This window comes from Sciurus carolinensis, chromosome 18 (genome assembly GCF_902686445.1).
Source record: "Sciurus carolinensis chromosome 18, mSciCar1.2, whole genome shotgun sequence".
NCBI classification, from domain to species: Eukaryota; Metazoa; Chordata; class Mammalia; order Rodentia; family Sciuridae; genus Sciurus; species Sciurus carolinensis.
Window position 1 is genome coordinate 25,634,935 of NC_062230.1, and position 53,550 is coordinate 25,688,484.

Below are 53,550 nucleotides of genomic sequence, written 5' to 3' on the forward strand. Positions count from 1 at the left end.
AGCAGAATTACTGGGTCATAGAGTACACATGTGTTTTCCTTGAGTAGAAATTGCCAAATGGTTTTCCAAAGTGGTTGAACCAATTTACACCCCCTCACCCGCAGTCAGGTAATGTGTGAGCATTCCACTCACTTGCTCCAAACCTCGATATTGTCCTTTTTGGTTTTAGCCATTCTAGTGGGTGTGTAATGGATCTCACTGTGGTTTTAATTTGCTTTTCCATGGCAGGTAAGATTGACCAGCCCCTTTACATACACCTGTTGTCCATCTGTGCTTGCTTGAGTCTTTTGTCCATTTTTAAATATTAAGACATCTATCTTTTTTTTATTGATTTGAAATTCTTTATATGTTCTGGATAGGAATCTTTTAATAAAGGTTTTTTTTTTGGTAACAGGAATCGAACTCAGGGGCACTTAACCACGGAGCCACATCCCCAGCCCTTTTTTATATTTGATTTTGAGACAGGGTCTTGTGAAGTTGCTTAGGACCTCACTAAGTTGCTGAGGCTGGCTAAAGTCCGACTGGGGGTGTAACTCAGTGGTAGAGCACTTGCCTAGCATGTGTGAGGCTCTGGGTGAGATCCCTAGCAACTGCCAACAAACAAACAACAATAAAAAGAAAAAAAGTTAGTTGTTTTGGCCCTACTCATGAAATTAAAGCAATTTTTTAATTTTAGAAAATGACCTCAGTCAGATGACATTAGCACATGACACATCGTTTCACATATATACAGGGGGGATGGGCTCGGAAGACACAGCCTGATTCTCTCAAGCTCGAGCAGAGCATTCCACCTGGCCAGGGTTCCACAGCAGCCTCAGGTCAGTTTGCTTGAGCAGGATAGGCTCCCTGAGGCTCACTGCTTCTTCTTCCCCCCGAGGGGACGAGAGTGAGTCTGCATCGGCCTGTGGACCAGAGTGTTGGGAAGCACAAGAGAGATGCTGGGAAAAGCGGGCTCGTCGGGCTGGTTTCCAGAACTGGGCTCCCACGCTCGGCCGCATACTCACTGTTCACCATGTAAATGCCACGGAGCAGGCTTGGGGACCCACAGATGGCCAGGACGCCAGCCTCATCCTGAGGGAGCCTCAGTCAAGGAGAAGAGTTAGATAAAGGAGCAAAGAACCTCAACCCGAAGGCCGAGTGCCGCAAGAGGCAGGGTTGTCCAGGAGGCCTAGAAGCTTCCAACTCTGCCTGGAGCTTCCCGGCTCTAGGTGGGTCCCGGGGCCATCTCCACAGTCCACTGTCATCCGAAGTGTGATGACATCTGATGTCATCTGAACTGTGCCTTGATGAATGAGCAGGCAGAGCGTGACAAGAAGGACATCCAGGCAGGGGGCTGGATGCAGGGGCTTCCCAGTGAGCGACAGCCTTAAAACTGGAGTGTAGGGTGTGTTAGGGGACAGGGCGGGTGAGTGAGGGTAGGCCCGGGGTGGCCCTGCACACGAAGAACACAGCCTCCCCCTCCTCAGCTCCAGGGAGCCCTGATGCCTGGAATGGTGGGTCCAGGCCTTTCCATGCTCAGGATCGGGGTTTCCGCTCCTCCCCCACAGTCCCAGTCATCTACAGAGGGTGCCGTCGGGCCTCTAGTGGGGCGGTCACTGGTGGGGAGTCTGCCCCCTCCCCTTACCTGAGAATACTTCTCTAACAAAGAGCGACCTTCTGTTCCACGCTGTTTTTCTTCTGGAATTGGGATCTGCATAGGCAGAAGATGAAGGAAAACGGTTCCCCTCGTGCCCAGATTTCCGGGCCTGGTGGGGAAAAGCCAGGCGCGAGGTCTTGCAGTCGGGGTGCCATGACCGGGGTTGGGCCGTATCTTATTGGGGTCCAGCCCACCCAGGGCCTGGGGCTGCTTGAAGGACATACCTGAAGGCCTGGGCTTGCTTGAGAAAACCTCTGGCCTTGGTGACCTCCTGGGCCAATCTCCTTAAGTCATCTCCTTCAAACAGCGGCAATGTTGGATCCTGGGAAAGGAGAAATGAGCGTGAAGTCAAACCGTGGAAATGATGAGATGGGACCTGAAAATTCAAGATCTCAGATGTTTAGAGCAAATTAAATGCACCACCCAGGGCAGGAAATCCTGGGGACCTCAGCTTGTACCTCTCCTGGGACAGGAAGCTCACCATCGACCAGGTCAATTACTCTGCACACAGGACACTTTGCAATAAGAGGACTGAGAGGCAGTGGGTGGTGGCAAACCAAGATAGGCTCTGAACCTCAGTGAAGTTGGTGCTCCTCTGGACCCAGGGGCAGAACGGGTACACAGTGCTTGTCTCACTGCTAGTCACTCGGTAAACTTTCTTCAGCCTGCTCCCCATTCCTCTGAGTAAAACAGAGCTTCACAGGCAAGCTTTAAAAAATGTTCATTACCGAAATTCCAGAGCCTAGCCTTAAAAACACACATTCTCACAATTAACAAGGTCTAAGGAAGAGATGAAGCTGTCCCCTCTGCCTGGCACTAGTAGCAGAGGACTCCCACACTGTGAGTAGAAGCTGTTCACTGAGAATCTGCCTGATCCTGTCAATCATCTTCTCCTAAGTGACATGGACCCCCCGGGTGAATAAATATTCATTACTTTTACCAACTTGTTCTGTCCTGTGTATTATTTGTCTGATCTGTCCCTAGAAGTCACCTGGATGAAGGACTCATGAGAGGCCATCCAAACTTCAGGAATTATGTTGTGTCCTGGGAAAGTAACCTTTAACCTCCGAAAAGAGATTTTAATTTCTGATTGGTGGTTTTACTTGATGATTCTGCCCGCTGGAAATGTTATCGGCAACACCACCACGTTTCTTAAAAGGTTTAGATAAGTTCGCCACTTTTCTATCAAATCAGAAGAGGACCACTAGAACCCCACTCACTAATTTGTCACTTAGTAGATAACCTATGACTTCACTAGATCTGTTGTTAACAGCTGTCCAGGTTTCAGTGAACTGATTACCAGGTGACAGATCCATAGGAATTAAACATGGCGACTGAGAGCAAGGTGTTTTGGGTCCAGCTTCACCCCTTCTGGGGTATTCCTCAAGCTGGCTGAGCCTGTTGGTTCATTTAAGTGGGCATAATAGTGGTTGGAAGTTCATCTAAGTGGGTATTAAGTAATATTAATATAATTCATAGAGGTCAGATGCAGAAAGCAATATACTTGCACATAGTAAGTGCTCAGCAAACACAAACCGATCTGTACTAATAATGCCCCGACACCCTGCTTCTCTCCTCTTGCGAGGAGTCTGCTTAAAAGGTGAACTGCAGGAAAACAACCCCTCCAAGTCAACGTTTGCTCACGAGGGAAGCAGAGGTCTGAGGAGGAAACGTGGGGCTGTGGACGTCTCACCGGTCTGTTCCAACAGACCCCGCACTCGCCACCCCTGCACCTACCTTTTCATGGACGAAGCCTCTGGTGAGCAGGTCACGAATCCCACAGAGTGCGTCCTCACCAACCGGGCAGTGATAGCGTCCCCCGGTGAGGGCAGCCAGCTTCCTCAGGAACTCCACTGCTGCTCTGGGGAAGGAACAGAGGCCTGAGGGTGGCAGGGCTTGGGGAGGCCTGAGGCCCACGGAGAACACAAGACTGTGGGGCTTAAGGGCAAGCGACCTGGCACCGGGCCTAGATTGTGCCTCGGGGACCGTGGTCAGCCGCACCAAATACAGGTTCCCAACCAGGTTACGAGCGGCTGCTTGTCGCCATTGAGCCAGGACCTCCTCAAAGCACACGGCCAGCACACTCTGGCCCTGTTTATTTCTCCAGTGCCCACTGTGTGGTAGGCCTGTCAGGAGCACAGTATGACCTCATGGATCCCATGGTTTAGACACAGAGAGAAAATCCAAGGGAGGACCCAGAGGAGGCGAGGCGATCAGACCTCCTGCCTCAGAGCCGGGGCCCTGGGAAGAGCAGCAAGATCAGCCCTGAGCCTGGAGGCTCACCTGTCTGTGCAGTTCAGGGAGATGGTGTGCACCTTCACGTCTCTCTCCTCCTGGAGTCTGTGGACAGCGCTTAGAACAAAATCGCAGCTGGTATCTGGCTTCCCATCAGTGAGGAGGTACAATCCTTGCACATCTTGAAAACTGAATGCTTTCTGAGGGATCACAGAAAGGTTTTCACCAGAAAGGCAAAACCCACTTGCCTGACCGTGGCCTCTGCTGTTCCCAAGGAAAATGTGTCTGAAGGATGCCACTGACTTGTCCATTAAGACTGAGACCCCCCTTTCAGCCTCAGACAGACCCAGGAAGCTGCTGAGGTTCAGGAGGAAGGGCATAGCTCACTTCCTAGCTGGTTAACCTCAAGCAAGTCACTTAACCTCTCTGAACCTCTGTGTCTTCACCTCAAAGCAAGAATAAGAATTCCCTTCTCACTGAGTTGTTGGGAAGATGAAATAGAGTACCTTCTTTGTAGAGCCCAAAGCAAAACACAATATCAGCATAGAGGGTGTTGGTGTTTCTGTTGTGCTACAGGGTCAGGGTCCATGGTGGCACTTGCCATCAATGCTTGCGAGACTGAGGTGCTCCCATGAGCTTGCAGGTGGGTCACCCACTGCATAGCCTCATGACACGCTGCATCTGTGGTCTCCACCAGAGTGCCCTGCCATGGCTGTAGACCCTCTGCAAAACTGAGCAGGTTAAAACTGGGGAGGAGAAAAGAAGAAATGGAGAACAGAGAGAGGAGAGAGAGATGGGTCAGCACAGGCCAGCCCCGGCTGGTTCCAGGGAAGTCACCCCTAATGAGGGGTGTTCACTGAAGACCCCTACAAATCAACTGTGGGCCCCCTGAGAGTGAGAGGGCACAGACCGAAGAGTCTCGATGAAGATAGAGACTGATTTAAATCCCAGCTCGGGCCCTGACTGGGGATGTGATCGTGGGTAAATTACTTAACCTCTCTGAGTCCTTGTTTCAGTTTCCTTTTCCGAAAAATGGCCACACTTCCTAAGGTCTTTGTGAGGACTGACAAAGCCAGGCACTTAAAGCCCCTGGCACACAGAAAGTGGTTGATGAATGTCGACTCTTGCTCACAGTAAGGTAGGAATGCGTTCCAGCCTAGGACCAGAGTCTCCTGTCCCTCCAAGGTCAACTCTTCTGGGTAGAGTAAAAAAACAACTCCTCACACTTAGAAAGAAAGTTCAAGATCTGGGGGTGTAGCTCAGTGGCAGAGGGCTTCCTGGCATGCGCGAGGCCCTGGGTTCTGTCCCCAGTAATAGGTATGGAAAATGAAAAAATCCCCAAGATAATGAGGCTGGGGAAAAGGGAGTGAAAAGAAGGCCACGCACTGATGGACTTCCCCTCCCAAGACAAAGGTTTTCCAGGTGCCCACTGCAGACAGGGAGGAGGGGTTTTACCACCCCTAAAGCAACAGTCTCTAGGAGGCATCAATCTCCTTCAGAGTAAATCCTCTCCAGACACTGCCCACGGACCCCGATCCGAAAAGCTCAAATCCCTTTGTGCCCAAGAAAACCGACATGCTCACTAGACCAGCCCTCAAATAGCTTGTATAAGCCTAGTCCCTTTCTTTCTTCAGTGGCTCAGGTTCCACCAGGAAACTGGGGTCCACCAGCACCATTTTTATCCCTGCATCCCCTGCTCTGGTGTGAAACTTGGCTCCTGAATAAACAGCTGAGATGGTTCGTGAGGTTTGCACCTGTCTCCGTCTTCTTGTGCTAACACCCAGAACCACAAAGAAAAATAAAAAATAAAAAAAATAAAACTGGAATTCAGCTGAAAACCTTAATTCAAGGCCACATCATGGGGCTGAGGATATAGCTCAGTTGGTAGAGTGCTTGCCTCGCAAACACAAGGGCCTGGGTTCAATCCCCAGCACCGCCCAAAAAAAAAAAAAAAAAAAAGGCCACATCACAGTGATTTTACTATGCTTGCCACTGTCCCTATTCTAAAAACTGCTTTCTTTCTGCAGCAGAGCAGCACAGTATTCTTTCCTGTGTGGTAAGGTACTCAGAAGAGACCTTCCAAAGGCTCCAGGCCTGATGGACTGTGGGAGGGCCCCTGGGTGGCCAGGGGAGCCCTAGGAACCGCCTCTTCCATCTTCCAGAGCCCTCGCCACTCACCATCCTGCTTCTCACCTGTCGCAGTGCTTCCGGAGCTGCTCCCAAATCAGCAGAACCAGCTCTGTCTTCACCTGCTGCAGGTAGGGGCCCATGGAGCCCGACGTGTCCAGCAGGATGCACACTTTGCTCTCCAAGATGACGCCAAACAGCCGGCGGCTCCCTGCTCCGAGATGGGTGGGGCAGAGGCAGGGAAGGATTGAGGGGGTCTCCCTCCTGGGTCTTCCTCACTCTATCTATCAAGGGTAAAAAGTCTTGCAAAACCATTGCCTGGCTGATGAGCGATCTGAGTTCCCCCGGGGAGATGACCTGGTGGTGTCATTGGATGGGCCAGAGCCATCTGTTCAAATGCAGAGGCAGCCAGTGCCCTGGGCTTTGGAAGATCAAGATTTCAGCTCTGGCTTTGCCTGTGATAATTTGTCAAAATGACTATAATGTCCCAGAGCTGGAGATTTCACATCCCTAAAATTTTGAGATTGGATGAAAGAGTGTCGCAGTATTATTTGGGGCTGGAAAAGATGCTAGCGACCACGTGGCTAGTCAGCTGGTCAACAGAAAACAACTGAGTACAGTGCAAAGTACCAGGGACGAGAGACGAGGGTCCCTGCCCTCACGGGGCTTACAGTCAGGGAAGGAAGACAGACTGGAACCATGACAACTCTGCTGAGGCTGTGACGGAGGAGAGTCGTGGGAGCATGTAATGGGAAGAATTGAAATCAGGTGGAGTAAGGTGGGGAGCAGAGAAGCCAAGGACATGAAGCAGCTGGACTGGAGGGCTGGGGACCCTGCAGGTAGAGAGAGCAGCCTGTGGAAGGCCCCAGGGACGGAGAGACAGGCAGGGCATGCCTGAGCATCCGAGGAGCAGAAAGCCAACGCCAGGAGCAAGGCAAGGTGGGACAGAGACACCTCTGGGGAGAAAGCAGAGAGTTTGTTCAGGGGCTTGGGTTCAGACCAGGGGGAACCGAGGCCCAGGATCACCCAACCTGGTGCGTCCGAGCCAGGTCCATCTCCCCTGTCTGCACTTCAGTCAGACAACCTCTAACCCTGATCGTGGGTCACGAGGAGACCCAGGAGGGAACCCAGGGGGAACCAACAAGCAGACGAGGTGTCCAGCATTCTCAAACACACCTCCGGGACCTCCCTGGGGCAGTCGGAAAAACCGAAAAACTGCTACAAAGCGGCCAGTCACTCTCCAGGAATGGGAGGCTGGGCTGGCTGGACCTGCTGCCCTGGAACCTCCAGGACTCCTCTGGGTCTTCTCTGGCAATGCTCATGTCAGAGGAAGAAGCGGGTGCCATGAGGACATCGAGTCAGCTGGTCAGCCCTTGACAGACCTCCACCCACAAATGGCCGGCTGATCCCCTTGGGAACCAGTGGAAACAGCGCAAGCTACCAAGCCTGCCGCTCTTACCCCGCAGACCTCGCTAACCCTGCCTCCTTCATCCATCTCCACGATGACTACCCCTTGCCAGCTACCTTGATCTTCCACCTGGGCTACAACCAGGTCGACCTCATTCCACTCTAGCCCTCAAGAATTTGTTTTGTAAGCTGAGCGCAGTGGCGCACGCCTGTAATCCCAGAGGCTTGGGAGGCTGAGGCAGGAGGATCATGAGTTCAAAACCAGCCTCAGTAACTTAGCGAGACCCTGTCTCAAAATAAAAAATAAAAAGCGCTGGGATGTGGCTCAGCAGTTGAGGGCTCCCTGGGTTCAATCCTTGGAACAACAACAAAAAAATTTCTTTTTATAGAATGAAAGGGAATACTGCAAAGGTCGATCACTTTGCTCTCATTTAAAATCTTTGAATGGAGACTGGGGAGATAGCTCAGCTGGTAGAGTGCCTGCCTCGCAAGCACAAGGCCCTGGGTTCAATCCCCAGCACTGAAAAAAAAAAAAAAAGAAAAAAAAAAAAAGCTTCCCATTGCTCTTGATAAATAACAGACTCGACGGCGTCTTCCGGGGCCTCACTCAGGCAGACTCTCCTCCCCTTCAGTCCTGTTCTCAGCATCCTCTCTCCCCCTAAGCACCTCAGTGGTTTCTGTTCTTGCCCATTTAACCTCGGTGGGATCTCAGCTCATACACCCCCTCCTTGGGGAAGCCTCTTTGACCTTCCTACCTACCCAGGCCAAATGCCCCTCTAAGCACCATGTCCCTTCTCTCCCTACACCTGCCACAGTGTGACATTAGACTCGTTTGTGACTCTTTGATTAATGTCTGCCTTCTCCTACGGTTTCCATCAGTTCAGGAATCCCAGTGGGATTTGCTTTCCACCCACTCCCCAGCACCTAGCAGGAGAGAACCACTTACTTGTTGAAGGGAGGAAGGAAGAGAGGGAGGAAGAGAGGAAGGAAGGAAGGAAGAGAAGAAGGAAGGAAGGAAGGAAGAGAGGGAGGAAGGAAGGAAGGAAGAAGGAAGGACCGACCCCGGGAGGTACTGAAGAGCGAGCGTTCGGGTGTGCACCTGAGGTGAGGGGTCCGTACTACAGAAGTCGCTGACCCTGCTCTGCACACGCACCCCACAGGTCAGTGAGGTGGGAATGGGAGAGCCCACCCCCTCTGTGCCTGCCCCCGGCCGTTTCCTCACGCCCTCATCACCCTCTAAAATGTGTCTTCCGCTGTGATCAACAGTTCCCAAACATCTATCAAGCGTACAGTTTTGTTTCAAATCTCGTTTCCTTCGGTTAAACTGCTAGGATTGTGATTCTGTGGAGGAGTCGGGGGACCAGGAGGAGGGTGTCCTGGCAAATGCAGTAACTGGAAAGTCACTGCCACGCTGCTGTCCGGGGACTGCCTGCAGGAGGTTCTGCTGCAGAGGATTGGACCTAATGAATTTCCATGGGGTCCTGCGTGGCCCACACAAGGCTGTCTGTAGGATTTCTACGTGAGTCTCAGTCCTTCCTTCTACTGTCCCTCCAGGCCCCAAAGCCTAAATCCCCTCCCGTCTGGTTCTAGCCATCCTCCCAGCCTACTTGGGGTGGTTTCTGTCTTCCCAGCTGATCCTGTGCTGTGACGTGAGCTTGACTCTCTGGTGTCAATGCTCTGGGGCTCTGTGGCCTGCACGCTACCCTGCTGCCTGACCTCTGAGCCCAGAACTCATGTACCTGAGTGACCCTCCTGGCTTAGTCCCCTGACCTGACAGCTTGTGAGGGCCAGGGCCTCGGAAGGACGGACCCTGGGGTCCCTGGAGTGCACCTTCCGCCTCCCCTCCTGCCCCTCCACCCTCCAGGACAGGGGCCAAGCTCACCGGACAGCAGCCACTGCAGCCTCTGGACGTAGCACCTCATCAGCTTCTCCAAGCACGCGATGTACACCTCCGTCTCCCTGCGTGTCCACTGAATGTGCTTCACCACTCCCTGGGTGGAGGTAAGCGGAGCGAATACCCACCCTGCCAGCTACCCTCGTACCCTAAAACAGGGTCTTCCACCGTGATTAACAATTCCCAAAACATCTGTCCAGCACACACTTTGGTTTCTTGAAAAGCTCTTGTTTCCTTCTATGTAACTACTGGATTTATGGTTCTACAGAGGCGGCAGGGGTTAGGATAACGGTTTCATGCAGTGATTGTAATAATAAAAAGAATGACCCTCAGTGGTGGGGTGAGAAGACCACCAACTTTGAACTGAAGGATGAGCTTGGAGAGAGAGGGAGCAGTACTCTGAGGAAACCCTGAGCTTTTCCAATGGATAATTTCGAATTTTGAGTTATTTTTAGTTCCCTCTTAATGTTGAAAACGTGCTTTAAAAGGACAAGGGGGAAAATGATTAGATTTTCATTTTGTACTAAATTTACTTGTTCCACTGTCAAAGCAAGGGGAAAACTCTTCCCCCAAAGAGAAAACAGAACCAGGAACCCCTGGCCTCTTGTCGTAGGCCCCATGTGCTGCCTCCTAGCAGAACCAGCAACAGCACTGCGGGTACCGAGTTGGTTTGGTGAGTCCCCCGCCACTGCCTTCTGCTCGTTTTTAATCCTCTCTCCAATGAGGCCCTTTGTCCTAGAGGGTGATGGGCTTGACTTTTCTCCCAACAGGACCCGTATCTCCTATCGGCTGAAGATAATCCACTTTGGGGGGTTGGGCCCTTAGAAACCAGGTGCGCTGATCTACCCTTTGCACCCGAGGAGAGTCAAGGAGCTATAGGAGGAAAAATCCAACAACCAAAACGAGGCCTTACATCAATCTCTATGCTGGGCAGGACACTGCAGTGCTTGGCCGAGGTTGATTTCTGCTTGGACTTTTGATGGGTACAGTGGGGACCCATGTATCTGGAGAGCTGCATCTTCAGGTTTTTCAGTCCGTAATTTGCTATCCACTTTAGAATAAAGGAAAGAAGTATTGTCTAGGAATTCAGGATGATTGAGTGATTGTCCAACTCCCCTGTTAAAACCTCATGTTTGAAAGCTGTTTCATGTTTGAAATGTGGGGTTCCCAGGTCCTCACTGAGTATCCATCATATGTAAACTCTTTCCCACAGAACAAGAAATGGGGAACAGGAACAAAATTTATTCATCTTTTCTCTAGCGGGATGTGGTGGCTTCCCCAACATCCATAGTCAACACTCCATCACGAAATTGGAATGGAAAGCTCTGATTGGTCTAAAGTTCAGACTCTAAACCAATCAGGATAATCTCTGTCTCCTTGTCATGAGAGGTGCCAGGATGGGTAGGCTCAAAGCAATCAGAGCATGGCATCCAGGATCAGCCCAATCAGAACCAAGTTCAGACTTTTATTGAATGGTTGTGGGAAGAAAGCGGTTTGATCTCCTGGATATGAACAGGAAGGGGGATTTCTGTTGCTTGCCACCAAAAGGATCCTACTCTAATAAGTACTTTAATTCACATAAAATACACTTTAATTAATCCTAACATCAATCTGATTAGACAGGTGCGATTGTCTTCCTTTTGCAAACACAGACATTGAATGCAGCTGTGTGACTTCCCAAGGTCACCCAGCTAGGAAGCAGCAGACCCAGATTTTTAAATTGAGCTATGTTTAGCCACTATCCCATTTACCACAGGGAGGAATCAGTCTTAGTTTGCCACCTTTTTGAAGTTCGCCCACCCTCCTAGAAGTAATGGTTGCTGGAAGAAAGGATCCAGAGGGCACATCCTTCATACCTCTTGGCTTGAGCAAACTGTATCCTTTCTGGGCAACTTCATAGATGAGTTGATGGTTCTTATAGCCCTTCTTTGGGGGTACTTCTTGAACACCAAGCCTAGGAGGAACAGAGCCAGGTCACCCTGTGCATCTCTTCTCCCCCCCCCCCTCTCCTGTCAGTGTCTCTGCCTGTCAGGTTGGTTGTCAGTTCCCTGAGCTGCAATCTGCTGGAGAGGTCGGAGGGGGCTGCTCGGTGGCCTGCAGGAATGCTGCCCAGGACCGCCCTTCTCCAGGGAGCAGGGGACCACTGCTCAGATGGGTACCATTTCACGGAAGTCCATCAGGCTGGCCTAGGGGAATCTTCTCCACCCCTTTTCCCAGTTAGCTTCAGAGCTAAGACAGTTGCCCGCTCAAACCCACGAATCCCGGGAGAGCTCATCTTTGGTACTGAATTTTCTCATTCTCTGGGCAGTGCCAGGACTTTGCATGTCCATTTCCTTGGGCTGGGAGAACTCAGTTGTTTGAAGACAGACCTGCTCCAGAGGCACTGCAGAGCTGGCAGGTCCTGGGTAGCTGGAGGGGTGTCCTTCCCATGGGGCCTCTTGCTGCCCTTACAGTTCCTATGGGGCCGGGGTCGGCCAGACACTTGTGGGGCCTCCGACTTACCCGTGTGGTTCCCTGTCTCCGTGTAGAAGAGTGAGAAGGTGGGCCCTGCTGTCCTGGAGTTGGGCTTCCTCCTCCTTTCTGTCACCCCTTTTCGCATGGACTGGGCTACAGGAGAGGACATTGGCCTGTTGACGGGGGCAGCCTGGGAGGTTCCGGTGATAAAGCTGAACAGTGTGCTTTAGAGACATCTCACCTTCATCTACACACTGCACCTGGAAATGGGGCTCTGGGACAGCTCTGAGGTACCTCTTGTCCCCCAGCTAGGTCTCCTGGCTTCCCCTGGGTTGGCAATAGCTAGAGCTGGGGTCACTGAGTCCTGGGGTTTCCCAGGCATGGTGCTAAGTGCTTTGTGGACTTGGGTCATTTCACCCGCACAGCATCCCGGGTACAGATGAGCTGGACAGGACACAGAGCTAGTAAGAAGCAGAGGAAAGATTCCAGCCTGCTCTGACTGGCTCCAGAACTCTGCCCTGGGCTGCTCTGCTATATTTTTGACCTTGAAATTAAAATACGGTTTTAGGTTAATGAGCTGAGTACTTTCATCAAAAAGTGATTCGCTGGCACAGTGTGAGCCCTCTGTCAGTAAAACGAGTCGATAGGGAACCTGCAGCCTAGGACCGACTCAAGGCTTCGCGGGACCCTCTTGGCAGAGGGTGGGCGCGTGCTCACGATTCACTAATCCCTTCGTTACTCTCCATCCCTCGCCTGCCCACGCCATGCCTCACCTGGGGACATGCCCACTCTGCCAGGGAGTGGGTGCCGGTTCAGATCTTTCAAGGGGGGCATCTTCTCTCTGTCCGGGTTCTCTTTCATGTTCTAGAAAACAGGCCGTCTTCCCCATCACAGGCCTGTTCTCTGTGGCGGGCCGTGTCCCAGTCTCCCCAACCTCAATCTGTCAATCGGGAACTTTTGTAGGGAGGGATATAGGGAGTAGCATGCTCAGACGTTTGGCCTATCTTCTGCAGCAGATTCAGAGGGGACTCTGGGTTTTGGGGTGAAAGGGCATGTGAATGTGTGCGGCATGAGAGGACCAGAGAGCAGGCTAGGCAGGACAGCTGCGGGGCTTTGCCAGAACTTTCTTCACCAGTTCCCTGACCTTCTTTCTGCTAGACTGGGATTTTGGGACTTCAAGTATGACAAATAACCATCTAGGTCCCTTCTTGCCCTCTTGGACGCGTGGGTTTTAAGAAGGGGTTTCTTCCTTAGTGGACACAACTGTAATGTGGCAAAAGCTCAACAAGTCACCCAGGGCCCTGAGCCAGTTAGGACCCCGGGCTGAGCTGCTAGGCACTGAGATGCTGGCACTCTGGGCAGCCCCTAGCCAGGCGTCTGGAGGGCCCACTAAAGACCCTGCCATAGCCTAAGCCTCGTCGCACTGAACCACTGAAGGTCCCAGAGGAAGACCCTGAGATTCCAGGGTCACCTCCAGATTTGGGAAGTCAGGAGAGAGAGGGTGATGTGTCTGGGCTGTCTCCCCAAACCTGGTGGAGTCCTTTGAGCGAGGCAGCACCTGGGCGCCCAGAACCCCCTGAGGCGCAGCCGCCTGGCTGGGCGTGAACTCTACACTGTCCAGGATGGATTTCCTCATGCTCCCAAGTCTGTCAGAGAGCAGCTGACGAGCCCCGGGGGTCACTGCCCCCTCTGCTCATGGCACTGTCACCGGGGCAGGGGTGGGGCCTTCCTGCTAGAGGCCCTGTGACTGCGGGAGAGGGGTGGGCATTTCATGCAAGGCACGGGTTAAGGCCCTGGTGGACACAGGCCCACCCTCCGGCTCCTGTCAGTTGAAGCCGTGGGCTGCGGCAGGAAGATCCCCTAACTCCCTTGCCCTGAGAGACCCTTGCAGGGTAAGCCCTCAGATGCAAGGGTGGGCGCTGGTCCCACGGCTAGGAAGCAGAGCCACGCAGAGCCAAGGTGGCCCCAGAGCCGAGAAAGCAGGACCCGGTGGGAGGCACCTGCGGAACACCCAGCCCTGAAGCCCCTGCCCGGACCCGTGCTGGCCCTGGGCCTGCGGCCTGGCCTCAGACGTTTTCAGATCTAGGAAAGACCAGGAGACAAACTGGAAACAAAATCCTTTGCGTGTTATGAGGGAGGGGAGTCAAACCATTCTGGCCACCGAGGGGGCTGCGGGCTCGGGAAGGCTGAACGGCTTGGACTGGCTTCTCTGCTTGCGCGCCTTCGGCTTTTCTGTGGGGAGGGCTGCGCTCTCCGGTTCTTTGCCAGAATGGCTCTTCAGAGAGGCCACGAGTAAGGCGCACTGCAAAGGGAATCAGGAGGGTTAGCAGCACCCTGGACGGACAGAGGCACAAACACACCCAGCAGGAGAGCCCCTGGAACCCCAGCCCATGCCTCTTTCTTGCAATTCAGTGCAATGCTGTCTGGGGCTGAGGATGCTGCGGTCAGCCTATTGACAATAATTAGTAGCCCCTTATGGAAGGACTGGGATGCAAGGGACCCTGGGCTAGTTAATGCCTGGGGAAGTGTCCATCCGTCATGCCAACTAATTAGGTGCTAACTTGTCCCCATTTTATAGACAAGAAAAACAAAGTTCCATGAGCTTAAGGTTCCTATTTTTGGTACCAGGGACTGAACCCAGGAGGGCTTAATCGCTGAGTCACATCCCCAGCCCTTCCTAAATTTTTTTTTTTTTTTTAAATTTGAGACAGGCTCTCACTAAATTGCGTAGGGCCTCCCTAAGTTGCTGTTGCTGGCTTGGAATTCATGATCCTCCTGCCTCAGCCTCCCGAGCGGCTGGGATTACAGGCATGTGCTATTGCACCTGGTGAGCTTAAGGTTCTTGTCTAAGGCCACACCACTAGTAAGTGGAGGAGCTTCAACCCAAACCCAGGTGGGTCTGGGTCCTAAGCCAGTGCTGCTTCCATTGTAAGACTCTTGGGCATCCACAAGTGCTGGTGGGCGCACCCTGTGCCCAGGACGGACTCCAGGTGCTGCAGAGCTGCTGGGTAATGCTTATTCCTTTTGTCTAAAATTCCTCAACTGTCAGAAAGCTTCTCCAGTAGTGATCCACAATCAAAGCAGGAAGGACACTATTCAGATATTCAGATGTAAATAAGCACGCCCAAGAAGGGTGGATTAAACCTCACTGTCCATTAATGCCTGTGGAGGAGTTCGTTAGGTGTGCGAATGGGACGGATATGCACCCTGGGACAAAGGATTTACAGAGTGCTGGAGGGGACCCTTCAGGGAGGATGACCAAAGCACATCCGGGAGCCATAGCTCCAGGGCTGTAGAGGAAAAGAACATGGAGACGTGGCCCTGCCCTCCAGGAGTTAGTCTGTAAGGAAGAAGAGTCTGCAAGAGCAGTAATTAAAAAGCGATCAGGATGAGTGTCCTTCCTCGGCCCCTCCCCTGCCTTGACCATGACCTACTGTAAGCTCTCTGTCCATCCCCATGGCTGGAACCACCCCAGATCTCTATCTTCAGCCCATATGACTTGCTACCTTCCTGTAGGATACCTCCACTAGTTAGTTCACCGGCCCCACAAACTTGTCTTTGTCTTAAGCCACTTTCCCTGCACCCACCCTGGGCTCCCCCCGTTTTCTCTCTCAGTCACGTGACGAACTCGGGAGTTACTCTGGATTTCTTCTCCCTCACCCTGCACAAGCCATCAGTTGCAAGTGTGGTGATCAGTCCTTCAATGTTCTCCTGTCTGTTTCCTTATTCCCATTCTCGTCGCTCCTGACATGAGCTGGCCCCTTGAATCTCACTCTACGCTGCTCAGCTCCCTCCGTGAGGAGGAAACATGATGCAGTATGAATGCTGAGTAGTAGGGAATAAGCTACGGAAGATCTGGGAGGCGGATGAGGGGCAGAGAAGACAAAGTATAAAGGCCCTGAGCTTAGGAATGGCTTGATGTGTTCAAGAAACTCAAAGGAAGCCAGAATGTACAGTTTACAGTCCAAAAACCAATCAATTACAGGACAGCCCCACAGTCCATCTGAAACTTTTGGTGTTGATGGACCAGGACACAAAGAGGGAACCTGAGAGTTGTATCCCCTAAAAAGATATGTTGAAGTCCCAACCCCCTACCTGTGAAAGCGAACTTACTCAGAAATACAGTGATTAAGATGTAAATTAAGATGCGGTCATGTTGGAATAGGGTGGGCCCTTAATCTGACTCGTGTCCTCATGAGAGGAGAGGAGTTACAGACACACAGAGGGAAGACAGTCATGTGAAGATGGCAGCAGATTGGAGTTGTGCTTTCACAAGCCCAGAGAAGCCAGGGTGGCCAGGGACGAGAACACCCTCCTTGGCCAAACTTCAGCCAAGCTCCTCTGAGTCATCGTCCACCGTGAAGAATTCTGCTGAGTTGGTTCCGCATGAACCGCTCCACCCTTGATGTCCAGTCTAGTCCTTGACGTCTGAGTCCATGGCCTGCCTATAGCAAGAATCCCCTGCCCTGACGTCTAATTTACCGTACTTTTCCAACCCTCGACTCTGCTCATTGGTTATACACTCCCAGTCGACTTTGCTGTGGTCTGGAGTTGACCTCCTTCTCTCTCCATTATCGCAAAATAGTCTTATGTAAAGTCTTCTTGCCACTTAAAACAAGCATTCACCAAAGCTTGGAAGAAGCTTGGAAGGATTCCACCCAGAGCCTTCGGAGGGAGACTTGCCCTCGGAAGACCTCAGTTTCTGGAGGATGGGATGTCCCAAATGGGGCAGGACGGCTCTCTGCTTTCAGCTGCCCTGTTTGTGATATTTTGCTTTGGCAGCCCTGGGGGAAGCAGGCACAGAGGCCAGTGCGGGCATTTGACCCCAGGCCCCGGCTTACCTTTTGGGAGTAGTTGAAGGCCTTTTGTATCTCGGCTGTGATGGCCTTGATGTCGTCACTCTCGTAGACGCCTGGAAGCAAGCACGTCGTGAGCGCACGCACACACACACACACACACACACGCACACACATACACACACTCCGGGTTCCATCTGCACCTGTCCCATGGGTCACCTTTTGGAAACCTGCCACGCTTTGAAAAACATCAATATGAGGGAACCTTAGGGTGCCTTCTAGAGCTGAGATTTTAAAATACTGTCAAGGATTCAAAAAACTTTTAAGGGCTGGGATTGTGGCCTCCTGGTGAAGCACTGCCTAGCGTGGGTGAGGCACTGGCTTCGATTCTCAGCACTGTGCGAAAATGAAAAAATAAAGGTCCATTGACAACTAAAAAAAATGTTTAAAAACTTCTAAAAATCTTGTAGTAAAATATATGTAACATACAATTTGACATTTGAACATTTAAAGTGTGTGTGAGAGTGTGTGTGTGTGTGTGTGTGTGTGTGTGTTTAAGATGCTGGATTGAACAAAGGGCCTTGTGCATACAAGTCGCTCATTCCACCTGGAACCACACTCCAGGCCTGAATCACTGTTAAGTGTGCCGTTCAGCAGCATGAAGCACACCCACAGTGCTGTGCTACTTTTCATTTCCAGAACAGTGGTTTTGTATTAGTTTTGACTTTTTTTCATGCTGGGGGTTGAACCCAGGGCCTCATGCATGCTCAGCATGTGCTCTACCACTGAGCTACTCACGGCCCCGAGGTTTTATATTTTTAACTATGGTTTTTATATGCCACTTTTCTGGAACATATCTATGGTGTAAGGTAGATGCTAAGTGCTAAGACAGCATCCGCAAGACCAGGCAGCCCTCACACACCTGTGTCTCCAAACCAGTGGAAGCGACCACCAGCAGCCCGGGTGACTTCCCTGTAGGCTGCAGCTGTGTCCGTGCGGCTGGCGTAGCAGGCAGGGGGTGTGGTGTCCATCCGGGGCTCACCCACGTAGAAGAGACACACGTTCAGCTGGAGGTCGCAGCCTCCGCAGGCCTCGGCCACATAGGCGCTGAGCGTGGACTGTGGGAAGAAGAGAAGGTAGGTGGGGCCCACAGCTGAGGACCTGGAAGCTCCTGGTCCACCCTCTGTCCAGCCCAGTGGCCTTTCTCAAGGAGCTCACTGCCTGCCTGGTCTAGGGTTCAGCACTGAGGACAGAAAGAAAGGAGCCTGGGTCACAACTTCCCCCGACATCTTAATAGCGTGGAGCCAGGGAGCTGGACCTGGGATCCTGGTTCTACCAAGTGTGGTCTGTGACCTACAGCATGGACGTCCTCGGGGTGGGGTGGGGAACTCGTCAGAAATGCAGATTCTCGGGGACCTGCTGAGTTAGGAGCTGCATTTGAACATCATCCCCAGGTGCTTTTTTGTGCCCTAAAAGAACTAAGAAGACTAAGTTTAGAAAATCATGCTGGGTCTGGGGAAGTAGCTTGGTTGGTAGAGCGTTTGCCTCGCAAGCACAAGGCCCTGGGTTCAGTCTGAGAGCTTGCCTAGCGTGCCTGAGGCCCAGGGGTTACCCCTCAGTCCTGCAAAAACTGCAAAAGGGTAGTGGAAGGACAGGGCCTACCCACCACGTCCTGATCGGGGATGCCCCCTGTGAAGAGGTAGATGCCCTGCGATTGGTGTTGGTCTTTGTCCTTGAAGTCCACCTCCACAGCCTTCCGCAGGGCGCTGAGCACGTTCCTGCTGCCTTGGCACCGCAGGGCCAGGGCCCACCTGCAGAGGCAGGGACCAGGTGCCAAGGGAGGGTGCCTGTGAGGCCCCGGGGTGGGGCGGGCAGCAGACGGAAAGTTGCTTTCTGACTTCTGCCCAGGGCTGGTGGAGGCAGGGACTCAAGAGAGCCACCCCGGGTGGAGAGAACGAAACCCGCCGCCCAGGCTGCCCTGGGACCTACCACCAGGCGCTTTGTAAATTGGTGTGGCTCGCGGGAACCATCTCGGGCCTCCAACTCTCGATTGTGCTCCCAAACCTTTGAAGGAAGGAAAGGGGGCTCGTTCAGAGGCAGAGCGGGTGTCCATTCTGTGGCCCGGCTTTTTGTGCTCCTCAGGCTTTCAGGGGGACAAAATGCCTCCCCCAAACACGAGGGTCTGCTGGCCTCCAAGGAGCCGGTTGCTGCTCTTTTTAAAGTCTCCTGGGCTGGGCTCCCCGCACGGCGCATTTCCCCTCTGGAGCTGTACTGCATTCTTTTTCTACAAATATACATCATCTCATTTGCCCCATGAAACAGAATTTAAGATCCTTAAAAAAAGAATCCAGCCGGGCGCAATGGCGCGCTCCTGTAAGCCCAGAGACCTGAGGCCGAGGCCGAGGCGGGAGGTCTGCAGGGTTGAGGCCAGCTTCAGCAACTTAGGGAGACCCCATCTCAAAAGAAAAAGGAAACGGGGCTGGGGATGTAGCCCAATGAGAGAGCGCCCCTGAGCTCAGTCCCCAGCACCAAATAATTCAAGTAAATTTTTTTTTTTTTTTTTTGTAAACAAATGGATACATGTTGTTTCTCTGTACATGGCGTAAAGGCATGCCATTTGTGTAATCATAAATTTACATAGGGTAATGTTGTTTGATTCATTCTGCCATTTTTTCCCTTCCCCCCTCCCCTCCCACCCCTCCCCTCCATCTATACAGTCCTTCCTTCCTCCATTCCTGCCCCACTCCCTAAACCCAACTCCTCAAGTAAATTTTTAAAAAGAATTTATCCCTTTTATTGAAGAAAAGGTGTCCCCTCTCTGGTTCAGGATTAGTTTTTCCACCTGGGCTCTTGACCCTGTCACCAAAGCTTTCTGAGACTTTGCCCTGTGGCTTCTCCTCTCAATCTACACACCCCAACTTCTCTCTGCATCCGTCTCCCCTGTCACCTCTCTACAGGTTTCAGTCTCTCCATACTTAAAACATACCCCTCTTGGAGAGCCTACAGAATGGGAGAAAATCCTTACCACACCTCAGCTAGAGCACTGATCTCCAGGACGCATGCAGAACTCAAAAAACTTAACACCAAAAATACCCCAAATAACCCAATCAATAAATAGGCTAAGGAACTGAGCGGACACGTCACAGAAGATATAGATAATCAATCAACAAGCATATGAAAAAATGTTCATCTCTAGCAATTAGAGAAATGCAAATCAAAACTACTCTAAGATCTTATCTCACCCCAGTCAGAATGGCAATTATCAAGAATACAAGCAATAATAAGTGTTGGTGAGGATGTGGGGGAAAGGGTACACTCCTGCATTGCTGGTGGGAATGCAAATTGGTGCAACCACTCTGGAAAGCAGTGTGGAGATTCCTCAGAAAACTTGGAATGGAACCACCATTTGACCCAGCTATCCCACTCCTTGGTTTATACCCAAAGGACGTAAAATTAGCAAATTACAGTGACTCAGTCACATCAATGTTTGTAGCAGCCAATTCACAATAGCTAGATTGTGGAACCAACCTAGAGGCCCTTCAGTAGATGAATGGATAAAGACTCTGATATATATATATATATATATATATATATATATATATATATGATATATATATTCCATTATATATATCCATTATATATATATAATGGAATATTACTCAGTCTTAAAGAAGAATAAAATTGTGGGTGATTGCAGGTAAATGGATGGACCTAGAGGTTGTCATGCTAAGTGAAATAAGCCAGTCCCCCAAAATCAAAGGGCTAATGTTTTCTCTAATATGTAGACGCTAACCCACAATAAGGGGGTGAGGTGAAGAATAGAAGTTCCAAGGATTAGACAAAGGGGAATGAAGGGAAGGGAGCAGGGATACGAATAGGAAAGACAGTGGAAAGATTCTGAAGTAACTTTCCTATGTATAAATATGAATACGGCACAGTGAATCCCACTATCATGTACATCCACAAGACTGGTGCCCTCATTAGAATAAGAAATAGTACATCCTTGTAACATTGTATAATTGTGTCAAAATGAACTCTACTGTCACATATAATTAAAAAGAATCAATAAAAATGTAAGTAGAGACACATGTACAGAAATGGAATTCTTCAACATACACTATTCATAAGCTGCTTGTTTCTGTTCACTTGAACTTATGAGGCTATTGTTCTACAAGCAGTCATGTAACTCTTCCTCATTCTTTTTTTTTTTTTTTTTTTTGCAGCGCTGGGGATCAAACCCAGGGCCTTGTGCTTGCAAGTCAAGCACTCTACCGACTGAGCTATCTCCCCAGCCCTCCTCATTCTTTTGAATGGTTGCATAGTACTCCACTACTGGGATTATTGTACCAGTTTCCTTTTGACAGTTTTACAGTTTGCTTCCAGGTTTATCCACTATCAACTCTGCATGGAACATCCCTGTGTGGTTATGTTTGCACACTCATCTTAGTATTTCCTGAGGATGATTCATAAGGGTTTCATGGACAGGACACTTTAAAAACTTTAATACAGAGGGTTCTGCTAAATTATGCTCCCACCGACAGTTTCCAGAGCAACTTTTCCTCATATTATCACCAGCACTGAGTGTTAGCAATCTTTTAAATATTTCAAGAACTGCAAAAAATAAATATATCTATATATTTCCCTTTTTCCACATTAGTGAGTTCTATGGTCAAATGCAATGACTCCTCTCATTCTTCCGCTGTGTTACCTCTGCGACTCCACTGTTTCTTCGCAGCACCCTCCTCTCTTTGGCTTGCCTGTGCTTTCTCCCCTGGTGTTCCTTCTACCCCTCTGGCTTTGGGCATTTCCTTCCTCTGCCACCCTCCAGCACTCTGTGGCTGTCTCCTCTTTCCCCTCCACATCTCCCAGGGGCAAGTCACGCACGAGCATCTTTGCAACTGTGTAACTGGACTGTGGATGGCGGAGAGACCATACTTCCTGGCTGGAACTCCAAACCCTTGAGAGACTCAAACTCAACATACTGAAAACCACCTTCCTAGGGGTGAGGCGGGGAGGAAAAAATAACAGAATGAATCAAACATCACTCCCTATGTAAATGTATGACTACGCAAATGGTATGCTGTTACTTACTCCATGTACAAGCAGAAGCAACACGTATCCCATTTGTTTACAATGAAAATAAATTAAAATAAAAAAAAAATTTCAATTAAAAAAAAAAACCATCTTCCTCTTCAACCACCTGCTCCACCTGGGGTCGTCTCCTCCTCCTCCGTCCCTCGCCACCAGGCCCCACACAGTGGGCATGTTCTGAGGCTTCCGAGTCCCACGGCAGGCAGGCCTCCCTGCCCTTCCCACGGCCCAGGAGTCAGCCTGGTCTCTCCCTCCAGTATCACCCCTCTTCATGTTTTGGTACCAGGGACTGAACCCAGGGGTGCTTCACCACTGAGCCACATCCTCAGCCTTTTTGTTTTGTTTTGTTTTTCTTTTTGAGACAGGGTCTCCCTGAGTTGCCTAGGGCCTTGCTCAGGTGCTGAGGCTGGCTTTGAACTTGCGATCCTCCTGCCTCAGCCTCCTGAGCGGCTGGGCCCGCGGTGCTGCGCTCCTGCGTCTCCCTCACATTGCTGCTTGAGCTTCGGAAGTTGACAAGCTGATCGTAGCATCCCTGTGGACGATCGCGCTCTGCCGTCTTTGGTCCTTAGGCGCCTCTATCCTGCCTGCCGCCGGTTTCTAGAGAAAACACTCCACAGTGCCGTCTCTTCCTCTCTGAGGACGGGTGTTCTGTGTGCTCACTGCCCAAGCCCCAGTGCCAGCACCACGAGGGGCACTTGGCAGGTTTTCAATAAATTTTTGTTGAATGGATGTGATAGATAATGAATGAAAATGTGGTCTAAAATGTTTCTCTAAGCATTTTCCATTGACTCTGTTAGGGAAAGAATAGCTCTGGGACCAGGGTTGTGGCTCAGTGGCAGAGCACTCACCTGGCATGTGTGTGGCCCTGGGTTCGATCCTCAGCACCGCATGTAAAAATAAATGAAAATAAAGAGTAGGTCTGGTACGGGAGGACCTCTAACTGGCTGCCCGCTTCATGGGTTCAGAACACGCCCTATGTGTTGTGAGACTGTGCAACATCGTGCACTTCAAATGAATTTCTTTTCTACCTTCCCTAATTAGTTAAAATGGCATGCATTTTTTAAAAACTATAGGTATATAGTTTTCAAATTTAAAAAAACTATAAATGTAATATTTATATAATATAATTTAAAAACTAGATCTAATATATAATATATCCAATATATTTAAATATGTAAAGATACTTAAATAAATATATTAAATATCTAATATATAAATAATAAAATATTTATTAAAATAAAATATCATATTAAATATTAAAATAATATATTTATTTATTTATTTTTTTGTTCCATTCCCAGCCCTTTTTATTTTTTATGTTTTCTTTTGAGACAGGGCCTCCCTAAGTTTTGCAAGTTCAAAGGCTGCCCTTGAACTTGCAATCCTCCTGCCTTCGCCTCCCAAGCCTCTGCGATTTCAGGTGTGTACCACGGAGCCCAGCTAAAATAATATGTTTAAATAAATATATATCTAATATATTTTAAATATTTTTAACTTGAGAAGCTATATATGTAACATATTATTAGACACAATGTATACTTTTAAAAACTATATAATATGTAACTTTAAAGCTATATATGGGGGCTGGGGAGATAGCTCAGTTAGCAGAGTACCTGTCCTGCAAGCACAAAGCCCTGGGTTCAATCTCCAGTACCACAAAAAAAAAAAAAAAAAAAAGCAAAAAAAAAAAAAAGCTATATATGCTACATGTAGTTTTTAAATTGTTAAAATTTTTATAGAAACTACATAGTGTTTAAAATCGTGTACCATTTATGGGTAGATACCGTTTAAATTTATATGTGTAACATTTTTATTTAAATTTAGAATTGGAAGCCTACATGCTTGAAATACTCTGGCTTGCAAGAAATAGGCTGAGGACCAAGATGAGGGCATAACTGGGTCCTTCCTTTTCTTTGTTGAGTTTATCGACTCGGAAGCCAAATGGGGCGACGGGCTGAATTACTTTATCCTGGCTGATCAGGCACAGTGTTTTGGGGTCACTTATCACCTTCACTGCAGTGGGACCGTCCTGCAACCCTTTTCATTATTCAGTGCCCCAAACAAGATCATCCACATCAGATAAACGGCGGCCTTGCTAGGATGCCGGGGGGCTGCTGACCCCAGCACCGCTGGTCCAGCTGCGCGCCCAGCCTCAGCCCAGGTGTGGCCTCCGGCCCGCAGGCCCCCTCCCTCCAGGAGCCCGGATGAGCACCTACGCGATGAGGTTGAAGCAGTCCTTGTTGGACATCTGCTCCTCCAGCAGCAGCCGCAGGGAGTGCTGGATATGAATAATGTACATGGAATTGGTCACAGAGATATCCAGCAGTATAACCACCCTAAAAAGAAACACAAGCTTTCAGAGGAGAACCGAATCTCTCAGATAATGTTTATTTTGTTCCATTTTACTATTTAAAGTTTTTTCCAGGGGGATTTTGCATGCCAAATTCACAACTGGCTCACATCTCCCCCACGGTGTGAGGCCAACAGAGGTGGGTTTACATCAGTAGGCTAAGGGGGCCTGGGAACCTTCTCCCCCAGGAACTTCTGAAATGGGGTGAGGTCTCAGGGTGGGCCTGGTGTTAGGGTGGTGGACTCATGTCATGATGCTCACAAAGCTTTCTTTTTTAAAGAACTAGACTTGAATATTTTAATAGGTCAGGGTCTCTGTGTGGAAAACAAAAGCAAGGAGAGAAAGATGAGGAATTAGTGAATCCTCCTGGGGCCTCCTGGTTGACGGTCCCTAGCCCCATTCCATCCTCCTCTCCTTTGATTACTTCTACTTTAGGCCACCTTCTCCCCCATCCTCCTCTTGAGACAGCTGTGAATGGCAGAAGATTCCTCTGACATAGAGTCAGGTGACCTTTGCTCAGGTGACTCTTCCTACCAGCTGTGTGGCCATGGTCTTAGGTTTTGTGGCCAAGTCGCAGAACCTCTTTGATCTTTGGTGTATTAATAAAAACTATATAAAAAGTCGTCTTGTAGAGTTGCTTTGAGACTTGAATCATGTAAAGCTGTTTAGCATTATAAAGATCATACCCTGTAATTGGCCATGTGTCAAATACGAACTGAAATGATGACAATGACTTTGTTTGGACGCACTGTCCCTATTCAGCATCCATTACCTCCTCTGGCAATGGCATCCTGATTTTCCTCTGGGAAAGAGTTCTGCCTCTATCAGTCTATTTGAGAGACCTGACCTGACCCCGCTCAGTCTTCAGGGGTGAGTATTTGACCCTAAACAATCAGAACATGGCACCTCCCTGGCCAGAGTGAACGGGCCCATGGAAGTCTTGGGCGCCTTAAGGTGGCAGAAAGTTCGTTTGGAGCTTCAGGCATTTGTCTTCCCTCCTAGATGGGGAAGCCTGCCTGAAAACAGCCACTGAGAAGAAAGCAGAGCTGGGACACAGGTTCCTGACATGACTGTGCTGCTGGATCCAGCCATGCCTGCAGACGGCTATCAAATCTATTCTAGAATGTTCAGGTACCTTAATCAGACTTCTCTGTTTGGTTTAAGCCAACTCTCACTTAGTTTCTGTTGCTTTTTAACAGAAAGAATTCCTAGTGACATGGGGATGGTGGTATTGATAGCAGGGGTCACCTTTTCTTCTTCTGGAGGTTCTGCTGGGTGATTACTGAGACCTCATCTAAGCCATGGCTGCTGAGGTTACCCACAGGGAGTTGGATAAATGTCGTGTCACACACCAGACCCACGCACTGCTTGGGGGAAGGTACCTTTTTTCACAGACGGTGCCCCAGATTCTTCTGCTGGCCAGGGAGAGCCACTCGATCCGCCGCTCATACAGCTGCAAAGCTCTGCCCAGCTGCTTCTGGGGAAGCAAGGGTCACGTGAGTGACTGCAGAACGGGCGGCAGTTAAGAGTCCAGGGGGCACTGGGACTGGCTTCTGGAAACACTGCTCGCCAAGTCCCTGACATCTAGGCAGTACAAACCAGCACGGGGAGTCTGCCCGGACTAGGAGAGGACGCGCCACAGCATTTCGTTGGGTGGCATGTGGAGGAGGCGGGTCTCCCCCAGAGCGGGAGAGATGGCATTGGGTTATCTAGGTCCTGCCTGGGAAGGAGCCTAGGACGGAGCTCTCTTTACAGCAGGGAGTTCCGGCGCCACGCCCGTGTTCCGACTCCTGGGCGCGTCACTGACCTGGTACTCGTGGAGGAAGGGCGGGTCCACGTGGATGTTCTTCATGGTCCCGTCATGCCACTCAAACTGCACCATGGCTTTCTGCGCTCAGGAGTGGCGGGAAAGGGAGCAGGTGAGCGGAGGCACCGGACTCCGCAGCTCAGGGGAAATGGCTCTGAGCACAACTGGGCCGGGCCCTCCCTGCCGGTCCACCCACGCACCAGCACCGCCACGGGCCGCGGCTGGGTCCGGAGCTGGCAGGACAGGGTAGCTTTCTTGGGAGCTCTTGGGTTTGGGGACCCAGATAAGCTTTCAGGGACCCTGAACATCCGGGGTATTCATGCCATTCTCACCTCCCCCACCAAGCCACCAAGGCCGCCCCTGTCACTCGGGGTGTCTGCTCCAACCGCACCTCACTCCTTTCTCTCCTTTCAGCTTCCATCTTTCCACTGCTCTGTGTACCCATTAGTCCTCCCTTCCTTCGATTTTTACTTTCCTCCTTTCGCTTTTCCTTTCTTCCTTCCTGTTTCCCATCATTTCATTTCCCCTCTCCATTCTCCAACCATCTACTCGCCCACCCGCGTTTCCATGCTTCCACCAACATTTCCATCCTCCATTCTTTTCCTTCTTCTTTCCTTCCATCTACCCGCCCGCCCAGCCAGCCAGCCCGCGAGCCTTCGGGAACTGCTTCCTTGTCCCAGACCTGGGGGACTAGGGTTGGAGAGGAGTTTTTCTCTTAAAGGACTCATGGTTGGTGGGGGCCCGTGGGAGTTAACGTGTAGTAGGAGCATCCTGAATTCTGTGCGAGGGACAGTGAAGGCGCAAAGGGCTCACGTCTGTCCTGTCCGAGTGGGGTGGAGGAGGTGACTGGGACCTGATTTACTGTCTTGTCCCATCTCCCAAGTTTCATTTCCAAATCTTCGAAACCCAGCACTTACAGTGGATTTTGTTTGTTTGTTTTTATTTGGGTGCTAGAGATGGAACCCAGGTTTAGTATGTATGCTAAACACTTGAGGTACCACTGAGCTACACCCGGCCCTGTTACAGGGATCTGGAGAGTGATCCCGAGTCCCTGCGGAAAGCCTGCATCCCTGTCCAGGCCCTCAGGTCCACTCTGGCCCCCTTAGGACTCTCCTTGCTTGAACATACAAGAAGGTGGGAAATGCCACCCCACAGCCCCCGCAGAGGCCGGGGCAGCTCTGCATTTGCAGTACCTCGTGGATAGTTGATGATACTGTTTTCTGCAGAATAGGCACGAATCCTTCCACGGGAGAGAATGCGTTGGGTGCCAGAACCTGGTAAAGACTTAATTTCTTGGCTGCAAAAATTAAATAGTTGGATTGAGTTCCCAAGGGTCCAGGCCTTTTCCTTGGTCATCTGTGTCCTGGGTTCTGCCCTCTTTGGGGATTTACCTTTTAGGCCATTGATTTTTAGCCATTCTGCAGAAGTCTTGTCCAAGTTTGGGAACTCAATTGAGAGAGGAGCATCGTGTCTTGTGGGTTTGGGCAAGAGACTTGTGAGTGGCCCTTTTACCAGCTCTGTGGAAATCTAAGTTAAATTAGAAAACTCTCATTACATACCTGTATTTACAGCTGGAAAGTGTTCAATCCCCCCTCCACTTGCCCAGTTTCCTGAGTGGAGCATCTTAAATCATGACCTGGTAGATAAAAGGCAGTTCTGCTTTCTCCTCCCTTCTTCCTCATCCCTTCCTTTGGAGGTTTTTGGAATTTCTAGGGAAGTGAGAGATGTACCCAGTAGCTCCCTGCTTCTTCCATTTTCCCATCCTCCTTTCCTCTTCCTCTCCTTACCACAGATTTCAAGATGGCGGGTATCCCCTCCGTGAGCTTAGAACACAAGGCTAATGCCCATGCCACATCATTTAGGGAGCCCTGTTCTAGCCCAGCCTTTCCTAGTTACGGTGGCAAAGTGAAAAACTGAGTCTCTGAGAGGGTGAGACACAGAAAGGCAACTCCCAGACTCTAGCGGTTGAACACTACCCACCTCCTTCGCCAAGCAGGCCTCCTCCTCAGAGGGGCTGCTCTGGTGCAGGGCTTGCATGTGGTCCAGCAGGCTCTGGGCCTTCTGGATTTCTGCCTGGAGCTCATCCACGTCCCGACTGGTATAGAGCTGGGGGAAGAGGGGAGCAAGTCATCAGAGGTTGGCTGGCTATCAGCAGTAGCCAAGGCAGTAAGGGCAACCAACCCAGGCAATTCCCAGAGCTGAGTGGCAGCCTGTTGAAATCAGAAGCTACAAAGCAGGGGGCCAGGTGCCAGATTGAGCCCGCAAACCTGTTTGGTTCCCCGTGTACTGTTTTGACCTGTGGAGTTTGTAAACAACTGAAGGATTTTCTAACTTTAAAAATGTAAAAGATAAAATCAGCATACTACAGAGATACAGCCACATCAATGTGCATAGCTGCTCAATTCACAATAGCCAGATTGTGGAACCAACCTAGATGCCCTTCAATTGCTGAATGGATAAAGAAACTGTGGTATATATATAGAATGGAATATTACTCAGCTATAAAGAATAATAAAATTATGGCATTTGCAGGCAAATGGATGAAATTGGAGAATATCATGTTGTGAGATAAGCCAATCTCAAAAACCAAAGGATGAATGATCTCGCTGATAAGCGGATGATGATACATAATGGGGGGTGGGAGGGGGGCAAGAATGGAGGAAGGAGGGACTGTATAGAGGGAACAGAGAGGTGCGAGGGGTGGGGGGGAAGGAAAAAAATAACGGAATGAATCAAACATCATTACTCTATGTACATGTATGAATATGCAAATGGTATGCTGTTACTCTATGTACAAGCAGAAACAACATGTATCCCATTTGTTTACAATAAAAATAAATTAAAAAAAATAAAAAAAAATAAACTGTGGTATATATATACAATGGAATATTACTCAGCCATAAAGAATGATAAAATTATGGCATTTGCAGGCAAATGGATGAAATTAGAGAATATCATGCTAAGTGAGATAAGCCAATCTCAAAAAACCAAAGGATGAATGATCTCGCTGATAAGCGGATGATGATACATAATGGGGGGTGGGAGGGGTTAGTGTTAGGGTTAGGGTTAGGGAGGGGGCAAGAATGGAAGGAAGGAAGGACTGTGTAGAGGGAAAAGAGGGGTGGGAGGGGTGGGGGAAGGGAAAAAATAACAGAATGAATCAAACAACATCACCCTATTAAATTTGTGATTACACAAATGGTATGCCTTTACTCCATGTACAAACAGAGAAACAACATGTATCCCATTTGTTTACAATAAAAAAAATGTAAAAGAACACTCTGCACTGACTGGGATGGTTATAATAATAACAAACACAAACCAGCAGGTGCTGGGGAGGCTGTGAAGGACTGGAACCTTCCTCCAGTGGGGGTGGGAATGGGAGGGGGTAGCCGTTAGGGAGAGAGAGTGCTGGCTCCTCATAAAATCAGACAGAATCCCCACTGGATTCAGCAATTCCACCTTAGTTCTGTCATCCAAATAACTGAGACAGGGCTCAGATCCTCGTGCACCCCGTGTTTGTGGCAACATTACGCACAAGGGTCAGAAGGCGGGAACAATCCCACGTCTACCATTGCGGTCTCTCCACAATGAGGTGAGAATTACTCATCCATAAAAAGGAATGAAGTGCTGATTCCTGGCGTGGGTGAACTTTGAAAACATCCTGCTGAGTGAAAAAAGCCAGACACAAAAGATCTATGCTTCCATTTAGATGAAATATCCAGAACAGGTAAATCCAGAGAGACCTGAAGCAGATGGGTGCTTACCAGGGGTTAGGAGGAGCGGGAGGGAGAAGTGAGGAGTGACTGCTTTGTGGGTACAGGGTCTCTTTTGAGGGTGATGATGTGGTTTAAATGTAATGTGGCCCCCAAAAAACTCATGTGTGAGATAATTCAGGAAAGTTTAGAGGTGAAATGGTTGGGTTATGAGAGTCTTAATTGAATCGGTACATTAATCGACTGGTAGGGATTAACTGGGTGGTAGCTGTAGGTAGGTAGGGTGTGGCTAGAGGAGGTGGGCCACTGGGGGTATACATGTGGTCCCTGGTCTGCAGTTTCTCTCTCTGCTTCCTGGTGCCATGTTCTGAGCTGCTTTCCTCTACCACACTCGTCCGCCATGATGTTCTGCTACACCTTGGGCCCAGACCCAGGATCCGCCATGATGTTCTGCTACACCTTGGGCCCAGACCCAGGATCCGCCATGATGTTCTGCTACACCTTGGGCCCAGACCCAGGATCTGCCATGATGTTCTGCTACACCTTGGGCCCAGACCCAGGATCCGCCATGATGTTCTGCTACACCTTGGGCCCAGACCCATGGAACTGGCCGTCTCTGGACTGAGATCTCCAAAACTGTGAGCCCCCAGATAAACTTTTCCTACACTAATTGTTCTTGTCAGGTCTTTTGGTCACAGTGACAATAAAGCTCACTTAAAACAGGAGGTAAAAGTGTTTTGGAACTAGCAAGAACTGGGGTTGTACAACACTGTGAATGTCCTTAGTGTCGCTGAAGTGTTCAAAATGATTCATGTCACAGTATGTGAATTTACCTCAGTTTTTAAAAAATATAACGAAAAAACCCCCATATTTCTGACTCTTCTTGGCAGACTGGAAGACCTGGTAAGAGTGGGATCACATGTCTACAGGATGGGCAGCGGCTGGGCTGAGCAGAGGCCATCTAGGCTCCATAGTCCTCAGATAAAATCTTTTGTGGCCATTTCTTCATCAAATGGGTAAAACAACAGATCCCTCCACAGATGAGGCAACTCTTACAGTTTGGAGGTGAGGTGTCCCCCAAAAGCTCACGTGAGAGACAATGTGAGAAGGTTCAGAGGAATAATGATTGGGTCTTCAGAGTCTTAACCTAATCAGTGAAATAATCCCTGATGGGATTAACTGAGTGGTAACTGAGGCAGGCGGGGTGTGGCTGGAGGAGGTGGGAATTGGGACGTGGCTTTGGGATATTTATATCTAGATAGATTTGTATCTGGCGGGTGGAGTCTCTCTCTGCTTCCTGATGGTGGTGACGTGAACTGCTTCCCTCCACCACCCTCTCCCGCCATGATGTTCAGCCTCACTTTGAGCCTGAGGAGTGAAGCCGGCCTTGTATGGACGAAGGCCTCTAAAACCGTGAGCCCTCAAATAAACCTTTCCTCCTTTACAATTGTGCTGGTCAGATCGTTAGTCACAGCAGCAAAATAGCTGACTAAAACAGCAACAGCTAAGGGCCGCAGGTTTTAAAATAAAATATTTTTAAAGCAGCCCACCACATTGGTTTTCTCTAGCTTTCATCCTCTGTAGCCTGAGACGCCTACAAACAGGCCGGGCAGTGAGGTAGTGAGAAGGGGCGAGGCCAGGCTGACTCCCTGGTATGAAATGCTAGACTCTGCGACACCTGGACACACCTGTGGGATGCGAGCACTCAGTTACCCACGGTTATTTGTGGTTATTAGCAGATATAGCCTGTCGGTCAGAGGGATGGACATATGTTTTCTAATTGTCACCTCCACTGGTCACGTGGACGATGTTTAGTTATGACCTGGGACAAGGACACGAATGGGTTGGTAGAGGACTGATTGCTCTTTCTGCCCCGCTGTGGGTCCCTTGCGGTGGCAGGGGTCTTCCGAGGACTGAGAACGGAGGCGGGTGTTTCACAAGTGCTCTGGGGAGAGCAGAGGCAGAGGCTGGGTCTGTGTTCATGGCACCTGGCTAGTGATGGAGATTCTGCCACCAAGCTGGAGATTCCTAGGCATGCCATCAGCTCGTCATATGCACTGGCTGAAGGAGTGCGTGTGACCTCAGGTTGTCCCTGTTCTTCCCATTTTCTCATTTCAACCCGCTTTTGCCTGTGTGAACTCACTGGATCTGAGCTGGGAGCTGAGCTCGGAGGCGGGCGGGAAGGCCGTGGGTCGGCAGAGAACTTACCTCGGTCTCTGGGCTGTAGCAGTGGTAGTAGCCCCTGAGTGCTTCTGCAAGGTTCTTCAGGATAGCCTGCAGGACGGCGGCAGGATCAGTCCCCCCAACCAGGGCAGCAGCCATGCTCAACGCTCCTTGCCTGGACCCGCCAGCTCTGCAGGACTTCCCATCTCACCAAGGGGAGAGGTAGGTATAGGAGGGTGTTCTGCCCAGGCCTGAAGCCTCAGAGGCCGGCCGAGCCCACTATTGCCAAATCCACCGGGAGCCTCGCAGAATCCCAAGTACTTACAGGGGGAACCTGCTCGTTGCATTTGTAGGTGATGACTTGGATGGTGAGGTCCCTTCCCATGGAGGACTGCTGGATGTAGTCAGACAGGATTTCAGAAGGCTGATCGGGGCTGCAGGGAGCACAGATGGAGGGAAGAGGGTGCCCGAGGCCAAATCACTTTGAGAATATTCCAGAGCGAAATGGTAATTCCCAGGGAACATCTCCTCACTCTGAACTGACCAGCTGTGACCCGAGCCTCCCACAGGCCCGGCTGCCCTGCCCTAGCTGTGGGTGGGTGGCCTGCAAACATGGTCCTCTTGGGAGCACGCATGGAGCACCACGGGTGGAGATCCTTCCTCACAGGGTTCCGCTTCTCAACCCACCTCGTGCAGTTTGTTACCCGCTGAGGAAAGAGGACCTACCAGCTTCCCATTATAATCACCAGAGAGTCCAGCCCCTTGAGCGTGAAGAGTTTCTTCAGGGCTTGTAGTAAATTGCTGCTGCCCTCAGGCTGCAGTTCCTTCACCCAGAGCTTGAGGTCCTGGAGGCTGGAAAGAAACAGGGGCAGCAACTGAATTACCCTCGGGCACCGCTGAACGACCAGGACCTTCTGAAAAACTTCTCTTGTGATTTTGTCATTGTGCGTACATCATGGAATGGACTCACACAAACCAGATGGTGTGTCCTCCTACACACCTGGGCCAGGGGGCGTGTGTATGCAGTGTAGCCTATTGCTCGTGTGGACAAAACGACAGGAAACCAAACCAAGCATGACAGGAAGTGATGTAATGGAGAGACAAGGCAAGCCTGAGATGAGGTTGCTGTTGTGTACCCTGCACACTGTGTTACTGTTGAAGGCGTACACTCTAAAACGCCCATGAGAGGCTAGTGTGCGGCTTGGTGGTAAAGCACTTACCTACCATGCATGAAGCCTTGGGCTTATCCCAGAATCACACACACGCAAAGGACAGCATAGCAAACGCATCAACCAGAAAGAGCCATCTATTATCACTGCCAAGCATTAGGTACTGGACAGAAATGGATATGCTACATTTTTATTTTTATTTTATTTTTTGGTATCAGGAGATACTTTACCACCAAGTCACATCCCCAACCCCATTCATCTTGAGACAGATTCTCACTAAGTTACTTAGGACCTTGCTAAGTTGCTGAGGCTGGCCTTGAACTTGCGATCCTCCTGCCTCAGCCTCCCGAGTCACTGGGATTATAGGTACGCACCACTGTGCCCGGCTGTTCTATTTTTATATGTCTGGTAGTGCAGTAGGTTTGTTTGCAATTGACATCGCCAAAAACACGTGAGCGCTGCCCTGTTACGACAGCTGTGATGTCACTAGGTGGCAGGAATCTTTCAGCTTGGTTACCATTTTATGGGACCACGTCAGATATGTGGTCGACCTTTGAACAGAAAGTCTCTGTGTGGATTCTTACTAGGTTCCAGGTCCAGGACAAATATTAGCTCATTTAAGCCTAACGGCAACTACTGAAATAGATGCCTTTATTCCCATTTTATAGACAAGGAAACTGAGGCTCGGAGTTAGGATTTGCCCATGGTACTACTGAAAACAACTGGTAAAAGAGATTTCAAATCAAGTCTGACTCTAGAACCTGGACTTGCAGTGTCTCTGCTGTTTGAGGGGCTGGAGCTGAGTCCCGTCTTCCCACTACACCCACCCAACTCTCCCCCACTAGAGTTCAACATGAAGCACAGAACTAAATCCCAAACTCTGAGAGCTGGCGTGTGGCTGTACAGCTAAGTCCCGCTGAGAAGGGACTTCTTCCTTGGCAACATGCCTCACGGGGTGGTAGTGCACCTTTCTGCTCTTTCCACTTTTTTTTGAGAAAAAGGAAAATTGGGCTGGGGTGTTCCATCCCCAGCACACAAAAAATAAGACTGTCATTTATTACTTCAGCTGTCAAGTCACCTCCCTCTGCTCCACAGCACTGGGGATGGAACCCCACTCTAGCCAAGCACCCTGCCACTCTCCCTTCTGAACAGAGAGAACAAGTCCCAGGCCTAGCACCTTCTCCGGCCAATCAGTTCCAAGCTGGAATTCAATTTCTCATTGTATTTATTTTTATGGTGACTGTCTACCGATGGCAAGTGACATGTGCTTCTCGGTCCCAGTCTTCACAGAAAATTGCCTTCAATAATAGAGTTAATAGAAAGAAATGGTATCAGTGCTACATGTGGCAAGGATATGACTTAGGGACATGACAAGGGAAGCCCAGCTGTGGGACCCTCGGCTGGGTACTCTATGTCACAAGGTCTCGAGGATGGTGACCCAGCAGGAGCGCAAGAGAGCAGAATGCTCGCGTCACAGAGCACCTGTCCCGGGCCAGGTACCTGTTTTTCATTTCATCGTTACGGCTCTGTGAGGAGTTGGTACCACGGGCCTCGCTCTGCAAATGAGAGTGAGCGGGCTCGCCGGGGTGCCCCAGTGACCGTCAACCTGGATTCTGCCAGAGCTGCTGAGCCAGGCCTTTCCGAATGTGGACGATTTCACGTCCACGGTCAAGGCTGGTTCTCAGAAAGGAGGTCTCCTTCCCAGGAATCTAAGCTGGGAATCCAATCTGGGCTCTGTTTCCTTGGGCCTGTCCCCTGAGTCCAAGTTTCACATCCACGGCATCCACGTGGTGGCTGTAAACATTAAGACGACCATCCACGTGAAGCGCCCGGCAGGACACCCAACACGTGCTGGGTGATTCTTCTTCGTGGATAAGAGATTTCTACACGCTGGCATAAGTAGGAATTCGTGCAGAACTCCTTCCACCCCTAAAACTCCAAACTAGAATCCCCCACAAAGGACAGCTATGCAGTAGCCGTTAGAAGGGCTGAATGGATCTGCAGGCACTGGGAGACCCGGTGGAACATCAAGGAGCAGAAGGACATCACCTGCTCCTGCTTATATTGAACCCCACAGACGCGTGGATACTCAGACAGTCTGCAAAGCACGCAGGAGAGACTGAAGCCGGAAGCCGGGCACAGGGGTGCACACCGGTGCTGCCAGCTACTCGAGAGACGGGTGGAGGACCCCGAGCCCCACCGCTCAAGACCAGCCTGGGCAGCACAGGGAGGCTCCTTATAAACAAGAAAACCCCGTCACTAGGAAGTGAGGAGGACGCTGGAGTGAGAGGCAGACTCCTTATTCTTTATCTTTCCTACTATTTGAATTTTTTAAAACCTGCATGTTACTTTCCTAATAATAAACCTATCTTTGCTAGTTTGCTGGACAAGAATCCTGCCTCCTGGTCATCCGCTTTCCTTCTGTGGGCCGGTCACTTGTGCAGTGACCATGTCTCCAAAAGCTTTTGGCTGACTGAACTTGTGCCTTTGTGAATCGGTCACCGTGTGCTCCTTTTTTGGGGTCCTGGGGACCTCGTCTACGCACTCGAGGAAGACACTGACACCGAGGGAGGAGGATCAACAAGTGGGCCTCCTGGTGGAGGCTGAGGAGGCACTCACGTGCAGGTGCTGACCACCACGGGGTCTGGCCAGAGCGGCTTGGTGGTGGTGCCGAAGGACAGGATGTACAGCTTCTCCTTGAGGCTCAGCTGCTCATCAACGAGGCTCTGTCAGACAAAAGGATGTCACTGGCTGACGGGACCAGGGGTCACGTGGCGCCTGGGCTGTCCTCTCTAGCCTCAGCTGGCCCCGCTGGGCTGGGGCATGGGCAGTGCTGAAACGGCGGCTCTGAGCCTTGGCTCGGGCCAACCCCAAGCTGCTCACGCCCGTGAGGGGAGCTCCGTGGCCGTCCGTCTCAGCATGTGCCGACTGGACTGCGGGCACCTGGCTGCCACACCGCAGGGACGGGAGCGGCAGGACAGCAATGGAGCAGCCTGCTCAGCCCTCTCAAGCCCAGCGCCTCCATCCTCCCGGCCAGCTAGAAAGGTCACCTTCCCGCCACCGTGAGGAGCCTCGCTCTGGCTGACCTTAGGCTAGATTCCAGGCCTGGGACTTGTCATGCGGGGGATCTTGCATAGACACCTGTTCCCTGACACCCAGGACAGGTCTGGGCAGCTGGAGCAGCTGGGCCACATGGAGCCTATAAAGGCTGTGCCTGGCCTTTTCCAATAGAGGATTTTTGCTGCTGGGGTCCCCCTAAAACTCTAGGGATTTCCATAATGTCCTTCCACACACCCCCAGAGACTGCAGAGGGTTTTCCCTCCACCAGGTCTGGCACAGAGCACTCCTGAACAAACTCCTGTGCGACCCTGGTAGGTGGCCATTGTTCTTGTTCCCATTTCACAGAGAGGTAGCTGAGCACTGGAGGCCTTAGGTACCGCCGTCCATGGCCTGGCGGGGTTTGGGTTTGGCTCATCGCCTGACTCTAAAGTTCTGAGCTTTCCTGCTCTGGCTACACCGAAGAAACCAGAACGGCCCCTTCATCCAGAATCGGCCAGGATCCCGGGGCTGCTGGGCTGGAGCCAGCCCCCAGCTGATTCCTGCCTTGCATCCTCTCTCCAGGGAACTGTGGGCTCTTGAGGCCAAGTCTGGTTGGTAGGCCCTGCTGTGGAGGAGAGTACTAGAAGTTCACACTGCAGCTGACAGTGTGGCGGGTTTCGCAGAATCTTCCACATAGCTGCTAATTAAGTGGGAAATGCTCTTTACAAAGACAGCCCGGAGGGCGGGAGTGACTCCAGGTACCTCCTGTGCCAGAAAGACTTACCGTGAAGTCGTTTAGGAACTCTTCTTTCTGAGGGCCGCTGCCAAACGCTGACACATCAAGGAGGATGCCCACCCTGGCCCCTTTGATGAGGCCAAACACCTAAAACCAAGGAGGCATTTAGAAATGACGCTGTGGTTCTCCTGGGCCAGGCACCGAGCAGCTCTGTGGGCAACAGAGGTGCAAACACCGCCCCCCTCACTTCACCGAGCAGCAGCAGACGGGAGCCCATTTTATAGCGGAAAAAGCAAAACCCGGTGTCCTGACTTCAACTCTGGGCATTATCTGCTCCCAGACTGGCAGCCTAGTTTCTAGAAGTTCTATTTCCTTAGCACTACCTTCCACTCTCATAAAGGGGTGCTTGTCCATTACAGAAAAATCTGGAGACAGTAGAAAAAGCATCCTCTGTAAGATGTGAAATTGGGAGTCTGAGGACGTCGGCCTATCGTAATTTCTCTGTACCCCTTTTTATGTTTTGCGGACTCCACCAAAGGCAGATGTGCCGAGCTCACAGCTGCTGTGCTATTTCTGTGGGTTTCTAATCGAGTTTCTAACAGCGATTACCCTGTGGTGTCAACGCTGTCGGAGCTGCTTTGGGAAGTGGAGCTTTTCATTCAGATGAAATGGATAGCTGTCTGGAGGCAAGTAGGTTCCACTGGATGTTTTTGTCTTAAATCAACTTTATTGGACTTTATTGGCTGCCCAATTTTCCTGTTCTATTCCTTCTTCCACGCTCACAGATAGTATTTTGAGGGGGGCATGCTGGGGATGGAATCCAGGGGTACTCAACCCCTGAACCACCTTCCCAGCCCTTTTTAGTTTTTATTTTGAGATAAGGTCTCGCTAAGTTGCTGAGACTGGCCTCAAACTTGCAATCCTCCTGCCTCTGCCTCCCAAATCACTGGGACTGCGGGCGTGTGGCACCAGGCCTGGCTCAGAGACGGTCCTGTACATCTGCTCTCGTGCCTCCCTACACTCCCTTCCTGCGCTCTCAGCGAGTGATTTGTTTCCAGCATCACTGAGGAAACAGAAGCAAACCAAAGAGAACCTAAATTTTCTTCTTCCATGCAGAAATCTGCCAACCTAACTGCTCCTGTGCCCATCCACTGCCCCTTTCTCCAGTCCTAGGGGATCCGGTGCCAGCCGCCAGTGCTCCAAGGCCAACCCTCTGACTCAGTGTCTGGATCCTCTCTGGCCAAGCAGGCACTTTGCTCCCGTCATCAGCCCTTCTGGGTCGTCAACTCACCCCAATTCCTTGTGTAATTCCCACCATCAGACAAACGCAGTACAAGTCCCGTCTTTAAAAAGGCTATAAACCTTTCAGGACCCACCTTGCCCTCCGGCTCCCATTTCTCTGACCAGCTCAGATCAGGCTGGCCTCCCTGCTCTTCTGAAGTCACATAAGGGTCAAGGGGATCAATGACCTCTCTCTCTTGCCAAATCCAAGATCAAATCCAAGTTCTCCATTTTCTCAAACTCTGTAAACCTATGCAGCAGCTTCCCTTCCCTCCCTCCCTCACTCCCTCCCTCCCTCCGTCCCTCCCTCCCTCATTTTTCTTTTTTCTTTTTTCTTTTTTCAGTGCTGGGGATCGAACTCAGGGCCTTGTGCTTGCAAGGCAAGCATTCTACCAGCTGAGCTATCTCCCCAGCCCCTCATTTTTCTTTATTGCACTGTCACTATGTGACCTGTTAATCATTGGTTGTCCTCTCACTGTCCTGTAGTGCCGGGAAGTCCTTTGTACCTTCGGTGTGTGTGCCTCGCTCCCAGAAGAGTGCGGAGACACAGCATCAACCAAAACCTATTTGTTGAATTCAGAATTCAAATGAAGCGTGAAGCTTTCTAGGACATTGCTAATCCTCAGGGGCCAGAAGTTCAAATAGGAAGCCAGTTCTGTCGTCACCGTTAAAACGCAAAAAGGTTGGGCTGGGGTTGCAGCCCGTGGTAGAGCACTTGCCTAGCTTGTGTGCGGCACTGGGTTCGAGTCTCAGCACCGCACATAAATAAGTAAAATAAAGGTCCATTGGCAACTAAAAAAAAATTTTAGAAAATGCAAAGAGGTTGTCATTAGAGTTATACAACTTTTGCAATTGGAAACATGCATTTCCTTAAACCTAGCCAATAAATTCTAGAAATGTATACCCTACATATAACTGGATAAGTACATAGGAGGGAATAAGAATTCAGTGATGGGGCTGGGGTGGTGGCTCAGTGGTAGAGCGCTTGCCTAGCGTGTGTGAGGCACTGGGTTCGATTCCCAGCACTGCATATAAATAAAATAAAGGTCCATTGACAACTAAAACTAAAAAAAAAAAAAGAGTCCAGTGATATTCTCATCTTTCAAGAGAAGTCTGAAAGCAAACATGAAATTAAAGTTTGGCACTTAATATGAAAGATATTCTCAATGACCCGACCGAGGAAAGCATGGTGGTGGGTCCAATTTGGCCTGCTGGCTACTAGTTTATAACTCCTACTTTGGCCTCTCTGCAGGTGTCGGGCACCAGCGAAGTGAGGCCACTAGCCCATGACCTTCCTGACAAAGCAGAGCAGAAGTGGCGCTGATGAAGTTCTCGCCATCACTCGGGGCTGCCTCGGCGCCCAGTGGCCCGGGGTTGATTGACACGTGATCTCTCCTCCGGCTCCAGTCTGTGTTTGCTTCCTGGCTCTTCCCTCGCGCCTTCAGAAGTCGGGGAGGAAGCCCCTTGGTCCCACCTGCCCGCTCTGCCACAGGCTCCTGGGCAGTTGTGATGAGGAGGGGCAGCTGAGGGCCACATTCCCTGAACGGGTGTTTTTGGAGTCTGTGAGGATTTCGTGCCTCGGGGTCACCATGTGTCACCTGCCCTGTGTCACCATGGGCAACCAGACAGATTGCGCCTTGGGTGGAATCATGTATCTGCTGACCAGTCTAAGCAAGTAAGGAAGGTCCTGGCTCTGAGACGTGGCCCACCCCCTGCTCAGGCAGCCTTAGTTCTTTATTGTCACGGACTGTTCTTGGGTACAGGTGGGGGTTGGGAGCAGGGAGCACAAATTTCAGCATCTACCTGTCCAGGGATTTCAAGCAAGAGTTAAGGATTGTGCTTAAGGGTGTGAACAAATGGGGAGCCAGAAGAGTATCCGTTGAAGGAACTTTCAAGAAAAGTTATGCCCCGAGCTGGTTGGGGTGGGGCCCGCCTGCAATACCAGAGGCTCAGGAGGCTGAGGCAGGAGGAGTGTCAGCCTCAGCAACTTAGTGAGGCCCTAAGCAACTTAGCAAGACCCTGTCTCAAAATAAAAAATAAAAAAGGGCTGGGGATGTGGCTCAGTGGCTAAGTGCCCCTGGGTTCAACCCCAGCACCAAAAAGAAAATTTAAAAAAAAAAGGGAAAGAAAGAAAAGTTATGCCCTATAAATCTTATTCCCGGTCTGAGTTAAATGATCTAGTGGAGGTTTGTCGTTTCGAGGTCCCAGCGTCCGTTTCCCCTTTGGCTCCCAGGTCCTTTGCTTGCCTTGGTCCTTTGCTCCCCCCCTCCCTGCATCCCCAGGAGTGAGCACCGTCCAGCCTGGTCAATTAGTTTTCCTCAGCTCTTGGTCATGGTGATGGGTCTAAATCTCGCTAGTGACAGGGAAGCTTAGAGTTGCTGGTGACCGTCTCTCCCAAGCCTGGGGAGAGCCATCCTGAGAGCAAAACCAAGCCCCAGGAACGCAGAGCCCAGAGACAAGTCACCCTTGGGCACAACGGGGTCTGGGTTTTCATCTATGTAGGTTAAGAAGCTTCCCAGTACAGATGGAATGAGTGAAAAGGGACAAAGAACAAGACCCGCATCTGTTACCTTCTTGCTGTTTTCTGTGAGCCACTGAATTCTCTGCTGATAGCGCTCAACGACTCTGTCAAGACACCGGAAAGACTCATCACCCAAGGTCAGCCGAGCAACAGCCACTTACATGCACAGAAGGAAGGTGTGGATGGGATTTTTAAAAACCTTACGGCTTTGGGAGGATATAAGGCAAAATCGAGCAAAGACAAAATCACTCCAGGTCCGAGTCTGCCAGGGCACCAGGCCACATGCCCAGGGGTTTGCAGAAGGTACCGGGGCAGATGCTGCTCTGCTGGCGACAGGATCTACGTTATCAATGGCTGGTTTGGCGAGGCAAGGGGCAGCCTGCAGGGTGAGGGGAGGTCTGGGGGGACGGGAGCCGTGCCTCCCAGTCTCCTTGAGACTCATCCTAAGGTACAACCTGGGCGGTTCAGCAGCAGCTTCTTGGTAACAAAATATTGCTTTTCAAAAAGTAGTCAGAGGAATTTCTTGAGGTTCTCCTAATGCAAAGCAAACCATTCCAGTCACCGGTTGGATAGTAGCATGACAGGGACTCAAGGTAAAGACCCAGTCCCTTGAGATTAATTGACTTGCACTCACTAAGGGCAGATGGACTTGGGGACCAGAGAAGAGCAAGGAAAACCTATGAATATGAAATCACAGGGCAGGGAGTGGTGGCTGGAGTTGTAAGGGACACGTGAGCTATGAGCATGAGCGTTATAATGAGATGAACTTGGGCTTGAGAGTCAGCTCCTCCCATCACTAGCTGTGTGACCTTGGGCAGGTGTGGTAACCTCTCTGAGCCCCCGTGTTGCATCATCTTCAGCAGGCAGATACTAAAGCACTCTATCCAAGTTGATTTGCCCAAATTCAACTCACTGAAAGTCAGTTCTCTGAAAATCAAGTGGCCACATGACCAGTTAGCTTAATAGACTAGAATATTCCATAAAGTACTAGATTCAAAATTAAAACCTAATCCAATAAAATATCACAGAATTCTTCAAAACCCATTTAATCTTCTAACTTAATAAAATTGCTATGAAATTTACAGGTAAAATGTTTTGATAAATTTGACAAATTGGTCACTCTGTAAATGATCATTTAGCAACTGACTTGGTTAACTGGTGTGAGAGTAATACAATGTTTTGGTTAGTTTTAAGGGTTAAATAAGATAATGCATGCAGTCCTTAGCGGAATTTGTGACACACTAATAAATATTATCTATTATTATTTTTATAACCTTGCAGAAAACCTCAGGAAAACAGTAATTATGGATCATAGATTGATATAACTAGGATGGACTCTTAAGGACCATCCTATTCTGTCTACTGATTATTCAGAGACATATCTGTATGCATGTGTGTATTTATTTGCACATGTACTATCAAAATCAGTTTAGGAGTGGGATGTACGCATATTTTTGACACACATTACAAAGGTTTGAGACCCACCAATTTGAACTTGAAAGTCGTCACTTTTTTTATTTTTATTTTCTGGTACTGGGGTTTGAACCCAGGGGTGCTTATACCACTGAGCTACAACCCCAGCCCTCTTTATTGTTTATCTTGAGACAGGGTCTCACTAAGTTACTTAGGATCTTGCTAAGTTGCTGAGGCTGGCCTCAAACTTGTGATCCTCCTGCCTCAGCCTCCTCATCTGTTGGGACTGCAGGCAAGCACCACCACTCCCAGCTCTGAAAGTAGCCTCTCCTAACCATTAAACACCACAAGAAGCTGTGAGGTTTTATGAGTTCATCCAAAGGGACCATGTATTTTAAAAGACTGAGTGAAACTCATTTGCTCCAACCTTTGCATTATAACAACGTGGGGTTACAGGTGGGAAGAGACCTGCCCAAGATCCCGCAAGACTGGTGTTTGAACACAGTTCCTTCAGGCTGGGGAATGGCAGCATCTTTGGCACTGGATTTGAAAGGACATTGGGAAACATACTCACTCAGAAAGCTTTGATTCAAACTGGCAGATGGCCTGGGTAGAGAAGTGCACCTTCTGCGTGGCATTGTGGCCCTCCTCCCTGAAAAGCAAAGCCTTGTGAAGGGCTCTGGGGACCAGGGGCGGCGCATCATGCAGCTCTGGGGGGTGGGAGTGGCTTCGGACTCACAGCGTGGCTGTGCCCTGACCTAGCAGGTCAGCCAGGGTGAGCTTCTCAAACTTTAAACTGTGAGTTGAAAGCCAGTCTTCCGAGTCTTCCCGAGCGGAAGGCCGGTCCTCGCCCTCCTGCAGCCTCTGCAAGACAGAAGCCAGGGTCAGACGGAAGACGATGTGTGGGGCAAGGTCGTGGCTCGGTGGCAGAGCGCTTGCCTCGCATGTGTGAGGCCCTGGGTTCGAGCCTCAGCACCACCTAAAAATAAACGAATAAAATAAAGGTCCTGGGATAATTTGAAAATACTAAAAAAAAATAAATAAAAATCTATAAAAAAAAGAAGACGACTGTTTGGGGTGGACAAGGATGCCTTGGTTCCTCTCTCACGGACCCCCGGTGCCAGGTCCCTCCTAAGGCAGTCTACAAATTCTCCTGCTATGGAAACTGATGAACTGGAGGCCTAGGCTCTGAACTAGTGGCCCTGAAGAGACCACCCATTCCCCATCCCATGCCTCATCCCCAAATGTGCCTGGGCCATTCCAGGGTGACACCGTGACCAGCCTTGTGAATGACCGTACCCACACGTTGACCTGACAACGTGACAGTAGAATGCTGAGCCACAACCTCTGCAGCGACTGGCCCAGAATAGGTGGGATTTGGTCACTGATTATTAACTTCCCCGATTTGGGGGGGAAATTGAACCCACTGAGCCACATCCCCAGTCCTTTTAAAATATTTTATTTAGAGACAGGGTCTCCCTGAGTTGCCTGGCTTCTCACTAAGTTACTGAGGCTGGCTTTGAACTTGCGATCCTCCTGCCTCAGCCTCCCAAGCCGCTGGAAATACAGGCTTGCTCTACTGCATCCGGTAACTTCCCCATTTTTTGTCCCCATTTCCAACTCAGGACCAACCAGAGAAAGTCAAATGTGTCCCCAAACTAGTCACAGAAGATGCCTGCTTCTAATGAGCCCGGCTCCAGACGCCTCACACCAATACCCTCAGACTTGTGGCCTCAGCCTCCCCTTTTCTCGTGACAAATTTTCCCATTTCCCCGCCGGCCTTTGAGTCTCTACACAACACCAGTGGTGGTGGCTGATGAGCACACCACGGGGCTGCTCCCCTGTGGGTGGGTGGTCTTTGTTTATTTCCACACTTGTCTTCTCTGTGCTTTTCCAGGTGAGTGGGTTCTGCCTCTTGTCATCCTAAAGGGTCCTCTAAACATCTGTTGGCTAACCAGTGAAAAAGGGATGGGGTGATTCTGTCCGGCAGCCAATGTTTTAGAGGAAGACTCTCCTAGGCATTGCAGGACCGAGGCCATGGAATGGAGGATGCTCCCCTGCTGGTACCTAGTGACATTTGTGTCACTTACAAACTGCGAAACTCGGGCTGCGCATGGTGGACTTGGTGGTGGAGCGGAAGTCTGTCCTCAGAGGAACCCGACGTTGGCAGCGCTTTCCGGAAGCTGATTTGAGACGCTGATCTGCCTCGTCTGGTTCACCTCTTCTGGAGTCTGTTTCTTCCTTCCCCTTTCCAGCCGGTATTTCGGAGCCCTTACCTTGAACTAGGCCCCGTCCCTGGTGCTCGGGCTGAGCGGACCCTAGTGCTGTGTGGACGCTAGTGCTGTGTGGACCCTAGTGCTGTGTGGACCCTAGTGCTGTGTGGACCCTAGTGCTGTGTGGACCCTAGTGCTGTGTGGACCCTAGTGCTGTGTGGACGCTAGTGCTGTGTGGAACCTAGTGCTGTGTGGACCCTAAAGCTGTGTGGACCCTAGTGCTGTGTGGACCCTAGTGCTGTGTGGACCCTAGTGCTGTGTGGACACTTGGGCTGTGTGGACCCTAGTGCTGTGTGGACCCTAGTGCTGTGTGGACCCTAGTGCTGTGTGGACCCTAGGGCTGTGTGGACGCTTGGGCTGTGTGGACCCTAGTGCTGTGTGGACCCTAGTGCTGTGTGGAACCTAGTGCTGTGTGGACCCTAGGGCTGTGTGGACGCTTGGGCTGTGTGGACGCTAGTGCTGTGTGGACGCTTGGGCTGTGTGGACCCTAGTGCTGTGTGGACCCTAGTGCTGTGTGGACCCTAGTGCTGTGTGGACGCTTGGGCTGTGTGGACCCTAGTGCTGTGTGGACGCTTGGGCTGTGTGGACCCTAGTGCTGTGTGGACGCTTGGGCTGTGTGGACGCTAGTGCTGTGTGGACGCTTGGGCTGTGTGGACGCTAGTGCTGTGTGGACACTTGGGCTGTGTGGACCCTAGTGCTGTGTGGACACTTGGGCTGTGTGGACCCTAGTGCTGTGTGGACGCTAGGGTTGTGTGGACAAGAGAAAGAAGTGTTCGTGCCTTCTTGGAGCTCTATCCTAGCGTGGAGAGACGGCCAGTAAACTAGAAATGAAATCACTCTGCATTACAGCCTCAGAAAGGAACCATTCCGTTAAGAGATCAGAGCAGGGAAATGGACAGAAAATGACTGGGGTAGGGGGAGGCTGTTTGGTTGACCTGAGCCGGAAATGCACATTCCGGGTGGAGGCTTGGAGGCCGGGAGGCTTGAAGACCAGAGAGGCAGCTGCGTGTTGGAGCATAGCAAATACGGGGTGGTGTGACCAGAGAAGAGGCTGGACAGACTCCCCGCCAGGCCTCCATCAGGTGGGGATTCTGAAGAGCTTCCTACCTGCTGCTGTGGTCTCCATGGCACGGAAGGCCCTGAAGTGTTACCAGAGTCGGCCAGACTCAGCTGGGGGATGCGACCCCGCTCGGCTCCTGGCGTGAGACACCCTTCCCTTCCCTCCAGTAGCCACTCAGGAGTCTGGGCACTCTCAACCCGGCTGGGACCCACGCCCCGGTCAAAGATGTCTCCTGGCACCTGCTTGAGCCCTAAGTGGGCTGTGGTGGGGCTGGAGTGGGCGGGCTGCGGAGGGGAGGGAAACCGCCCGCGTGCTGGACAGAGGACAGCGGCTGCGGGAGGAGGGGGTGGGGGCCAGAGGGAGGGGACGGGGCGTGCAGTGCCCGGCAATCCGCGTCCCAGCTGTGTGACAGGGCACTGCCTCCCTTTCTGGACCTCGTGGTACCTTGAGCGTCCCTTGAGCTCCCCACCACGACCCTTATTCTCCCCTCAGGTCTGGTCACAAATGGGCCAAAATAACAAAGATAAAACACTACTACTGTCTTCCTGCTAGATAGCTTCGCATGCCTTAAATTCTGTGCCCGAGACCTGCCCTTCCTCAGTTCAAAAAGGAAATCAGCAAGTGTGAAGGAAGAGTGAAAAACATTCATGATTATAGCAAAACTCAAGTAGCACTTCCTGTCTGTCAAGAACTTTCCATACATTCACCCATCACCTCTACAAATAGGTTAGTCATCATAACCCCATTTTACTGACAAGGAAACTGAGGCACAGAGCACTTAAGTCATTTGCTCCAGGCCACACAGCTAGTAATGGTGGAGCTGGGATTCAATCCCAAGCAATAAAGCCCAAGTCGTGCTTGTAACCGTAATCCTACGCCTAAGCCAAGCGGATTATCTCCTGAACGAACGAGAGAGAGGACGGAGGACTTTCTCGTTATGTGATTCCATGCCAATCAATGTCCTGCCCTTGAAAGGCACAGCTGAACGTCATGGTCCCTGTCCCACTTCTGCCTCATGCCAACACTAGATGTCACTCTTCTCATCTTTAAGGACCGGGTGGGATCTCTGAGCTTGGTCATCTTCCATCTTCCTTGCATTTGAAATGATCTTCCATGTTGCAGGATGGATATTTTGAGTTACTAATATTTGGAGACCCACTATGAGCCACGTTTTAGATTTAGGTGCTTTATATAGACCTGTGTTGGGCGACTCTTTCCCTTGTCCTTACAGCTCTCTATGAGAGAGGAAGAGGAGACCCGGAATAAGGCTGATAATCTAAGAGCGGTCCTTTGTCCACCTGGGAAGTCACACATTTTAATATGAAGTTAGATGAAATAAAGACCCACGTCACCAACATCTGAAGTCACTGAAAGATTTCTTCAACATTTCAAGACTCTATTGACCTTGCCTCATTTCCTTTTTTTTAAAAAAAAAACTTTGTAGTTGTAAATGGACAGAATACCTTTATTTTATTTGTTTTGATTTTAGGTGGTGCTAAGGCTTGAACCCAGAGCCTCACACTGCTAGGCAAGTGCTCTGCCACCGAGCCCCAGCCCCTGCCTCTCACTTCCTTTTAATTAACCTTGCATTCCCATAGGTGCCAAAACTTAAGAAAACAACATGCCTATTCTTCTGGTTGTCTAATTACCAGCATTAGAACGGTATGGTTTGGACCGTCAACCGTTTCAAAGGCATCATATTTGAATTCTAGACATTCTAGTGTAGGTGAGCAGATGGTTACGGACTAGGCTTGCACCTGACCACCGCCGCTCTTTCCATTAGAATGAACTCTGAGTTCTAGACAATCTCCTCCCTCTCTCTGGAAAACAGCATGCTAATCCATGGAGAATCGGTCTAAGACCAAAAAGAAGCTTCTGTTCTAGAGTTTCATTCTGCTACAACTCTTTTGCTCTACCAGCACTTTTTCTTTCTTACTTCCTTTGTGTGTGTGTGCGGAGCTGGGGACTGAACCCAGGGCCTTGTGCATGTGAGACAAGCACTCTACCCACTGGGCTATGTCCCCAGCCCCCTCTACCAGCACTTTCTCAAACGGGATTTTCTATCTAGATTTTAGGGAATCCTCAAATTTAAAAAAATCTCAGGAAGGGGAACTTCAGAATTAAACACTTCAGACTTCAGACGTTGACAACATGATCAGAATCTTGACAGATTCCTGCATATTTAATGATGTGGCCAAGGCAGCTATAAAATCCCTACAAACAGCATAGCGAGTCTTCACTCATTTCTAAAGTCAGGGGATTAGAGATGAAGCTTAGCTAACCTTTTTCAGTCTGGGGAATCGTATGTGAATAAAGAAATACCCAGCGTTTACGACGTTCTATGTACCCTGGCTGTGACCCGTCACTACTCACGGAAAGCGCCATGGACTCACCAGTAAGTCGTGTGTCTGGTTAACGTGCGTGACCAGTAACCCATCATCTGGATTCTGGCCGGGTCCATTCGCGTCCTTCCGGTTCGGTTGCTTCCTTGAATCTCTGTCAGTGTTCCTCTTCATGCTACAACACATCAATGATTAGATCAGTGTCCCAGCTCTGGACCTCAACTCTACACCACCAGTGCCTCCTTTCTTGCCTCTAGTTCCAAAAAAGGATTCCAGGAACACTGCTATTTCTGTGCAGGAACTCAGAGGTTCCTGTAGCGTCCTGATCAAAGGCGGACTTTGGGCTGGTGGGACCTTACATCATACCGTTTTGGTGGTTGGAGGGCGAAAGCCCCCAAGCAGCTGTAAGATGTAGTGATCATTCGTCTGGTCTCACTTCAAGGCAGGTGTTTCCCCCTCAATTCCCACGGGTGCAATACCGCTGCTGCTTTCATTTGCAACCCAGAGAATCCTGCTTACATATGATTTTCCAGAAATATGTTATGTTGACCATGGAGGACATGATGAGTTTGAGTAGCCATTATAAAAATAACCAACTCTTGGGGCTGGGGAGATAGCTCAGTTGGTAGAGTGCTCACCTTGCAAGCATGAGGCCCTGGGTTCAAGCCCCAGCAGCACAAAATAAATAAATAAAAAAATAACCAACTCTTATTTTGCCAAGGAGGACGAGCACACAAGAGGATAAACGCAGCATGCAGACAGTAGTTTTGAGCGGCTTGTTCAGTCCAGCTCTTCTTTTAACTAATCGATACGCTACATACATATTGGGCGTCTGGTAGGTTGAAGGCACTTGCTTGGTGCTAAGGACTCAAGGGTGAACAAGGTGACCAGGGTTTCTCCGCCCCGGCCCTTCTGACGTTCAGGGTGGACGGTTCCCTTGCGTGTGTCTGTACATTGCAGGATGTTTGGCAGCATCCCGGTTGCTCCCAATGAGATGCCAGCAGCACCTTCCTCCCTCCTTGTGATAACCAAAAGCATCTCGGGACATTGCTAAGTATCCCCTGGTGGCGATGGTAGTTGAGAACCAGTGAGATAGGTATTGTCCTTGACTTGTGGAGTTTATATTCTAAAACTGGAATTAAAAAGTGATTACACACCATGGCCAATGCTAGGAAGGAAACACTCAGGACGCTGTGATAGAAAGGCCTCGGGAGAAGGGTCTGTTCTGCAAGGCAAAGTGGTGGGCACAGGTGTCTTTTGAGCTCAGACCTTTTTGAAGGGTGAGACAGGGAGTCCACGATAAGAATGGAGAAGACTGGGGCTGGGGAGATAGCTCAGCTGGTAGAGTGCTTACCTCGTAAGCACAAGGCCCTGAGTTCGATCCCCAGTACCGCAAAAAAAAAAAAAAAAAAAAAAAAAAGAATGGAGAAGACTGCAGTAATGCAGCCACATCGATGTTTATAGCAGCTCAATTCACAATAGCTAGATTGTGGAACCAACCTAGATGCCCTTCAACCGATGAATGAATAAAGAAACTATGGTATATATCCACAATGGAATATTACTCAGCCATAAAGAAGAATAATATTATGGCATTTGCCAATAAATGGATGGAATTGGAGAATATCATGCTAAGTGAAAGAAGCCAATCCCCAAAAAACCAAAGGCCGAATGCTTTCCCTGATAAGTGGATGATGATATATAATGGGGGTCGGGGGTAAGTGATGAGTCCACTGGCGTTGGCTGTGTCCACTTGCAGCTTCGACCCCGTGCTGTCAAGACTCAACCCGTGAGATGGCCTAGGCCCTCCCCTCCTTCCGCGGTGTTCCAGCTCAGAGAGAAGAACCACTATCTATTTACCATCTACTTACAGGGGTCAGAACTCCAGGATTGTTCTTGACACCCCTCCTGATGCCAACCCATCATCTCATCGTGTTAATTTTACCTCCCAAACCTCACCGTTTATCTCCGCCTCTGCGGACATTTCTCCAGTCCACTGTCACCTGTCACAGACAACTGCAGTAGACCCTGGCTGCCCCTACGTCCCCTCGGCCCTCCCATCTAGTCTGTTCCCTTTACCGGCTGGAGTGATCTTTAAAAAACACAGATCTAATGTTGGCCTCTCGTCTTCTCCCTCTTGCTTAAAACTGATCAAAGGCTTCCCTTTTTTCTAGGAAGAAGACTAAGATCCTTGAAATGGAATTTGAGGCCCAGAGGGTTTGACTGCTGCTCATCTACCTCTCTAGCCTCCCCACTTTCCCACGTCCCCTCCTTCTGTGTTCCACGAGGGCCCTGGAATGCTCCATGGTTCCTCTCACCCCAGGATCTTTGCATGTGCTGCTGTCTTTGCTCTGGAACCTTCTCCTCCACTCCCTGTACTCTCCTCACATTTCTTTCGGATGGCTCCAGTATTCCATTCGAGTTCAGTTTCCTCTATTTCATATAGATTTTCCCGGGAATGTGCTCCTTTCTTTTAAATAACTTAATTTGGAATGATAAATTCATTAGTATGATTTTTTTTAAGAAATGGTGGGTCTCTCCCATGACACTGTTGGTCGCGGGAGAGCAGGGACTGGCAGACAAGAAGTATTTAGAGGAAGTGGATTGAAGGGGATGGAGGGGTTTAAAAACTGCCTTGGTTCTTGAATTCCTAATAATTTCCCAAGGCATTTGGTAAGAACTGACCCATTTTCTGCCCTTGGACCCTGTGAACTACCCTGTTCCTTTTTGCTTAATCTAGTTCATTTCAGTTTCTGTTACTTGCAATCCAACAAATCCTGGTTAAGATACAACCTGTGAAGAAACTATGAAGTCGCAGCTCAAACACTCGTGTGTTCTTTTAGGAAACTGCTGGAAGAAAGAGCTTAGCAATGGTTCAGCAACTGGCTTTTCTCTTCCAGGTCTTCACTTCTCTTATTCAGAAGATGCTTTGTTTTCTGGGAAGCACCAGGATAATGTGGCAATGTCTTAAATTAACAACCAAACTGGCTTGACTTCAGCGAGCGTCCCTGGGAAACCCTGATGGCAGGGACCATTGAAATAGAAACGCCTGGTGAACGGGCCCTTTCGTAGTGCCTCAGTTCCTTCTTGTCGGTGGGTGATTGATGCTTTTTTATGCATAAAGGGGCCAGCACGATTGGATTCTGGGGGCTCTTGCAGGGGAGACAAAGCAATGGGGGCCTGGGAAGAACCTTCCAGAGACCTTCGGTTTCCTCATCTGCAGAGTGGAAGAGGGGTGAAGTACTGAGGGCCTACTTCAACTTCATTGTCAAGAGGACCAAATGAAATTGGGTTTGTAAAAGTGCTTTGCAAAATACAAAGTACAGTAGAAATAACGCAGAATGCCACTAAACATCTGCTGCATAAGACGCAGAAACACGTTTTCCTTTCATGAGCATTTTGAGTGCCTGCGGGCCGAGAGAGTGGTACGGGGGAGGATGAAGGTGGCAGCCTTACCCTCGGGCCTCTGATCAGAGGAAACCTGATAGAGAGGGAGTCGAACAGGACCCTCCAGCCATTTTATTGTTCTCCACAGCAGACCTTCACCATCTGACCTTCCTATGCCAACTGCTGCCCCTTCTCTCCCGGCTGAGCACACCAGAAGTATGGTCCCTGAGCGCAGGGGCTTAGCAAGGTCCACTGCTAGATTCCTTTTACAGAAAACAGTGCCGAGAACGTAGATGCTTCTTAAAACAACCAGCCAAACAAAAAGCACTTATTGAACAAACACTCTAAGCGGGGAAGGTTCAGAGTTTGGGCAAAGGTGGGCCACACTGCCCTGGCGGAGAGACTAGAAGGGGAAGGAACACACGAACTGGCCCTTGTTGTTGGCCTTTTGGTCAAAGGGAGAGAGGGAACCTGATATTTCATTAAAGAAAACCTCAGGGCTGGGGAGATAGCTCAGTTGGTAGAGTGCTAGCACAAAGGCCTGGTTCAATCCCCAGCACCGCAAAAAAAATAGAAAGAAAGAAAACCTTTGGCTAACTTGCCGGTTTGTTAACAGGGTTTGTATTTTTTTTTTTTTTTTTTTAAATTTTTTAGTCATAGGTGAACACGATACCTTTATCCCATTTATTTTCATGTGGTGCTGAGGATCAAACCTAGTGCTCACACGTGCCAGGTGAGCACTCTGCCGCTGAGCCACAAGCCCAGCCCGGTTTGTACTTTTAACTGCAGAATTATCTCACGTCGCCAGACTGATTCCTCCAATATGCAGAGTTGCTGCTCTCACTCTCTGTTTGGAACTCTGCCGTGGCTCCCCAGTGCTCTAAGACCATCAAGTCAGACCTTTATTTAAAATTTTTTTCTCGCATGTATATGGGGTAATAACGTCTATCTCATTCCACCATCCTTCCCATCCCTACCGCCCCTTCCCTCCCCTCACTCCCCTCTGCATATTCCAAAGTTCCTTCATTCTTCCCTGCCCACCCCCCACCGTGGGCCAGCATCCGCTTAGCAGAGAAAACCTCGGACTTAATGCCTTACTATTTCATGCCCCCTTGTTCAAGCATTTCTCAGAATGCCCTTTTCCCCTTTCATCTGGCAATAAAGCTCAGTAAGTTGCTTCTGACCCCAATTTGCTGCCCCCAACCCTCCACAGCAGAGCCCCGTGGAAGTCTTGCTTGCTCTTCTGTCTCATCCCAAGTTGTCACCGAGTCTCCCCAACCAGCTTACCTATTGCAAACCCCGGGCACCTGGAACAAGGCTTGGCAGGCCAGGAGCCAGGACTCCCTAAAGCTTTCTTGCTCAGTCAAGAGCTTAGCCTCTGGGCCGCCGCTGCCCTCTCTTCCCAACCTGGTCCACCCTTGTGACACTCACCTTCCTCGCTTGCATTTCTTTTTACTTCTGCATCTTTGGGAGAAGGGTCTCTGGCCCTCCAGGGCTCTGCTTCTTCTGGTTCCGACTTCTAGCTGCTCCAAGCTCCTCTAAGCAACTCCATAGTGGAACCTGCCCTGCGGGAAGTGTTAGCTGGTCTCCAAGGCAACCGACCGAGCCACTGCAGCTTGGGGCAGGCAGGGCCTGGGGAAAACTCTGGCCCCAGGGAAGAAGTTATCACCTCCTTGTTGATAACAACCTCTCCCCGGGAATCTGCTCTTCTCCACCCTCACAAGATCCTGGAAGCAGGATTTGGACCTCTTTTCTAATTTTAGAATCTCCAGGTCAGCAGAGGACTATGGTTTAGACCAGTGGAGCTCTTGTGGTGGAAGTGGAAGATACCAGAGAGCCTGTAATGAGCATGAAAAGTGGCAATTGTCTCCTCAGACTCCCTAGGGTCTCCTAAAGGAGACTGACAGCCTCCCCCGCTCCATGTCCAGCCCTGCCCAAGCCCAGCTGCCTGAGCAGCTCGCTCGGTGACCTCCGAGCATCACCAGAGAATTATCCACAGTGCTTCCTAGACCTGGGTGCCCAACCGAAATCACCTGGGCTGCTTGCTAAGCAAGCACGTTCATTCTCGGCAGGTGATTGATCAGAGCTGCGGCCAGTGTGGGAACATGAACCTTTAACAATGGTCTCAAGTGATTATGATGTAACCAGGTCCCGGCCCATCACTGGGGACCTCTCTAACCCCTTCCTTTATAGAGTTCAAGAGAGATGAAGTGAGGAATCCAATGTCAGCCAGCTTGTAAGTGGCCGAGGGATTTGCGCTTGGTTTTTCTTATCCGGGTCATTTCTCAAATCAGTCTTCACTTTCTGAACCTTTAATAAGTTAGAACACGTGCAACTTGGGGTGGTTGTCATGTTAGAGATGTCCTTTGGATGTTGAGCCCAAAGTAGCTCCTGCAGGCGAGGTCAGGAACGACCACACCTCAAAGTAGAAACTCTGGGCAGGACAGTCATGGGCTGGGAGCAGCATGTGTAAAGCCAGGGCATGTGGCATTTAGCAATGCCACCAAGGCAGGACAGGAGGGAGGTCAGAGAGAAGGGACTCCGTGGTCACAACAGCTCACGGCTACCGTGAACAGGAGGCGAGGGCCTCGGTGTCCACCTTGATGGGAATCCCAGAGGCTGGCTAACTTGGAGACACCACTTTGTGAGACAG

The 53,550-nt window shown here is 50.2% G+C and overlaps 1 protein-coding gene across 3 annotated transcripts; it reads right to left on the reverse strand.

The window, feature by feature from the left end:
* Positions 1-647: 647 nt before the first annotated feature.
* Positions 648-52,467, reverse strand: Vwa3a (von Willebrand factor A domain containing 3A). 3 transcript variants are annotated; one of them, XM_047533619.1, is made up of 33 exons: positions 52,329-52,467; positions 47,562-47,685; positions 42,575-42,699; positions 42,410-42,487; positions 40,472-40,526; positions 36,669-36,767; positions 35,465-35,571; positions 32,403-32,528; positions 32,002-32,110; positions 31,722-31,787; positions 27,778-27,903; positions 27,189-27,324; positions 26,991-27,094; positions 25,798-25,878; positions 25,373-25,467; positions 23,857-23,976; positions 18,539-18,613; positions 18,216-18,360; positions 17,472-17,667; positions 16,595-16,665; positions 13,903-14,055; positions 12,527-12,617; positions 11,802-11,906; positions 11,156-11,253; positions 10,213-10,350; positions 9,288-9,396; positions 6,065-6,209; positions 4,473-4,617; positions 3,920-4,071; positions 3,374-3,497; positions 1,861-1,958; positions 1,625-1,690; positions 648-1,071 (listed from the first exon to the last, which is right to left on the reverse strand). In XM_047533619.1, the coding sequence occupies exons 2-32, from the start codon at positions 47,682-47,684 to the stop codon at positions 1,639-1,641; spliced, it is 3,447 nt and encodes a 1,148-aa protein (XP_047389575.1). In that variant the 5' UTR covers position 47,685; positions 52,329-52,467; the 3' UTR covers positions 648-1,071; positions 1,625-1,638. The 3 variants fall into 3 exon arrangements, 2 of the variants coding, with proteins under 2 accessions (XP_047389575.1, XP_047389574.1); XM_047533618.1 differs by having other exon boundaries at positions 648-1,372; XR_007106103.1 differs by lacking the exons at positions 648-1,071; positions 1,625-1,690 and having other exon boundaries at positions 3,374-3,492.
* Between the last annotated feature and the right edge of the window lie 1,083 nt (positions 52,468-53,550).

Excerpts from the sequence above, each read along its gene's own strand:
- Vwa3a (XM_047533619.1), bottom strand. The coding sequence starts at position 47,684 with ATGAAGAGGAACACTGACAGAGATTCAAGGAAGCAACCGAACCGGAAG. Across the intron at positions 18,361-18,538 it reads AATTTACAAAGCGCCTGGTG|GTGGGCCCTGGCCCTGCGGT; the intron begins GTAGGTCCCAGG and ends CTGCCTCTGCAG. Across the intron at positions 6,210-9,287 it reads GCTGCAGTGGCTGCTGTCCG|GGAGCCGCCGGCTGTTTGGC; the intron begins GTGAGCTTGGCC and ends ATCTCGGAGCAG.